The sequence below is a fragment of the Somniosus microcephalus genome, unplaced genomic scaffold (genome assembly GCF_052327205.1).
Source record: "Somniosus microcephalus isolate GS21.2 unplaced genomic scaffold, FLI_Smic_1.0 unresolved_chr9, whole genome shotgun sequence".
NCBI classification, from domain to species: Eukaryota; Metazoa; Chordata; class Chondrichthyes; order Squaliformes; family Somniosidae; genus Somniosus; species Somniosus microcephalus.
In genome coordinates, this window is record NW_028225187.1 from 31,650,454 (window position 1) to 31,715,085 (window position 64,632).

Below are 64,632 nucleotides of genomic sequence, written 5' to 3' on the forward strand. Positions count from 1 at the left end.
TCTCCCCGTGTTTGCGTGGGTTTCCTCCGGGTGCCGGTCCGGTTTCCTCCCACACTCCAATGATGTGCAGGTTAGGTTGATTGGCTGTGATAAAATTGACCCTTAGTGCTAGGGGGATTAAATACGTGGGGTTACAGGGATAGGGTGGGATATGTGTTGGTGCAGGGATTACGGGGATCGGGTGGGATATGTGTCAGTGCAGGCTCGATGGGCCAAAATGGCCTCTATCTGCACTGTGGGGTTTCTGTGAATCTGTGAATACAGCTGCTAGTTACCGTTAATTGTAGACGCCCCTCGTGGCGATTTGCGGTATTGCCTTGCTCCTATTAAAAAGCTCTGCTGTCTGTTTAACTCAGTGATAGGAAATGTTACCTGTCAATCCAGATTCTGCTTTCACAGAACTTTTCTCCAAACCTAAACTGAGGACTGACCCTGCAGTTGAAATATTTGAGGGACACCAGTTAGTATTCATCTGTATTATTGAAACAATGCCGTACAGTAATGGGCTTCAATACTCATTTTACAAAAATGGCGAAGCTCTGATATTGACTTCATACAACACATTTAAGCTCACGGAGACAGCTTCTTTGAAGGACTCGGGGACTTACCTGTGTGAAGCAAATATTTCCTACCGCGTTGTGAAAAAGAGTGATGAGGTTTCCATTGCGGTTAAAGGTAAGGACAGCCAGCTGTAATTATTGTTGAATGAAAGAATTCTTCAGGGGATTATACTTAAATAAACATACGAGAGGGATCCAGTCTGGTAAAGGATTTACCCACAAGTTTATCACGTAATAATCAATTTTGAATGCAACCTGCTAAATGACAGCGCCACCTGGTTCTTACACTATCCATACATTTGCTGAAAACCGAAGTTTTAAAAGCTGCTACGTTTGAGGACCAGCGCCCACTCCCAGTGGGTAATAGTAGCTTCCTGAAATAGTGTGGAATTGGGCGATATTGAATTTATCTCCCATTATATGTCCCGACCGTTTTTGCATCCATTGATCTTCAATGGACAGGAATATCGCGCGTAGTGTAGAATTGGTGCAAAATTCGATGCCGTGCATTTTAACCCATAGCCCCAAGGTAAAGTTACCTTCCCTGTTTCTAACTGGCATATTCAGCAGCGAGCAGAACCTGATCAGGAACAGCAGGGTGATTAATCAGCCAATGCCTTACCACTTACTAGCCCCGGAAATCTTTTATAGTTGAAAACTCGGGGGTAAAATTTAACATTGAGAGCGCTAAAACTGAACGGCAGAAAATTGAATTGAAATTGGCCTGTGTTTATAAAGGGTGAGCAATCTGCTACCACCGGTTTTTTACCCCAGACAAACTTGAATTTTCACCCCCTCCAATTTCAGTAGCGGTGGATGCAAAATGCCCGAGGTCACTAACGTCTGTGCCTCTGGTGCCCGGGGATTCCTTCCCAATCTTTTAGATCCGGCCAATCATAACTCGAGCTTCGCATTTTCAATGGAGCAGGCAATCTGAAAACAAGGTGGGAGTTATCAATCCTGTGTCGGCAGTGGATTTCAGAAAAATTGTATTGATAGTAGCTGAGCGTTTAACATGAAGGTCCTAAAATTTGCAGGTGCTGCCACAACGACCAAGGATATTTCAGTATTTAAGACCCGGGAGTAAAGCATCGCCTGGGCTGAGAGCAGAGTTCAAATGATGGGGTTGTGGGGTTGGGGTGTTGGGGGATAATCTCACAGGACCCGCAGGATGTTTCTTCCATTCATTTCAATGGAAGGGTTAACTTGTTCCCAAATCTAGCCACGACAGGATGTTCAGACCTCAAGTGATAACTGTGTCAAGGTCCCGAACTGCATATTCCCGTAGCAGAGCGCAATCAAGGATTATTGAAAGCCTCTTTCTCTGAGCTGCTGTCGGCTTTTCATTCTTCTGCTCATTAACGTGAGTTGTCCAAACACATAAATTGTTAAGTCTGTGATGGATGTGGAACCCGGAAAATCCATGCATTATTCTATTTTATAGAGGTCTTCTCCATACCTACACTGAGGGCTGAGTCTGGAGCTCAATTATTTGTGGACCAACAGTTAAATCTCGCCTGTTTGGTTAAAATATTTCGATCCAATACTTCCTTGAGACTCGTATTTTACAAAGATGGACAATCTCTCACTTCAGCGGCAGACAACAACTATTACATCAAGAAGGCATCTCGGCCGGACGATTCGGGGAATTACTGGAGCGAAGCAACTACTTTGAACAGTGAGGTGAAGAAACTGAGTAATCAGGTTTCCGTTTCAGTCAGACGTGAGTACAATTTAAGACAATGTTATAACACTTTTAAAGAGAACATGAAAATCATAGAATACGGGTAGCGCTGATTCAACAGTACACCAGGGAAGTAAAAGTGTATTCACCAGGATAGACTTGAGGTATTGGGACTAACACTACCGGGTTAGCCATAGCTAAAGGTTATTTCATTAGTGGTTTTTAAATGCAAATTCCGAAATTGGGCGATTAGGGAAAGATATTTTCTCTGATTGCGAAGACAGGAAGGAGGGATCAGTAATGTATAATTATCATTAAAGCGGGAGGGTAGCGCTTAGAAGGACGTTCCGAGTGCTGGAACATAGAATGATTTGCCAGGTGGAGCGGTGGAGTTAGATAGAATTTTACAGTGAACATGAGGCTAGTGGCAGTGCCCTCGGGCCTACTGATGTGCGCCTGTCACTGCCCTACAGAAACCAGCGTAAGCCCGTCCCAACATAGGCAGATCTCTTGCTAATGGATGAGAGAGTGTAGCTGAGCCAGGCATATAGCTGAGGCCAGGAAGGTTTGGCGCACTCTTTCCTTATCGTCACAACGCAACTCGGGCACTGTGTGCCCTCTGGGAGGCTCAGAAATCAAAAGGAGCTGGATGCACACCTTCCATAATCTGGTCGGAGGGGGGGATGGAATGCACCTCACAGAATCCGGTGGAGTTTCCTTCTGTTGAGATCAATGGAGTACATTTACTGTGAGTTCGGTAAGCAATAAGTGATCACTAGTGCTAGATTTTCTAATCCCTTATGTGCTCGGGCGTTGCTTAACCGTCGTTCCCAAAATAGTTTATTTTCAGTGTATCAAACTAAGAAGAGCTGGGCCAAATGGTGGGGAGCTGCTGCACGAGGATAGATTATCAATAAACCCCATTTACAACCATCAGTAAATTCAACACCACCCGACTGCTGTTTCCTTTCTGTTCTTCTTTTTCCCAGACTTGCCTGGAGTTGGGATTGGGGTTTTCTCGTGTCCAATGTATACGGGCTGTTGTGGAGCAGTTCTCAGTTTGAGTTAAGCATTTGTTAAGCTAAAACCGCCACATTTTGTTCCCAACATTAGATCGCAAAGTGGCCTTCAATGTCGACCCACCTTCGGTTTTGGAAGGAGGTGTTCTGAATCTGAATTGTTGGTTCAGAATGCATTATTGGAGGCATAAAGATGTTGGCTTTTACAAGGGCAATATAAGGATTCACTCAATGAAGTTGACCGATCGGAGAGCTCTGCATAGCATTAGAGTGAATAGTTCAAAAGACAGCGGATCATAGCATTGCACTGTTGGCAATAAGGAATCACGAAGTGTTCATGTTCACGTTAGATACATAGATACATAGAAGATAGGAGCAGGAGTAGGCCATTCGGCCCTTCGTGCCTGCTCCGCCATTCGATGAGATCATGGCTGATCCTTTAATTCAGTATCCCGTCCCCGCCTTCTCTCCGTAACCCTTAACCCCTTTTGCCCGTAGAAATATATCTAATTCCCTCTTAAATATATTTAATGAGCTGGCGTACACTGCCCTCTGTGGCAATGAGTTCCACAGGTTCACCACTCTCTGAGTGAAGAAATTCCCCCTCATCTCTGTCCTAAATGGTTTAGCCCTTATCCTTAAATTATGTCCTCTAGTTCTGTTCTCACCCGCCAAGGGAAACATTCCTTCTGCATCCAGTCTGTCTAGACCTGTCAGAATTTTATACACTTCTATGAGGTCCCCTCTCAATCTTCTAAACTCCAGTGTGTACATCCCTAAACTACATAGTCTCTCCTCATAGGTCATTCCCGCCATTCCTGGTATCAGCCTGGTGTATCGCCGCTGCACCCCCTCCATGGCAAGAACATCCTTCCTCAGATGAGGCGACCAAAACTGTACACAGTACTCGAGGTGTGGTCTCACCAGTGCCCTGTACAGCTGCAGCAAGGTATCCCTGTTCCTGTATTCTAACCCTTTTGCTATGAAGGCCAGCATACCGTTTGCCTTCTTGACCGCCTGTTGCACCTGCATGCTCGCCTTCAGTGACTGGTGTACAAGAACACCCAGGTCTCTCTGTACTTCCCCCTCTCCCAATCTATTGCCATTTAAATAATAATTTGCCCTCCCGTTCCTGCACCCAAGGTGGATAACTTCGCACTTGTCCACATTATAGTGCATCTGCCATTTATCCGTTCAAGGTACGTCGGCAATATTTCAATTGGCGATATCGCTCTTGGATATTTATCCATATTACAGGTCCGAGAGGTTCTGAATCTGTCCACATTTATGCATAGCTGTGTGAGCTCGGAAGAATTTGTTCATGTTAGGTCATAGAGGCCTTGAATTTCCGTTCGGCGGTTTCCTGCCGGTAGATGCCTCCAATCGGAAACAAATCTACGAACTTACCTGCTGGTTTGGAGAGCCCGAGGCTTCCGATCCTGGGCCTCTCCTGTTGGAAATGCGCAGAGGCCCAGGTATCCCAGGGGCACATACGGTTTGCAAGCGCTCCTGGGATCACGTGAGAAAGGCGAACAAATCAAAGAAGGGAATCCCCCTTCATACATTTGACAGGTCTGTCGGGACTGAACTGTCAAAAGTATGATTGGGAACCACATTTAAAAATACACTAAAACAGTAAATAAACTATTTAAAATTACAAAATTAAAATGAATTAAAATTCCATTTAATTAAATATTTTAAACATAATTTATAGAAAAAAAATTAAACATTTTTACTGGGCTATAAATAATTTACCGTTTCAAGAGTATTTCTAACTTATAAGTGAGTGATCAAATTTGTTATTTCTAACTTTCATCACTCTTATGCCTACTTTTACCAGTCGGACGAATTCTACAGCCTTTCAGCTGCCGGAAGTTGTGCAAACTCTCCAGCCACAGAGGCTCTTTTCTTGGGCAAGTGGATCATCTGTCAAGAGAATTCTTGAGAGATCGCAGGTGCCGGTTTTAAGCGCATACCTGAAATCGGTACCTGCAAGGCCCCTATGGGTGAGTACACAGCTCGTATGCACCCGTGGGTGTTGGAAAACTTGGCCCATGATGGCTGTCTAACACCGTGCTACTTTAGCCAATAATTAACCCAGGGTGGGTCTCCTCCCGTGCACGCACTGGCAGCTATCTTTCTCCTCCCGCCCCACCTCAGAGGAGAATTTGGCGGCTTCCCATTACCAGCCTGTTACATCAAGAGGCTGACGGGGAGTATTCCCCCACTAAACCGAAATATGATGGTGCCTCTCTCCCTAACAACCACGATGATGAGTTGACAAAATGCACCAGCAGGTACTCCTGAAAATTCAGTGGCGGGTCCGCTGATGGACTGTGTGGAAGGACACAATAAGCAGTGTGCTCCTCTCCCCTCTCTTTTGCCCTTTCCACTTACCTGTTTGGCATAAGCTTAATCACAGGCTCCTAATAAAATCTGTACGCTGATGCCGTTGGATGCCCTTATCATCGCAACGGGTGAGTTATATCATCACTGATCCATCACCCTGGCCGGGAGAATCGGGAGTCTTTTTAATTTCAGATGGTGACAGCTGAGCTGGGGGCTGGCTAGGGACAGAGCAATGTAGCTGTGGATATTGGTGGAGTTCACCCTGGTCATACTAGATGGTGAAGACGCAGCAGAGAATGGCTAAAAGAGAAAAGATCTAAGGGAGGATATTCCTGCTGATAATTAAGCCTTGCCCAGTATGGAATTCCGGTTTCAGCAGAATAAATTAAGCAGGTTAAGTTCTCCGCAAACAAAGCAGCGAGAGGAAATCCATAAAAACATAATAATGCTTCCTGCTCTAGTGATCCACAATACAGCTGCTGGTTACCATTAAGTATAGGCGCCCATCGTGGCTATTCTCTAGATGTAATCTCTCCAAATTTGCAGACAGCACAAAGCTTGCTGGGCGTGTGTGCTATGAGGAGGATGCCAAGAAACTCCAGGCTGATTTGGAGAGATTGGGTGATTGGGCAAAAGCGTGGCAGATGCAATATAACGTGGATAAATGTGAGGTTATCCACTTTGGTGGCAAAAACAGGAAGGCAGATTATTATCTGAATCGCAATAGATTGGGAGAAGGGGAAGTGCAACGAGACCTGTGTGTCCTTGTGCACCAGTCGCTGAAGGTAAGCATGCAGGTGCAGCAGGTGGTTAAGAAGGGAATTGGCATGTTGGCCTTCGTAGCGAGATGGTTTGAGTACAGGAACAAGGATGTCTTGCTGCAGTTATACAGGGCCGTGGTGAGACCACACCTTGAGTATTGTGTGCAGTTTTGGTCAGCTTATCTGAGGAAGGATCACAGATCACAGAAACCCCACAGTGCAGATAGACGCCATTTCGGCACATATCCCACCCAATCCCCGTAACCCCTACACCAAAACATATCCCCATTTAATCCCCCTAACACTAAGGGTCAATTTATCATAGCCAATCAACCTAACCCGCCATGGAAGGAGTTCAGCGAAGATTCACCAGGCTGATACCTGGGATGGCAGGAATGACGTATGAGGAGAGATTGGGTCGATTGGGCTTGTCCTTGCTGGAGTTTAGAAGAATGAGAGGGGATCTCATTGAAACTTATAAAATTCTGACGGGACTGGACAGACTAGATGCAGGAAGAATGTTCCCGATGGTCGGGCAGTCCAGAACCAGGGGTCACATTCTAAGGATAAGGGGTAAGCCATTTAGGACAGCAATGAGGAGGAATTTCATCACCCAGAGAGTGGTGAACCTGTGGAATTCTCTGCCACAGAAGGCAGTAGAGGCCAATTCATTAAATATATTCAAGAAGGAGTTGTATATATTTCTTAAGGCTAAAGGGATCAAGGGGTATGGGGATAAAGCAGTGACCAGGTACTGAATTTGGTTGATCGGCCATGATCGCATTGAATGGCGGAGAAGGCTCGTGGGGCCGAATGCCAACTCCTGCTCCTATCTTCTATGTTTCTATGTTTCTCGGTATTGGCTTGCTCTTATTATCAATCTCTGCTATTTGTTTAACACAGTGATAGGAACTGTTACCTATCAATCCATATTCTGTTTTCACAGAACTCTTCACCAAACCTAAACTGAGGTCTGAGCCTGCAGTTGAAATACTTGAGGGAGACCAGTTAAAATTCATCTGTTTTATTGAAAATATACCGTCAAATATTTGCTTAAAATATTCATTTTACAAAAATGGCACAGCTCTGATCTTGACCCCATACTACAAATATATTCTCACTGAGGCAGCTTCATTGAAGGACTCAGGGACTTACCAGTGCGTAGCAAATGCTTTCGACTTTGGTGTGAAAAAGAAGAGTGATGAGGTTTACATTTCGGTAACAGGTATGGACATCCAGCTTTAATTATTGTTCATCTTTCATTTAAAGAATTCTTCAGGGCATTATAGTTAAGTAACCATACGGGAGGGATCCGGTCTGGTAAAGGGTTAACCCTCAAGTTTATCGGGTATAAATCAATTTGAATGCAATCTTTTCAAATCTTATCACCACGTGGCTCTTATACAATCCTCACATTTGCTGAAAACCGCATTTGTAGGAGCTACAAAATTTGAAGTCCAGTGCCCACTCTCAGTGGGTAACATTAGCTTCCTTCAGTAGTGTGGAAATGGGCGATTATGAAATTGCCTCCCATTATTTGTCCCGCCCGTTTTTGCTTCCCATCATCTTCAGCAGACAGGAAAATCGTGCGTGGTGTACAATTGGCGCAAGCTTCGATATTGGAAATTTTACCCCATGGCTCCAAGGTAAAGATACTTGCTCTGTTTCTGTCTGGCTGAATGAGAAACCAGCAGAACCTGGTCAGGAATAGCAGGGTGTTTAATCAGACAAAGCCTTAGCACTTACTAGTCCCGGAAATCTTTGATAGTTGAATACTCAGGGGTAAAATTTAACTTTGAGAGCGCAGTAGCGGATCAGCAGACAATGGAATTGAAATTTGCCTGTGTTTATAACGGGAGGCCAATCTGCGACCACCGGTTTTGCACCCCATCGAAATTTGAAATTTCACCCCGTCCAATTTCAGTAGAGGTGGAAGAGGATGAGGAAAAACGCCCGAGGTCACTAAAGTGTGAGCCTTTGATGCCCAGGAATTCCGTTTCCACTCCGTTAGATCCGGTCAATCATAACGCTATCTTTGCATTTTCTATGGAGCAGGCAATCTGATGACAAGGTGGGAGTTATCGATCCTGTGTTGGGAGTGGATTTCCAAAGAATGGCATTGTCAGTTGCTGAGCTTCTAGCATGAATGTCGCAAAGTTTGCAGGCGCTGCAACAATGACGAAGGAGACTTCAGTATTTAAGGCCTGGGCGCAAAGCATCATCTAGGCAGAGAGCTGAGTTAAAATTCTGGATCAGGGGCGCGTTCTGGTGTTGTGGGCTAATCTCACAGGACCCGCAGGATGTGTCTTCCACTCAATGTTCCAAAGATTAACATTTGCTGCACAAATCCGAAATTGTAATGTCTGTGATAGTTGTGGAATCTGTCAAATCCATAATTCGTTCTATTTTATAGAGCTCTTCTCCGAACCTGCTTTGCGAGCTGATTCTGGAGCTCAATTATTTGAGGGCCAACAGATAAAACTCGCCTGTTTGGTAGAAATATTTCGATCCAATTCTTCCTTGAGACTCGTATTTTACAAAGATGGACAACCTCTCAATTCAGCGGCAGACCACAGCTATTACATCAGGGAAGCATCTCGGCCGGAAGATTCGGGGATTTACCGGTGTGAAGCAACTACTTTGAACCGTGAGGTGAAGAAACTGAGTAATCAGGTTTCAGTTTCAGTCAGACGTGAGTACAATTTAAGATAATTGTTTATCACTTTTAAAGAGAACAGGAAAATCATAGAGAACGAGTAACGCTGATTCAACAGATGATGCCAGGGAATGGAAATTTTATTCAACAGGATAGACTTGAGCCACTGGGACTAACACTACCGGGTTTGCCATGCCTAAGAGTTATTTCATCAGTGCTTAGTACATGCCAATTGCGAGATAGGGCGATTAGGGAAAGCTATTCCCTCTGTTTGCGAAGACAGGAAGGAGGATCAGTAAAGTATAATTATCACTAAAAGCGAGAGGGTAGCGCTTACGTGAACATTTTATGTGTAGCTGACTGCTGGAAAGTAGAATTATTTGTCAGGTGGAACGGTGAAGTTAGATACCACTGCATTTAGGTAGAGTAATGTTTATGATATTGGAATAGTGCAGAGTTCCTGCTTTTCACTAGCAGAGTCAGGAGGAATAAGGACCAGGCCAACATAGTAGGGTGGCCATAAGTGGATTGCAGTAGGAATCATTGTCGTTCCAGGATCAGGCTTTCCTCTATTAATTCCACCTACTGCTAAAGTAGGAGAGGGAGACGGGCGCCCAATATTGGTGTGGTAACCTATATGTCGAGCCTTCTTTATTATGATGAGAACCCTATTTCACTTTGAAAGTAATGCTACAAATTCTACAAAAGCAATGTAATTAACAATTTGCAGGAACCCCAGTGTCAAAACCGGAACTGGCAATCAGCCCTGGTAAAGAGTTAATAGAAGGAGACACAGCGTCGTTAGCCTGCTCAGTGTTCAACGGTTGTACCCCGATTACTTACATTTTCTACAAAGACCCGGATAAAGAACTCCTCCGTGAGGAGTCCAACCTAACCGAAATTAATTACCAAATCAGTGAAATCAACCAAAGCACCCAAGGGGATTATAGTTGCGGTGTTTCAAACAAAGCGACAGGACGTCCACTGCAAAGCGATGTTGTTACAGTTTCAGTGATAGGTGAGTTATTATAAGTACCCCTGAGGCAGAACGAAACAAGTGGCTCAAAGTCAGATGAGCCCGGTAATCACTGCTTGTGCCATCAGCTTGGATGGTGTAACATTTTCTTTGACATTCCTCTATGTGAAGTGAGGCACTGCACCATTTACATTAAACAGGTGAATTACTAAAAAGAACTAGAATGTCATCTGATCGCATCAAGTATTGGTCTATAAACTGCAACAGTTATTTGTAGGTTTAAAAAGGCCGATAAGTATGTTTAATTGACAAATTGAGGGAAGTAATACGGATAATTTAAGGACTCAAAACTTAATACCATAGGTAGTAGTTTCTGGGCTATATGTTTTAGACCACCATTTCTCGACAGTTGTTGCTAATATATTTGTATTCGTTTATGTGATGTGGGGATCTCTGGCAATGCCAGAATTTATTGCCTATCCCTAATTGCCCTTGAGAAGGTAGTGCTGAGTGGCCTTCTTGAACCGTTGCTGTCCGTGTGTTGACGGTACTCCCGTAGTGCTGTGAGGGAGGGAGTTCCAGGAATTTGACGCAGTGACGATGAAGGATCGGCGATAAACTTCTAAATCAGGATGGTAGATGATTTGTAAAGGATCTTACAGGTGCGGTGTCCCCATGCCTCTTCTGCCCTTGTCCTTCTAAGTGGAAGAAGTAGCGGGTTTGGGAGGTGCTGCCGAAGAAGTCTTGGCATGTTGCTGCAGTGTATCTTGTAGATGGTACACACTGCAGCTATGATACGCTGGTGGTGGAGGGAGTGAATTTGTTACTTGTTGGATGATGTGCCAATCAAGGAGGCTGCTTTGTACTGGCTGGTGTCGAGCTTCTTGAGTGTTGTTGGAGCTGCACTTATCCAGGCAAGTGGAGAGTATTCCGTCACATGACTTACTTGTGCCTTGTAGATGGTTGAAAGGCTTTGGGGAGTCAGGAGGTGAGACACACGCCGCGGATTACCCAGCCTCTGCCCTATATCGATATCATGGTACCAGGTAGAAGTTTCATAAAGCTTGATCTGATTTCATGAAATACTTTTCTTTCGACAACGCAAACAGTATATTGATTTCGTATGATTTATACGTCATAAAGGACACATCACACCTCAGGTGAACATTTATAAGTCTAGTTTCTGATTAAGAAATTGATCGTAACTAGATGGAAATAGACCTGAAATAAACTAGCAGAATTTCCCACAAGCGCTTTAGAATTTGAAATTGATAAGGTCAAAAGCAGAGCCATGGTTATAAAGCGAGAGAGAGGGAGAGATTGGAAGGGGAGAGTAAAAAATTGGCTGCAAATATGGGTCTTGTAGGAAGTTTGAAGCAGGCTGTAGTAGAGATGTAAATGCGATTAATGAGATGGTTTAAGAGAGCAGAATCAAATTACTTTCACTAATGGTGTGACAAAGGAAGCGTATATGCCCAATCGGCCACAAATCAATTGACTAAACTGTGTAAAGACAGAGATAAAATTGGAGGAGATTTGTCAGAGATATAGTGAACAGGAGGACCAGGAGTTTAAGTTTATTACATTGGAGGACAGGGAGCTAGATGAAAACAATGGCGAGTAAGAATTAACGTGGGACAGGGACGTTTGGATTAGTTGGAATTAGTGGACAGCGGGGTCAGGAGCCCAGAAAGGAAGTCATTGTAATAATCGAGGCTAGAGCTTGCAAATCCACGGATCAGTGTTTCAGCGTGCAGGGGTTGAGGTGGGTAGAAAGGGAATCAATTTAGTGCAGATTAAAAAATAAAAATTAATTCTGCGTATGGTGCGAGGTTGAATTTGTTATGATTGGAACGGTTTTATATGATTCATGGAATAATTTTGTTTGATTCCAGCACAAAGTCACACAACCGCGATCACAGCAGCCGTTCTTCCACTTTTTCTGATCGCTACCCTGATTGCACTGGTTTCCTTCAAACTTCGGAAAAAGAAACAAGGTGAGCAGTGTCTTACGGGCAGCTGAGTGGCTTGACAGTTACGTGAGGGGATTCAATCCCCTCCATATTCAGATGCAGCATTCGAAATGTAACAGAATGATTTGAGAGGGAGACCAATAGTGTGGGCTGGAGAACGAAGACTTAATTACCAGGATAAGTTCGGATCATGAAGTCAGCTTACTGGTTTGAGGGTATTTTTCCACCTTCTTCCATTTTGAAAAGGTCTGCATCTTGGCGAGGGACAGACAAATAACTGGCAGGTGGTTAGTAAGAGAATGTGAAATCTGATAGCGGATGTCTAATGCCTGGTAACATCTTAAAGTTTCCCAGACGCTCTTTGTGCATTCGTCCTCTGTTTTAGTTAGTGATTCATTTAAATGCACGTTTGCAACAGTTTCTGATTAATAATCAACGAAAAAGTTTACTGTTTGGAGATTACTTAAGGTAACTCAAGCCAGCTCTAGCCAGGAAGAGCGCAATATTTACTGCACAACTTGCTGAAATATGTCTCTTCCTATTTTATCCAGACAATTCCTCAAGTGTTTCACAGCCGCAGGGGTAAGTCTGCAAAATATTTGTATTTGTCCGTCATAACTATATCCATGATTATACTGAAAGGGTGAAAATCGTCTTTGGCATGGTTGCAAATCAGGCGGTATTGCATCTACCACCATTTATACTCCCCTGAATTGAACTGAATATTGGATGGACATTGATGGGCGGTAGGGGCACTTCAGTCAGTTATTCCTCCACGCCCAATTCGAATTTCTCCCCGTAGTATCTGATATAGCTCCGCTGGAGACAGTTACAATTTTTAAGAGCTAAATATTACCTTATTTTTGTTTTTGCTTTTTAGTTTATCAACAGGCCAGTCAGCCTAACATAGTTATTTGGAACCATTATTAGGGAAAAAATAAACTTTTATTTGGAAATCATGGTTTAATCAAGGAGATCCAACATTGATTTGTTGAAGGCAAATCGTGTCTGACAAACTCGATTGAATTCTTTGATGAGGTAACAGAAACTTTTGATCAAGGTAGTGTAGCAAATGTATATATAGACTTTCGGAAGGCAGTCGACCGAGGCTTGTTAAAAAATATGTAAACTCATGGGATTAAGGGAACGTGGTGGTATGGATAGGGAATTGGCTCGGTGACAGGATGCAGAGTGTGGTGGTGGATGGATGTTTCTCAGACTGGGAGGTGGTTTTGCAGTTGTGTTCCCCAAGGGCCAGTTTGGGGTCCATAACTCTTTGCAATTGCAATGAGCGACCGAGATTAAGGTGTAGGGGGCAACATTGTAAACTTGCAGATGACACATAACTTGGCCAGGTAGTAGATAGTGATGAGGATACTTGTAGTCTTCAGGGTAACATAGACAGGAATGGTTAAATGGGCAGAAGCATGGCAGTTGGAGTTCAACCCTGAGAACTGTGAAGTGATGTACTTCTGGAGAACTAATCTGGAAAGACAATATACAATAAAGGACTCGATTTTGAAAATGGTGGATGAGCAGAGATGACTTGATGTGCTTGTAAACAAATTCTTAAATATGGCAGGACAAGTTGCTAAGTTGGTTAAAGCAGCATAGGGAACACTTGTATTTTTTAAATAGCGGCTTAGAATATAAAAGCAAAGAGAACATGCTAGAACTTTTGAAATCAGTGGTTAGGCCTCAGCTGGACAATTCTAGGCAGCAACTTGCCAAGGCTGCTTCGACAGCACCTCCGAAACCCGCTATCTCTTCCACCTAGAAGGACAAGGCGCATCAGAACACCACCTCCGAGTTCCCCTCCAAGTCAAACACCATCCTGCCTTAGAAGTATATCGCCGCTCCTTAATCGTCGCTTGGGCCAATGTCCTGGAAATCCCTCCCTAACAGCGCTGTGGGAGTACCTTCACCGCACGGACTGCAGCGGTTCAAGAAGGCGGCTAACCACCACCTTCTCAAGGGCAATTAGCGATGGGGAGTATATGCTGGCGTTGTCAGCGACGCCCACATCCCAAATACGAATAAAATCACACTTCAGGAAACGTGTAAGAGGCAAAGAAAGCATACAGAGGATGTTTACAGGATATTACCAGGGATGAGGGACTTTATTTACCAGGAGTGGTTGGAAAATTAGGAGGTGGAAGAGAGAAGGTTAAGGGGTGAGTCAATAGTGATTTTCAAGAGGACGAGAGGTTTTGTTAGAGTAGATAGAGAAACAATATTCCCTCTTGATCAATAACTAGAGTTCATAGATTTAACATCATTGTAAAAAGATCTTGAGGGGAGATGTGGAGAACTATTTTTCATTCAGAGAGTTGTCGGTATCTAGAACACTCCAACTGAAAATTTGGTGGAAGCTATTTCCATCAATAACTTTAGCAGTTAATTGGACGGATCTTTGAGGATGAGGACCTTACAGGGCTGCAGACAAAAGCCAGGGATATGGAACTAAGCAGGATTGCTCCTTCAAGGAGTTCGATGTTCTCTGTAGCTACTGCTGAATGTTTCTATGATGCTGTAACATTTCGTTGAAAGTGAACTTTGAGTTGTTGATGCATGAATCCTTAATATCTAAGAATATTTTCGTGCAAAGGGTGACAACTGTAAATAGATCTGTACCTCCGAGTGAAGAAACATCTGCGAGCAATTTCGAGTATGCAGTTGGGGGATCAGCCCCAAATACTGGTAAGCATGAACTGACACTTGAAAAATATGGTAGATTGTTCACGGTAACATTTGTTCTGCTGGTAACCCACTGTCACATCAGTGGAAGTTCAGTGAAAACTTTAGGGAGACGGCCGTTTCACATGACTTGCACCAATATTCCGCCGACATTGCGACGGGACATGGTGGAAATCGACCATGGACATTGGAGATCTTCATCTGCAAGCATTCAGCATACTCTAGTTAGATTTATAACTTACTGCCTGGACAGGTAGCATCGCATGGGTTGAGCATACGAAGGGAAATAGTTTGGGGTCGTTGGCACGGTCCATTTGAACCATGTTGATAGAAAGAAATGCAGGTGGTTCAGTAAAGGATGTGCCTGTTGCCCCAGCAGACTGAGCTGTCTGCGCTCTTTGCAGATGATGCTAACTGCTCCGACGCCAAGACAAAAAGCTACACCTTATTCCCTTTTCCTTTTGAATTAATTATTTCCTCTACTTCTCATTCTTCTTTTTCTGAAGTTAGTGGGTCCCAATCGGCCGGGATTGATAGGAAGGCATCTGGGTGCTAGTCCATATGTGTTAATCTCAGAAACTGATAATCAGACATAATGAGCAATATCTTGAGTACTCAATTGACATTGGGACCTGTCTCCTCACAACCACTACAAATCAAATTTCCAAGCAAAGAATGATGGAACTGGACCTCTCACCGCTATCTGGGTGAAAGGAATGGAGAGAATGAGAGAATGTGCTGCTCACCGCCACCCTGTTTATAAGCAAGTGACTCAGCCCAGCCCCATGGCTTGGGACCAAGACACTTCATGACTTTGCTCACGGGACTTTGGATCAGCTTGTATTGATCAGCGTAAATAGTTGCTAGCTTTTAAAACCAGTGAACACAGCTGTAAATTTCCAATCATGAATTGTAGGATGGGTCTGGTATCTAAGTGCTTCCTTGATTATCATTGATCGCAGTTTCCTCTTTCTCTCTCTACAGCTTCTAGTTCTGATCAGGTAACCTACAGTTTAGTACAAGGCACGAAGCCCATGGAAGGTAAGGAATCGCTGCATTACTTTGCTAGAGGGCTTGTTAACTACTGTAAGTGTAGCGTCTGTCTTCAGTTTGTGAGACGTCATCTGGGAAGAGCCTGAATCGATTGATGCATTATAGGACTGACACCACAATACCAGTATTTGTAAAAGAAAAAATCACTATAGGCTCTTTGTAAGTTCCATCTCTCGGGATTAGTATCCTTAGAACCTGCACACAAACTCCCCTGTTCTGGTTTTTTGATAACATCATAACTGGCCGGACTATTAGTGTTGCCATAAACTGCAATGACGATAACAAATGCTTAATATAAGTCGATCGATACATTTGAAGGCAAATAATGTGTACTTTTGGTGGCAAACATCATCCATTCTTGGACATTTAAATCAATGCTATTCAATTAATGATTATATATCATCCTTATTAAACTTATGGAAATGACATGATCTATTCCCATGCACTATATTCATATGGATACTAATACGGTTGTCTCAATTCATTATCGCTATCAATTAATTTATATCAAGTAATCAATCAGTCTACCTTTGTAAATGGCTGTCCATTTATCCATCAATATGTTTCTATCTATTTATCTATCTATCTTTATATCTATTTTCCAAATATCTATATCTTTCTATCTATCTCCCCGTGTCTTCCTCCCTATTTCTCTATATATATCTATCGTCTCTCTATCATCTATATATTAATCCCTCGTTTTTGTCTTGTTTTCTCTTTTTGTTTCTGTTTAGATATTACCGGAAATGCTGCCAATTTAGTGTATTCGGAGGTCACGATCAGAAAGTCACGAGAATGTGGTAAATTCTGTGAATTGTTCGCTGCTGTTGCTAAGGGAGATGATAATTACAGTTCTAGATAATGTTGGGATATTCCTGTGCTTGGTACAGTGGGAATGAGGCACATGGACTGTAAACTAAATAGTGGGGGTTGGGAATCAGGTGAAGGGGAACTTCGAAAGTCAAAGAGAAGGTTGAAGGTAATAGTGCAAGGTAGCGATAGGGTTAATGATAACTAGAGAGTGACAGAAGGAGATAGAGCATACAAACATAAACCTGCAACTACACATAGATTCAGAGTCGGTAAAAATGGTATAAAATAAATAAAGGTTATTTATCTGAATGCACACAGCATTCGTAACAAGATAGATGAGTTGGTGGCATGAAGAGAAATAAATGTGTGTGATCTGAAAGCCATTACAGAGACGGGGTTGCAAGGTGACCAAGGCTGGGAACTGAATATTCAGGGGTATTTGACATTTCGGAAGAATAGGCAGAAAGCAAAAGGAGTTGGGTAGCTCTTTTAATAAAGGATGATATCAGTGCAGTGACGAGAAATGAAATTGCCTCAGGAAATCAAGATGAAGATATAGTTTAAACGGAGATAAGAAATAATAAGTGAAATAAGTCACTAGAGGGAGCAATCTATAGGCCTCGTAAAAGTACCTACACTGTAGGACAGAGTATAAATCTTGAAATAAGATTGGCTTGTAAGAAATGTACTGTGATAATCATGGGCAATTTTAATCTTTATATAGATGGAACAAATCGAATTGACAAGGTTAGCCTTGAGGACGAGTTCATAGAATGGATTCAGGATGGTTTGCTAGAACAATACGTTGTGGAATCAACCAGGGAGAAGGCTATTTTAGACCTGGCAATATGTAATGAGGCAGGATTAATTCATGATCTCATGGTAAAGGATTCTCTAGGGAACAGTGATCATAGCATGATGAATTTCTAATTCAGTTTGAGGGTGAGAAACTTGGGTCTGAAACTAGTGTCCTAAACTTAAATAAAGGCAGTTACAAAGGTATGAAGGCAGAGTTGGCTAACGTAGACTGGGAAAATAGATTAATGAGTAAGACGGTAGAAAATCAGTGACAGATATTTAAGGATATTTTTCGTAACTCTCAGCAAAGATTTATTCCAGCGTCAAAGGCAGACTCTACGAGAAGGATGAACATCTGTGGCTAACTAAAGAAGTTAAAGACGGTATCAAATTGAAAGAAAAGGCAGATAATGTTGCAAAAATTAGTGGTAGGTCAGAGGATTGGGAGATTTTTGGAATTCGGCAAAGGATGAATAAAAAACTAATAAAGAGGAAGAAATAGATTATGAAAGGAAACTAGCACAAAATATAAAGGAACAGACAGTAAGAGCTTCTACATGTATATAAACGGGAAGAGAATAGCTAAAGTAAACGTTGGTCACTTAGAGGATGGGACTGGGGAATTAATAATGGGAAATAGGGAAATGGCAGAGACTTTGAATACACTAAAAGCATCACAATAATAATTGGTAATCAAGGGCTATGGTCACAATATATATCAGTAATTTAGGTGAGGGTACCAAATGTAATATTTCCAAGTTTGCTGACGTCACGAAACCAGGTGGGATTGTGAGTTGTGAGGAGGATGCAAAGAGGCTTCAAGGTGATTTGGAGAAGTTGAGTGAATGGGCAAATACATGGCAGATGCAGTATAACGTGGATAAATGTGAAGTTATCCATTTCGGTACAAAAAACAGAACGGCTGAATATTATTTAAATGTTGATAGATTGGGAAATGCTGAATTACAGAAGGACCTGGCCGTCCCTGTACACCAGTCACTGAAAGCAAACATGGAGGTGCAGCAAGCAGTTAGGATGGCAAACTTTATGTTGGCCTCCATTGCAAGATGACTTAAGTAGAGGAAAAAGGAAATCTTACTACATTATACGTGGCCTTGGTGAGACCTTGTGCATTTTTGGTCTCCTCACCTAAGAAAGGATAAACTTGCCACAGAGGGAGTGCAGCGAATGTTGACCAGTCTGATTCCTGGGAAGGCAGGACTGTCGGATGAGCAGAGATTTGGTCGACTAGGCCTGTATTCACTAGAGTTTAGAAGAATGAGAGGGGATCTCATTGAAACGTATAAAATTCTGACAGTGCTAGACAGACGGGATGCAGGGAGGATGTTTCCCTGGCTGGGCGGGTGGGGTCTAGAACGATGGGTCACAGTCTCAGGATGCGGGGTAGGACATTTAGGACTGAGATGAGGAGAAATTTCTTCACTCAGAGGGTGGTGAACCTATGTAATTCTCTACCACAGATGGCTGTCGAGGCCAAATAACTGAATATATTTTTAGAAGGAGATAGCTAGATTTCCAGACACAAAAGGCATCAAGGGGTATGAGTAGAGAGCGCGAATATGATATTGAAATAGATAATCAGCCATGATCACATTGAATGGCGAGCAGGCTCAAAGGGATGAATGGCCTACTCCTGCTACTAATTTTCAATTCACTATGTTTTCTAAATCAATGACTATCACTAGAGAAAATCTGCGAGGCAAATTAATGAGACTAAAGACTGACAATTGCCCTGGACCTGATGGCCTACTTTCAAGGGTCTTAAAAGAAGAGGCTCCAGAGATACTGGATGCGTTGTTTGTAATCGACCAAAATTCCATGGATTCTGGCGAGCTCCCAGTGCCTTGGAGAACCGCAAATGTAGCACTTCTATTAAAGAAAGGAGGGAGGCAAAAAGCAGGAAACTATAGGCCAGTTAGCCTAACATCTGTCATTGGGAAAATGCGGGAATCCATTATTAAGGAAGTCATAGCAGGACATTTAGAAAATCCTAATGCAAACAAGCAGAGTGAACATGGTTTTATGGAAGGGAAATTGTGCTTGACAAATTTACCAGAGTTCTTTGAGGATGTAACGAGCAGGGTGGATAAAGGGGAACCATTAGATGTGGTGTATTTGAATTTCCAGAAGGCATTCGATAAGGTGCCACATAAAAGGTTACTGCACAAGATAAGAGCTCATGGGGTTGGGAGTAATATATTAGCATGGATAGTGGATAGGATAACTAACAGAAAAATGAAAAGCCGGGATAAATGGGTCATTTTCCAGTTGGCAAACTTTAACTAGTGGGGTGCCACAAGAATCAGTGCTGGGGCCTCAACTATTTACACTCTATAGTAATGACCGGGCCAAATTTGCTGATGATACAAAGATAGGTGGGAAACAAATTGTGAGGAGTACACAATTAGTTTGCAAATATAGATATGTTAAGTAAGTGGGCAAAAATATCGCAGATGAAGTTTAATGTGGGAAAATGTGAGATTATCAACTTTGGTAAGAAAATTAAAATAACAAATTATTATTTAAATGGAGGGAGACTATTTAATCCTGCCATACAGAGGGATCTGGGTGTCCTCGTATTTGAAACACAAAAGGTTAGCATTCAGGTACAGAAAGTAATTAGGAAGGCAAATGGAATGTTGTCCTTTATTGCCAGGGGGTGGAGCATTAAAGTAGGGAAATCTTGCTACAACTGGAGTACTGCGTGCAGTTTTGGTCTCCTTATTTCAGGCGGGATATACCTGCATTGGAGATAGTTCAGAGAGGGTTCACTAGGCTAATTCCTGAGATGAAGCGATTGTCTTCTGAAGAAACGTTGAGCAGGATGGGCCCATACACATTGGTGTTTAGAAGAATGAGAGGTGATCCTATTGAAACATATAAGATTCTGAGGGAGCCTGACAGGGTAGATTTAGGGAGGATGTTTCCCCTCGTGGGGGAATCTAGAAGTAGGGAGCACAGTCTCAGGATAAGGGATCGCCCATTTAAAATGGCGATGAGGAGTAATTTCTTCTCTGAGGTTCGTGAATCTTTGGAATTCTCTACCCCAGTGAGCTGTGGAGGCGGAGTCATTGATTGTATTCAAGGCGGAGATAGACATATATGTGAGCTACAGGGGAGCGAAGGGTTTTGAGGAGCGGATGGGAAAGTGGCGTTGAGGGCAATATCAGATGAGAAATGATCTTATTGAATGGTGGTGCTGGTTCGAGGGACCGAATGGCCTACTCTTGCTCCTATTGCTTATGTTTCTTATGAAATATCACGTAGATGTTATTAGCACATGTAATTTTTACCTTACTCAGCCTGGCCGAAAATGGACAGGGTCTGGTGAAATGCGGTTCTCAATCGCACCCATTTTTACCCTCCTACTACAATGGAGAGAAAATCCACTGGGGATAAACCCAGAAATTGTCCCGATCCCTTCAGTTTACCGGCAGGGTAGGTGAGATTAAAATGACCCCGGATTAGGCTGGATTCATCTAATTCTGTTCATCAACTTCCCCAGATTGTTTCATTTATAATGCGTCTCCTTTATTTACAGGTAATGATGGTGGCGCCTCAGGAAGGAAACAGGTAAGTTATCTTTATAGGGGAAAGATGCTGCTGATAAATACCACGACCAATGCGGGTAGATTTCTAACTTACCTTCGCAAAGTAAAGTGTCAGCCATCAGTTATAGCAATGGCCCGATTGATACACACACCCTTATTGAAAAGATAGTCGTTTGGACTGTGAACCGAGCAGCACATTCGCTGTCACCCGTTATGGTCCCACACTGCCCAAAAGCAATTTTAAACCTGATGTCTATTATTCTCTATCATTGGGGCAGATATTCTGCTTGCTTCTTGGGCTTAATAGAGGCAATCAGGATCTTTCACGCAGAATAGAAAACGCACACATTTAATTTGCATTGATTTGAATTAAAAGTAGAATCCGGCGGTTCCGATCACTGCAAGTTTTAAGCCTTGACCCAATTTCTAATATCCACATCATTCTGTCTGCAAAGGTCATCACTAAACTGAATATATTGTCTCCACCCCACTCAAGTAGCCAGTGAATAGTAATTTAATTCCCGACGATTATTTTAAAAATTCAGTTACCAGTTGTTTACAAAATGGTAAAGACAATTGTAGATTCATTCCCCCGAAAGTTCATTGCAATCATGGGTGCAGTAGTTTAGTGGTGACATAACTGGACTAATAATCCAGAGGCTTCGACTAATGATCCGAAGAAATGAATTCAAATCCCACCACCGGCAGCTGGGGAATGTAAACTCAGTTAAATAAATAAATCTGGGATAAAAAGCTGATAACAGTAAAGGCGACCACGACACTCTCAGGTTGTTGTAAAACCCAACTAATGTCCTCCAGGAAGGAAATTGGCTGTCCTTACCTGGTCTACCCTATATGTGACTCCAGACCCACTGCCAATGTGGTTGACAGTTAACTGCCCCTGAAATGGCCGAGCAAGTGGCGCAATTGCAACAAACCATTACGAAAAGATGTTACCCCTATGGTAACACCTTCCCCTCCAAGTCACACACCATCCTGACTTGGAAGTACATTGCCATTCCTTCATCGTCGCTGGGTCAAACTCCTGGAACTCCCTGTCTAACAGCACTGTGGGATAACCTTCACCACACAGATGCAGCATTCCAAGAAGGCGGCTCACCACCACCTTCTCCAAGGCAATTAGGGAGGAGCAATAAATGCGGGCCTTGCCAGTGATGCCCACATCCTGTGAATGAATAAAAAATTATCATCCCTTGTTTAAATTTAGTCGTTGGTTTATTCATTGCTCGTTTCATTCCAACCATTTTCTTTAATTTTTTTGCTATAAAATAAATTCAGAGAGGAATCATAAGTGTATTTTTGTGTGACCTCAGCCAGTTAATTGTCAGTAGTTTTGAACACACTGAAAATCGGGCGATATTGAATTGGCCATCCATTATCCATCTCTCCCGACTTCCCTTCCACTGAAATAACCACTGATTCTACCTCGCCAGCTGTGCACCACCGCCTGAGACCAATTTCAGCTTCCTGTTCATTAATTCCAGGCTAACAAGAATGGTCCCAACGACTATTGTGTCACATACGCCATAGTTAACCGTGCAAACACTGAAGCTAGTTTGGAAGGAGGCCCAATGGAAGAAGGCTGTGTCTACGAAAACTTTCCACGGAAATAAGAGCAAAGCAGGATTAACAAGCATAGAAACAACAAAGAAAACAGAATGGAGGCAACGGCAATCAACTTGTGCTCTGCGCAAATTACCTGCCCTCAGGGACTTTAGTCTGAAGGCAGGTTAGGCCATTGTTCCTTGTGCAAGGCCTTCTAGGCACAGAGTTCGTGCCCGCCAGCCATTCAATTTATACGTATGTTTTACTCTGACAGGACTTTATATCTCTGCAGCTTATATTTTGCAGAGGGCTCCTACCTCTGGCTTTGGTGGTGCTACCTGCAAGACTATACTGTTTGTAAGACCATTACATCAGAATGTATACCCATTTTATCCATGTTAAAATGCAATTAACTAACGGGCGTGTTGGGGCTCTTGCTCTAATATTCTGCCAGTGTTCTTGAATGCTTCCGTAACTGCAGAGGGAGATCAGTAGATCTTCTGGAGAAATTATGCAAATGGCCGAAGGTGGGAGAAAACCTGTAGCAATTTCCAGGGTCAATTTTTTCTTTAATAATGTTGTAAAATGAATGCTATCAAATTGACCGCTTGTATAACCCCACGGCCTATTTACTTTTCCATTATTTTGAATAAAGGAAAAGCGGGCATGATGTACAATGGGAGCCTTGATTGATATCATACATTTCCCATCCTCGCCCAAATTCCAATCTATCTGACTGCCACAAATAAACTGTGTATAGAGTAACTGGTTACTGCTTAATCTTCATCACCTTGGGGTTTAGCATTCGAGGGGCAGAGCGCAGGATAATACATCTGGCGGGGAGGACGGCTTGTTACTTGCAAAACCCATCGAATTTTGCTTTCTTTCAGCCTTTAAACATCAGGCCATTCCGTTACCGGTATCCCTCTTGCCAAATCTTCCATCCACATTCTGGCGGTAAAGTCTGAACTCTACCTCACCATATATTAGTGCCAAATGCATAAGACATAGCGTTTTGTATTGCTACATGATATGATGGGATTTTAAAAATTACACAGAATTTAAAGCACAGTAACCGGCCATTCTGACCAACAGGTCTGTGCTTGTGTTTATGATGCACACGAGACTCTTCTCACCTTCTTTCGTCTAATCCTATCAATATCTCCTTTAATTCCTTTCTCTCATATGTACTTATCTAGATTACCCTTTAAGATATCTGTGTTGTTAGCCTCCACCACCTAAACTTCTGGAATTTCGATAAGTGGACTCCTCTTCTCTATGCCTACCCTATCAAACCCCTTCATAATTTAAAATAACTCTACTCGTTCTCCCCTCAGACTTCTGTTTTCTACAGAAAAGAATCCCGATCTATTAGTTATATCTTGAGAGTTAAGACGTTTCATTTCTGGTATAATGCTCCTCAATACGTTTTACCTTCTCTTTTTCCTCTATGCATTTTGTAATATATAACAATAAAGAACATAAGAAGTAGGAGCAGGAGTAGACCATATGGAGCCTCGAGGCTGCTCTTGCATTCAATAAGATCATGGCTGATCTTCAAACTTAACTGCACTTGTTTGCCCGGTCTCCATGTCCCATGTATCCACTAGAATCCAAAAATCAATCTTATCTCAGCCTTGAATGTACTGAACGATTCTGCATGCACAGCTAATTGGGAAAGATAATTCCAAAGAGTAACTAACCTCTGAGTGAAGACATTTCTCCTCATCGCTGACCCATATCTTGAGACTATGCCCCCTAGTTATAGACTCTCCAGCCAGGGGAAACAGCCTGTCAGCATATAACCTGCAAATCCCCCTCAGAATCTTATGTTTCAATGAGCTCACCCCTCATTCTTCTAAAATCCAGTGCTTATGGTCTCAATCTACTCAATCTCTCCTCATCGGACAACCCTCTCATCCCGGGAATCAATCTAGTGGAGCTGCATTGAACCGCCTCTAAAATGGAGACCACAAGTGTACACAATACTTTAATGTGGCCCAACTACGTTTCTATACAAATTTGACATGGCTTCTCTGCTTTTCAATGCATTTCCTCTAGAAATGCACGCCAATACTTTGGTAGCATTTTTAGGGCCTTGTCAAATTGCGTTACTAATTTTAATGATTTGTGAATGTGTACCCCTGGATACCTTTGCTCCTCTGCCACATTTAGATTCTTATTTTGCGAGGATAAAGTGCTTCCTCATTCCTTCTACCAAAATTCACAACCTAACTATGTTAAAATTCGCTTGCCATGTAGATGCCCATTCAGCATGATTATTACCGTCTTTTTACATTTTATCGTGCTTCGACAATAACTTTTTATCGCTGAATAATAAATATAATGTTAAGAAATATTCCCTGTTGTTCACAGATTGAGACATAAGTGTAAGTCTATTCACTAGGATTTCAACAAACCTTCTGCTAATTCAATGCACAAATAAAGTGGCTTTAGTTTGAAACTGGGCAATGACCATGCCTTTCTGCCGGTGTTTCACTGGAGACTCTCTCCCAATGATTGGGTAGGACAGGGGAGGAAAAATGTATTTCTGGTGTCTTTCACTCATATTCCGGTGCATATTTAAAATATATATATTTATTTTAATCAATAAGTATTCTTGGATGCAGCACAATATGAATATGGTAACAATTAATTCTGAAGATGGCTCCAAAATGATTAATTACTTTTTCGGAAAATTAGAGAATGTAATAACAAAAAATTTGTTAGTTTCTTATGGGCATTCCATATATTTATATAGCGCATTCTCAGTCTGTTTTAATCTACCTATCGAACTAACACTCTGTGTTTGACTTACGACCTATCTAAATATCTGTCTGTTTCTTCATCCTCAGTCTAACAAATAATCAAAGGCATGCATCAATAGGACAGTTTTAGTTCCAATGATAGATTTTATCAGTAGAATCGTACAGGTACTAACCATAGAACTCTTTCAGTCGGCAAGTATATGTAATCAACATAGGCCTGTACGAGTAGGAGTATAAAGTTTGAAAAATGTTCCTGTAACAAAAGGACAGTATACTCACTAATCAAAGATCCGCAGCACTAGGACAATATAAACAGTCATTAAAATATCTGAGCCAGTATGACAGTTAAGTTATTAATCAAAGGCCTGTACCAATAGGACAGTATAGATAATGATTAGAGACCTGCAGCAGTCGGACATTATAGGCACTAGTCATAGACCTGTAGCAAAAGGACAGATATTGGCCCAGAAATTCGGGTCTCCATGGGTGAGTACGCACGGGGTACTCACCAGTAAGGCCGATGGAAGTGCCGGTTTCCTGCATGCACTGCGCATTCGCGGGAAACCGGCACTTCCTTTCCACTGAAAGCAGGGGTTCAGAGGTCACGTGCGCGGGGGAGGCTGCGTGTGCGCATCTAACTTACGTTTTTCTTACAGGTTTTTCCGTGAGGGTAAGTCTGCAGAATTTAGAAATACAAAAAGCAGGCGTAAGGTCTGCTTCTTACAAGGTAAATGGTGAATTAATTAAACTAAAACATTTTTTTCCACAGGTTTATTATTTTTAAATACATTACAACTAGGTAAGTTGATTATTAGTCCCGTTAGAATAAAAAAATATTTTTTTCAAAAATTTCTATTATTGTTTAAAATAGTTATTTCTTGTAATTTATAGTTTGTTTAGTGCTATTTTGGGGCCGTAGCACTTCCTGTCAAGACTTATGAATGGAGCATTCCCTGCTCCGATTGGCTGCTCATGGCCCACGTAATCCCAGGGGACGCTTCAAACTAACTGTGCCCCTGGGATACGCAAGCACTGTGCGCCGGCAGTTTGACCAGGACCCGGATCGGAATCCCACGACTCAACCGCTGGCGCGCTAGGTTAGTGCAGATCAGGGGCTTACACCCGCAGGAAGCAACCGACCTACAATTCTGGGCCAATGTAATGAGCAATGACCGGCACCTCTAGGGCTATATATGTGCTAATAACGAACGGCACGGTTAGTAAATTACAGGTTGCTTATCCAGTAGCTCTGCATCGGTCCCAGTCATAGACCAACACCAATGGAACTGTGCAGATTCTAATTAGAGTTTGCCACAATATTATAGATTGGGTATTTATCGGAGATCTGTGCAAAGAGGACAGTATAGCTACTAATAGCTGGCCTGTACTAGAAGTCGTGTCTAAGTACTGATCATATACATTCTGCAGTAGGACAGTCGAGGCAGCAATCATAGACCTGCACCAGTAGGTGATACCTACAGTGAGCCCGAGAGAGGAACAATATTGTGTGGCTCAAGGAGATGCCCCATTTAAGCCTCGTTTTGGGCTTCAGTTATTTGAGAGTCGAATCACCTATTTGCTAAACATTATTGACGGAATTAAGCTCTCGGGACTTAAATGGTTAATCGTGCCAGGGTGTAACACCTCCCTTACCCCTCTACCGTTGTACCAGGCCACATACACAGAGCGGGAGTTGACCACTTCCCTAAGCCCGTGAATAAAACAAGCCTTCACCCTGGGGCCACAGACCAGGCCAGTCTCTCTGTTAACGTTACAAACTGCGGTTAGAATAAATCATATTTGAAACAGTTTGAACAGATTACTACGGCCTGGATTCCAACTGTTCGCTTCTGATAAGAATTCAGTTTAAAACTGACAGGGCTCAGGTAACTTTTCAGCGTTAGGGTGGATTCGTCATCGTGTCCGGTTTAATTTCCTCTTGGCTCCAATGTGGTCAGAAGTCACAGTGATCACAGTGTGCAGTCGGCTGGTGCATGGGCAGTGAGCAATACAGCTGCAGACTGCTCTCGGGGAACTCGCTCCAGCCGCTGTCTCCTCATTCCCCGTAAGTACCGACTCGGGATCTGCGCGTGCGGGCGTTTGGTAATGAAGAAGTCGAACAGTGTCAGCGGCTGAATGTGATTCTATGATATCAGTTTTCAGGTGAACAGAACTGAAAACAGCTGATCCGAAGCGCGGGTCTTCACAGAGGGAGGTGGACTGCTTCTCGGATCCCCCGCATTCGAAATGATTCACATCTGTCGCCTTCTGACCTTGTGTAAGTAAATCTCAAATATTTCCAGTGCCTTTGAAAATCAACGTCACTCACCCCTGACCGTTAACCAGATTAATAAGACTCATTCAGTGAGAGGGTGCTTCACAGTAAATTAATATTCAGACTTTATTAAGGTCAAACATTCAATTATACTGCATTGAAATGTCATTTCCATGCTTCAGTTTTAATCAGAATTTAGTGGAACAACAGAAATAAGTTTGATTAGTCAGGCAAACAGGATCTTTCTGCTCATCTAAGGTTGCAGCCGACCTTAGTCACATCTAAACGGTCCAATATTTATTATTTCACCAATTATTTAGCCTCACCTGCAGAAACTGCTTGCACGTTTCTTATTGTTGTCGTTTTGTTTATTAGAAAAAAATAAATTTTTTATGCGCTTCATCTCAAGTATCAGAGTTGGCTCAGTTGACTCACTCTTACAAATTGCTCTTAATACATGCGGTGAGATTTACAGTGCGTGGGTTCTGTGGCTAGATGTTAAACTTGGTCCATGTCATTGCTTGATGATTTCGTGTGCGGCAGGCACGCTTCTTGTTAACAACTGCCACAGTGCGAGAGAGAGAGAGAGAGAGAGAGGGAGAGAGAGAGGCGGAGCGGGAGAGGGAGTCAGTGCGAAAGACAATCAGATAGGGACAGAGAGAGACAGATAGACAGAGATTGTAAGAAAGTAACAATTAAGCTGTCCACGAAGGAGAGTGACAGAGAGAGAGAGAGAGAGAGGGCAGGAGTTTTTTTTTCAACTCAGTTTTGCAGATTCACGATGAAGGGCTTCTTTTATTTTCTGTTGTGAGGGAGAAAATAGACATTAACGGGACGACAACACTTGAGTTAACAAAGCTGAGGAGAACATATTTACTATGATTATACTTGACCTAAACTGACGGCTTAAGGGTGTTTGGCAAGGAAATTTAAAATGCTGCATCTTTAAAATTAATTTCTGATGCTGTTTATTGGAATTTAGACAGAAATGACTCTTTATGGCCACAGGACATTGAGGCTGCCTTCCTGTGAGATGCTGACGTCAGCGCTCTATTGGCTTGTTAACCACTGGATCACAAGCCCAGCAAACAGGAACAAACAACAGGGTTTGCATCTTTAATGTACCACCGACTCTTTCACCAGAATCTCATCTATTTTAGTAACTTGACATCAGTTGTGGGACCATGTTGGTCACAGCTACTTCCACAGATTAATGAGGTAGAGCTTAAAATATGTGAAGTTAACCTCAAGTTGTTCATTCTTGAGCATATAATAGGCCCCATGATTTATTTGTTGCACAGCACATGAAACCCACTTTTTGGAAATATTGGCCTAACTGAATGCTTGAAACATTCACCCTATTGAATCCTAGCTGGACAAAAGTCCCAGGTTCTACATGTTGAACAATGAAATACAGACACATCTGCATTGACCATTGACCCTTTTGCAATTATATTTGCAAGGTTTGCAGCAGCAGGCATTGCCTTAGTAGTCTGATTCCTGTGGCCTGAGGCGCGACAAAAGCTTCCTGCTGCTTTCTGCTGCTAGCGGCTGGGTCATGTATTGTCTTCACGAGTATCAGTTGCAACCCAGGTAATACTTGTGATTCTGAATCGATTAAAGATGAGTTAACTGATGATAGGAACATACCAACAGGAGTAGGCCATTCAGCCCTTCGACGCTGCTCTGTCATTCAATTATATGATGGTTAATCTGTACCTCCACTCCAATTACCCCACTTTGCTCAACATCCATTGTTACGCTTACTCAACTCGTGTCAGCCGTGGCTCAGTGTATAGCATTCTCGCCTCTGAGTCAGAAGGTTCGTGTGATTCCGGTCCCACTACAGGGACTTGAGCACAATCAACTAAGCTGATACTCCAGTGCAGTGCTGAGGGAGTGCCGCACTGTCGGATTGGCCGTTTTTTATAATAGACGTTAAAGTGAGGCCCCTTCCAGGGTGTTTATCCCTGGTGCCCTGGGCAATATTTGTCCCTCAATCAACATGACAAAAACAGATAATCTGGTCATTATCAACATCATTGTGTGAACATTGGCTGCCACATTTCCTACACTGACTAAACTTTAAATGTCCTTCATTGGTTTTAAAACGCTTTGGGAAGTTCGGAGGTCTTGAAAGGCGCTATAGGAATGCAACTATTTCTTTCATTTTTTAACGAAGATCTATCGATCTCCGTCTTGGAAGTACCAATTTACCCGCAAAATCCACAGCGGTTTTTGTAAAGAGCGTTGAAATTTCTCACTACACATTGTGTGAAAAAGTGCTTCCTGATTTCCATCCTAAATGGCCTATAAACAATTTTAATGAAATATTCCCTTCTCCTTGACAGAACAATCACACTCATTGGCTCTCAGAACAATGATACATTTCAATATTTGTCAGTTTCCTTTCATCCGGCAGCAACTTTTCCATATAGTCCTCAGACCATGGGGAACTTCCACAAAATAACAATTTATCTTTGTCTGTGAGAGGGACAATTGGCATCATTCGATATATTAATATTTTACATTTACTTCAACTGAACTGAATACCTCGTGGCATGTATGGACTGGCAGCAAATGTGTTTCCGCCTGTTTTGTGTCCCTGCCGAAGTCAAATTTCAACCCCTGGGTGTTTCCTCTATTCAGCTGCCTTACAGCTGAGCAGCTGAGGTCAAACTTGAAGATGGTCTCAGATAATGAAACATATTTTACATTGTCTTCTCTCTTGCAGTGCAAATTACTCATCAGGCGACCACACAAGGTATGATGACAATAATGTCCTTTATTGATAATAATCCAGTTGTGGAATGAACGCTTCCAATTTATATCTATAGGACAACAACAATCCAGCAATGGAGTAATTATCAGCTGTTCGCCCGTGCGTAAAACTGTGGTTCTGGACTCGCCACCTATGAGAAACTTTCGGTCATCATTTTCATTGATTCGGTGGGAATGTAAAGTGGGCGGTTTCTCTCACGGTCGGCCAATCAGAACCCCAGTTTTAAGCCTCGGCGCCAAGTTTAATGTCTACCACAATATATTAAAGAAAAAGCGACCTAGAAATTTGTCTGTGTAACTGCTAGATCATTTAACTGTGGGTTGGCAGCGAGTAATCATAACTGAGTAAATAAATGGATGGATAGATAGACAGTTCTTTGTTGAAGTAACAGGGAATGCTAATCAAATTAGTGCAGTTCACTGTCGTGTATATAGACTTTCAAAAAATGCCTAATGAAGTACCACACAACTGATTTGTTCGCAAAAATCGTATTGTTATCATTGCGATTAAGGGGTACGGACAGCGTGGATAAGAAATTGTCTGAGACAAGGAAGCAGAGAATAGTTTTCAATTTTCGTTTTCTGTGCTTGGAAGGGAATATTCAGTGTTATTCATAGTCATAGAGTTATACAGCACAGAAAGAGGCCCTTCGGCCCATCGTGTACACGCCAGCCATCAAGCCCTATCTATTCTAATCCCATTTTCGAGCTCTTGGTCCGTAGCCTTGTATGCTGTTGCGTTTCAAGTGCTCATCTGAATGCTTCTTGAATGTTGTGAGGGTTCCTGCATCTACCATTTCATGATGATATGGAAATATATGGAAAGCGTACTTATTCTGTGTCGCTTTTATGCTTTCGCTAGTAAATCTGATGGGAGAGTGCATGGAGCACACTCCGACCATTCTGTTCTGCAATGACATACGGGGTGGGAGGCGGTGACTAGTGGTGTTTTGCAAGGATCAGTGCTTGGGCACCAGCTATTCACAATAAATATCAATGATTTGGATGAGGGAACCAAATATAATATTTCCAAGTTTGCTGATGAAATGACACGAGGTGGGATCGTGAGTTGTTATTAGGAGGCAAAGTGTCTTCAAGGAGATTTAGACAAGTTGAGTGAGTGGGCAAAACCATTGCAGATGCAGCATAACGTGGATAAATGTGAAGTTATCCACTTCGTTTGGAAAAACAGAAAGGCAGAGTACTAAATAAATGGTGATAAATTGGGAAATGTTCATGTATAAAGGGACCTGTGTGTCCTTGTACCCCAAACACTGAAAGCAAATATGCAGGTACAGCAAGCAGTTAGGAAGGCAAGTGGTATGTTGATATTCATTGCAAGAGGATTTGAGTACAGGAGCAAGGATGTCTTTCTACAGTTATAGAGGGCCTTGGTGAGACAACACCTGGAGTACTGTGTGCAGTTTTGGTCTCCTTACCTAAGAAAGGATGTACTTGACATAGAGGGAGTGCAGCGAAAGTTCACCAGACTGGTTGCCGGGATGGCAGGACTGTCGTATGAGGACAGACTGGGTCGACTAGGCCTGTGTTCACTACAGTTTAGAAGAATGTGTGGATCTCATTGAAACGGTTAAAATTCTGGCAGGGCTACGCAGACTGGATGCAGGGAGGATGTTTCCCCTGGCTGGCGTGTCTAGAACGAGGGGTCACAGTCTCAGGATACGGGGTAGGAAGTTTAGGACTGAGACGAGGAGAAACGTCTTCACTCATAGGGTGGTGAACCTGTGGAATTCTCTACCACAGAAGGCTGTGGAGGGCGAGTCACTGAATATATTTAAGAAGGGGATAGATAGATTTCTAGACACAAAAGGCATCAAGGGGCATGGGGAGAGAGCTGGAATATGTTTGTGAGACGTAGGATCTGCCATGATCATATTGAATGGCAGAGCATGCTCGAAGGGCTGAATGGCCTACTCCTTCTCCTATTTTTCCATGTTTCTGTGTTTCTAAGCTGGGTCCGGTGTAAATCACAAAATCCTGATTTGCATGGTGACAGAGGAGTACCGCCAGGAAAAGGCAGGTGCTTCTGCCGCCCAAAGGTCGGCCATTCTAAAAGTTTAAGCAGCCAGGGAGTTTCCGTTTACAACGTGCTGAGGTCGATATCAACGATGTAAAGTCATCACCAACTCAAAAGATCGATCCATGGGCACCCGATAGGTAGCGCCCATTTTGGACAGCGACTAGAAATTCTCTGTAGTGGATATTGCACAGATTAGTTTCAACAATTCTAATCAGAACATTATTTTAATTTCATTCTACAGCCCATGTCCCAGAAGTAGTCCTTAGCAATCCGAGCGATGGAATCGTGAAAGAAGGGGAGACATTTTACCTGCAGTGTCGATACAGAGGCATGAAAACATTGGCTTATTGGTATAAAGATGAGACTTATATTCATTTTAAATATATGTTCTTTGAAAGATATGCAGATAGTCGCAGTGGAGCGTCTTACCAGTGTTCAGTGCCGCTGCCTTGGTCCTCCTCTGAGAAGAGTAAACCTCTGGATTTAGTCACCATTGGTAGGTAAACTTCGACACCAATGATCATAGCTCAGTTTTAGTCGAGAAATGTGTCGCTTATAAAGGGGCCTCACAGTCAAATATAGTACAGGATATCAAGCACATGCAATACTGGGATAAAATTGGACCACTGGGCAGAAGTGTATCTTCATCCCTCCTCCTAACAGGGGGACCTCTCGGTTTCCCCAGAGTTGAAATATATGCCGCTATTTTGTGCGGTAGTATCAGCCAGTTTCACCTCCCATTTATATCACATTAACTTCAATTGAAATATCGCACAGAGTCTAAATCTACCCAAATTCTTACATGTTGTTAGGTCAATCAAATGTTATTTATTTCAAGAGAGACCTTAAACCGCTAATTGTGCATGGAACAGCGGCTCTCTAAAACAGCAGATACGAGAAAGCCACCGTTAATATCTCCTAGAGTAATTTTAAGACTGTGGTGAAAGCTTAAATTCTATTTCCAAAGTTCAAACTACAAAATCTGTGATCTGCAAACTAGTTTATATTAATAATAATGACATCTGAGAATTGCTGTGTCGCCTTCTGGCTGCGTTGTGTCGCTGGTCTGATATGCAATGACTTCTCCATTTAAACATTACTTCATCCTCTGCGAAGTAGGTTGTAGGGTGACCCATCACAGGTTTAAAATCCAACTTTGGTGGAAGCACGTAATGGGCTCTACTCTCTCCAACCCTGTTACAAATCAAATGTAAAAGTCATAAAACCGACTGCTGTTTCGTATTCGCTCATTTGCCGCCAATGTGTATTGCAAATTTATACCGGAGTGGGAATAACTTTACCTTTCATCGCAGGGTGAAATAAACAGGCGAGGTCCAATCAATCGCCATGTTTTAGATTCAGGTGGAGTCGCATTTCTATTTACTTCAGTGTTAAATAAATCGAGAGTGGTTTGAAACTTATGGCTGCTCCATTACTGCCCTTTGGCCTCTTGGCGGTAAAAGTGAAAAGTAGCTCAAGTGTATCCTCCCGGCGCTCCCCTGGGATCAGGATTGGTTGGAAGTGCATCTGCAGACCCGAGGCATGGTGAGAAGTGGAGTGTACATTTATCTTGTGTCTCTCAGAAAACAAATTATTATGAGGTGCAACGGATGCTTTTATCTAGGTAATAAGCAATGCTAGAAAAATTGTTGATAGGTGACTAACTAGGGGCGCTCCTTGAGCACTGCCACAAGTTTATTGTATGTGCAGTGCAAAAACCCTTTACATACATAAATGGGGTTCCCTTCCGCACACCTGGCGAAGTTACAGCGGAGGAGCGAAGGCAGGAAATTGCCCTGTGTTTCCACAAAAGGTAATGGGACAATGAGCAGCTAATTTGTTTGGTCTTGCTGGACGAACGAGCAATACCCCAGGACACTGGAACGACTTCTTCGTCTTGGCGTCGTTCAATGGGATTTTTAACTGATATCAGAAGCACCTGAACAGGTGAAAGCGGCCACGGTTTTAATATCTTGATTCCACAACATTTACAAATACCAGACGTTTATTTAGAGAGGGCTGGGCATCTGCCTGGCTGTTGAATCGATCCTCGCCATTGAACTTCGTTGATGAAACCTTGAAGGGCAATATGAGCAGTGATAGCTCAGCATTAGAAAGGGAACGGTCACTCTCTGAACCAATAAACATTAGTTTGGCTTTTCAGGTCTTAAAATTACTTTTAGTTACTGAGGTGATACCGATTGCTCTGGATATTGAGCTGCACTTTCAAGCCAATGTTTTTTAACATTGAAGAATGGTGCTTTAACATATTTTAATTTGTATTTCGTTCATATGTTTCACTTTTTTTGCAGCTTCTGATATGAATTTAACTCTGGAAGTGAATCCAACATCCGCACTGTCATGTGACAGTATTATCCTCAAATGTTTGATGCCTTCCTGGAAATGGAGAGAAGGTTTTCCCTTCCTGTGGTATCGAGATAAACAGTTAATAGCAGAAACTGACGAATCTCAGTACACCATAGAAAACGCAAAAGAGTCAGATACGGCACCATATCGGTGTGAACTCAAAATACGTTACAGGAAGTGGATCTCCCCGGATGTAACCATCACCATAAAAAGTTGGTCACTGCTTTTCTTTTTCATTTTCTTTATTTGATCTGGTAATGAGCTGTTGAAGGATGTGAAGTATTCTAAGAATCCTTGGCCTATATATGACTGCACAACCACAGAAATGTGGTTGACTCTTAATCCCCTCTGAAATGGCCTGGCAAGCTACTAAGTTTTATCAAAGCACGAGAAAAAACTGTAAGATTAAAACTTGGAGGAACACCTGGCATTGAACTAGGCATCATATTCGGACACAGATAAGACACACAGTCAACCCTGCAAAGCCCTCCTCCCTAACATCTGGGGACTTCTGCAAAAATTGGGACAGCTGTCCCACAGACCAGTCAAGCAATAGCCTGTCATAGTGATGATCACAGAATCATACCTTCCAACCAATGTGGTGGCTGGGTGGTGACAGAGTGATGTAACTGTGAATATTTGCAGAATTCACAGTGATCATAGTAGATGTTGAGACACAGCAGGGAATAGCGAAAAGAGCAAAGTTCTATTGAAGGATTCATACTTGAATAAGTCTTGCACAGCGTGGAGTTCCTGTATCAGCAGAATATATTAAGCAGATTAAGTTCTCCGCAAACAAAGCAGCGAGTGCAAATCCATAACAATATAGTAATGCTGCCTACTGGAGTGTTCCACAATACAGCTGCTGGTTACCATTTAGTACAGTCGCACCTCGTGGTGGTTCTTGGTATATCCTTGCTCTTGTTATCAATAATCTCTGCTATTTGTTTAACTATATGAGATGAATTCTTACCTCCCAATCCATATTCTGTTTTCACCGAACTCTTCTCCAAACCTAAACTGAGGACTGAGCCTACAGTTAAAATATTTGAGGTAGATCAGTTAAAATTCATTTTTTTTATTGAAACAATGCTGTTCAATATTAGGCTTCAATACACATTTCACAAAAATGGCAAAGCTCTGCAGTTGAATTCATACATCAACTCTAAGCACATGGGGGCAGCTTCTTTGAAGGGCTCGGTGACTTAGCCTTGTTGAGCAAATGCTTTCTACCACCGTGATAACAACAGAGTGATGAGGTTTCCATTACGGTAGAAGGTAAATAGAACCAGCTGTAATTACTGTTCATCTTTCATTTAAAGAATTCTTCAGGGGATTATAGATAAATAAATATACGGGAGGGATCCAATGTGGAAAAAGATTTACTCCCAGCTTTATCACATAATAAATCAATTTTGGATGTGATCTGTTTAAATCAAAGCGCCACCTGGTTCTATATAAAATCCATACATTTACTGAAACCCACACTTGTAATAGCTGCAACGTTTGAAGACCAGTGTCCACTCCCAGTGGCTAATATTAGCTTCCTGCAATAGTGTCGAATGGGCGATACTGAATTTGCCTCCCATTATATGTCCCTCCCGTGTTTGCGTCGCATCATTATCATTGGACAGGAACATCGTGCGTGGTGTACAATTGGTGCAAGATTCGATACCATGCGTTTTACACCATGGATCCAAGGTCAAGTTACCTCCTCTGTGTCTGTCTGACTGAATCAGCAACGAGCAGAACCTGGTCAGGAACAGCACGGTGTTTAATCAGACAGTGCCTTACCACTTACTAGTCCCGGCAATCGTTGCTAGCTGAAATCTCGGTGCTAAAATTTAACTTGGAGAGTGCAGTAGATAATTGGCAGACAAGGAAATCGAATTTCACCTGTGTGTAGATAGTATGGCCAATGAGCTACTACCGGTTTTGCACCCCAGACAAACTTGAATTTCCACCCCTCCAATTTCAGTAGAGGGGGATGACGGGGTGGCAAAACGCCGGAGGCTATTGAAGGCTGAGCCCCTGATGTCCGGCCTCTCGATTGCGTTCAGTTAGAATCTGCCAATCATAACTCTATCTTTACATTTTAAAAGGAGCAGGCAATCAGAACACCAAGTGGGTGTTATCGATCCTGTGTCATCAGTGCATTTTCAAAGAATTGCATTGTCCATAGCTGAGCGTTTAACATGAATGTCCTAAAATGTGAAGGTGCTGCAACAATGACCAATGAGGTTTCAGTATTTAAGACTTGGGCATAAAGCATCGCCTGGGCGGAGAGCAGAGTCCAAAATCTGAGTGGGGGGAATGGGGTGGGCTGAAGAGGGATAATCTCACAGGACCCGCAGGGTGTTTCCTCCATTCATTTTAACGGAAGGGTTAACTTCTCCCCAAATCTAGCCACGAGAGTATGTTCAGATGTCGGTGTTCCAAAGTGCATCTTCCTATAAACAGAGTGCAACCAAGGATTATTGAACGGCTCTTTCTTTGAACCGCTGTCAGCATTTCATTGCTCTGATCATTAACTTGTGTTATCCAAACAAATACTTTCATAAATCTTTGAGAGATGCTTCAGCTGGTAAATCTATTTTTTACTCTATTTTATAGAGCTCTTCTCCAAACCTACATTGAGGGCTGATTCTGAAGCTCAAATATTTGAGGGCCAACAGTTAAATCTCGCATGTTTGGTTGAAATATTTTGCTCCAATTCGTCTTTGAGATATGTATTTTTCAAAAATGAACAAGCTCTCAATTCAGCGGCAGACCACAACTATTACATCAAGGAGACATCACTGCTGGACGATTCGGGGATTTACCAGTGTGAAGCAAGTACTTTGAACAGTGAGGTGAAGAAACTGAGTAATCAGGTTTCTGTTTCAGTCAGACGTGAGTACAATTTACTGTTAGAATTTAGCATCTTTCATCCACAAAATTCCCAGCAGGTTCGCACACGGGGATTGATCCGTGAAGTAAGGGCCTTACCTATATGTTCAACATGCACTGAATACATAAATAACTAAATTATTGTCGCATAGACAACAGGGGAAAGGAAATAATAGCATGTTTATACAACACATTCGTGAGGCCACAGATACTGTGTCCAATGTCCTGCCTTCCATTTTAAAGAGAACAGTAAAATCACAGAAAACGGGCAGCGTTGATTCACCAGATGACGCCAGGGATGGAAAACTTTATTCACCAGAATAGACTTGAGCTACTGGCACGAACACTACCGGAGTAGCCATGGCTAAGAGTTATTTCATTACTGTTTATTACATGATAAGACCGAGATAGGGTGATAAGGGAATGGTATTTACTCTGATTGCGAAGACAGGAAGGAGGGATCATTGATGTATAATTATCAATATAAGCGGGAGGATAGCTTAGAAGAACGTTCTTTATTCGAGGATTGCTGGAACAAAGAATGATTGGCCAAGTGGAGCAGTGGAGTTAGATGCAATTGCATTTAGGTAGATAGTGTTTATGGTACTGGAATAGTGCAGAGTTAGTAGGAATCAGTACCAGGCCAGAGATAGTAGGGTGGCCACTAGTGGATTGCAATAGGAATCATTGCAGTTCCAGAATCAGTTTTTCCTCTATTAATTCCACTGACTGCTGAAGTAGGAGAGGGGCACGGGCGCCCAAGATTGGAGTGGTAACCTAAATGACGAGGCTCTTTATTTTGATGAGAGCCCTATTTCACTTTGAAAGTAATACTACAAATTCCACAAAAGCAATGTAATTGACAAATGGTTATATTTACAGGAATCCCAGTGTCCAAACCGGAACTGGCAATCAGCCCTGGTAAAGAGTTACTGGAAGGCGACACAGCATCGTTAACCTGCTCAGTGTTCAACGGTTCTACCCCGATTACCTACATATTCTACAAAGGCCCAAATAAAGAACTCTTCCGAGAGGAGTCCAACCTAACCGAAATTACTTACCAAATCGGTAAAGTCAACCAAAGCACCCAAGGGGATTATATTTGTGGTGTTTCAAACGAAGCGACCAGACGTCCTCTACACAGCGATTTTGTTACGGTTGCAGTGCTAGGTGAGTTATTATAAATACCTCTGAGGCAGAACGAAACAAGTGACTCAGTGAGAACAGTCCGGGAATCACTGCTTTTGCCAATAGCTTGGACGTTGTAACATCTTCTTTGACATTCTTCTGTGTGAAGTGAGGCACTGCGCCATTTACATTAAACAGGTGAATGCCTAAAAAGAACAAGAATGTCATCTGATTGCATCAAGTATTGGTCTACAAACTGCAACTGTTAGTTGTAGATTTAAAACGGCTGATCAGTCTGTTTAATTGACAAATTGAGAGAAGTTATACGGAGAGGTTAATGACGACTCAAATCTTAATACCATCGGCAGTAATTTTTGGGCTATAAATTTTAGAACATCATCTCTTAACCGTAGCTGCTAATACTTTTGTATTTGTATATGGGATTGGGCGTCGCTGGCAACATTTGCTTTAATTGGCCATCCCTAATTGCCCTTGAGAAGGTAGTGGTGAGCCACCTTCTTGAACCGCTGCAGTCCACGTGGTGATCATCCAAATTCAGTACCCTGTCCCTGCTTTCTACCCACATCCCTTGATCCTGTTAGCCTTAAGCAACATATCTAACTCCTTCTTGAAAATAATTAATGAATTGGCCTCAACTTCCTTTTGTGGTAGAGAATTCCACAGGTTCTCCACTCTCTGGGTGAAGAAATTCCTCCTCATCTCTGTTCTAAATGGCTTACCCCTTATCCTTAGACTGTGACCCCTGGTTCTGGACTCCCCGACTATCGGGAACATCCTTCCTGCATCTAATCTGTCGAGTCCTTTTAGAATTTTATACGTTTTATTGAGATCCCCTCTCATTCTTCAAAACTCCAGTGAATATAAGCCCAATTGACCCAATCACTCCTCATACGGCATTCCTGTCATCCCAGGTATCAGTCCAGTTAATCAGCGCTGTACTCCCTCCATGGCGAGAACATCCTTCCTCAGATAAGGAGAACATCCTTCCTCAGATAAGTTACTTGAGGGCCAACAGTTAAAACTCGCCTGTTTGGTTGAAATATTTCGCTCCAGTTCAGCGGCAGACCACAACTATTACATTAAGGAAACATCACGGCCTGACGATTCGGGGACTTACCTTGGTAAAGCAACTACTTTGCACAGCGAGGTGAAGAAACTGAACAATCAGGTTTCAGTTTCAGTCAGACGTGAGTACAATTTACTGCAATTATCTATCATCTTTCATCCACTAAATTACCAACACATGCACACAATGGGATTCTTCATTCTGGCACAGGGCTTATCTATATGTTTAAGATGCACTGTATAAATAAATGAATATATCCGTACATACTTGAAACCGTATTATGTTATTCATGGGATATGTTTATTTTATTCCAGTGCAGATTCACACAACCGCGATCAGAGCCTCAGTTTTTACACTTTTTCTTGTTGCTGCCCTGATTGCACTGGTACTCGTCAATCGTCCCAACAAGAAACAAGGTGAGTCATGTTTTACAGGCAGGTGATTGGCTCTATAGTCACGTGAAGGGCTTCAGTGTATTCTATATTCAGTTGCGACATTCAAAATGCAACCATATTATTTGGGCAAAAGAGGGATAGTCTGGGCTGGAAAAAGAAAAATGTTATTTGAAATGACGATCTCAGAACAGACAGGAGCTTAAGACTGGGGCGAATTTGCCCAGTTAAGTGTTTTTATTTCCCTTTGTGCTGTTCAGAATTGATATGCATGTGGCCGAGGGGTAGAACAATAAGTGGCAGCATCATTCGTGGTTAGTGTGAGGAGACGATGCATCCTAAAGGATTTGTAACGCGGTATATGGTAATATCTTACATGTTTCTGTATATCTTTTCTGTATTGATTCTGTATTAATAAGTCATTTAATGCACGTTTGTAAAAGTTTAGATTTAATGTGAATGAATACGTTTGCAGTTAAACAAATCCACCTGTACAGCAATATTTATTGTACAACTTGCTGAAGTAGGTCTCTTCCTGTTTTATCCAGAAAATTCTTCAAGAATTTCACAATCGTTTGGGTAAGTCCACGCAATTTTTAGCTGAATAAGCCATAGCTATATCCCTGAATATACTCAGTCTCTGTATAGCTGAACTAAACGCGGTAAATGCTTGTGCGGTAGATTTTATCAATTGCATTGAACTTTAATCTGGCATTACGGATCAGCCTCCTGTTATAGAAAACACCATATTTTAATTTAATTTGAGTTGAATGGGATTGAAAAACATGTGGTTTCTACAACGCGTGTCTGTTCTGCTACACCACTTTTTATTCCGGGCACCGAGTTGGAAAATCTGCCCCATTGACGATAAGCCTTTACTGTAGCTCGCACTCAAACGATTACACTCCCTGCAGTCTATAAGGAGTGATCATTTTCTAAGTTATGTCAGTTGTACCTGAACTTCCTAACTTAAACAGAGTGAAATTCGCCCTGCGTGGCACAGTAAAAGGGGTGATTACAAATCGTTTTACAGTCCGCAGATTAGATTCCAGTGACTTGTAAACAAATATTGGGCGGAGTGTAAAAACTGTTGGAGTTTCGTTTAACCCTGCTCTCCACCACCGCCCAAGAAGAAATTATACCCCAAACTCTTCAATCACTCAGTGAGCTGGACTATTCTTTAATCCTCCAATTTAATCCTCATGTAAATCACAGGGACCTGAAGCATTCTAGGATTTGGTGTGCAGGGCGATTGCGCATGTAGTTAATTTTAGTAACATTCACACACTGACTATCTCAGGCAGTGGTCCATTTAACTGAACAAGCTTTTCTGGATACAGTTCTACTATTGATCAGCTTGAACAGTGTTTGTTGGCTTGGAATATCTAGTCCCCTTGTGAATCCAGTCGCTGTTTATTTTCCGACTCCCCTATGCTGGACATCATTCCACATGTGTTTTAACCTCTGACTGAATGTTGCTTGAACTTTCGATACGCTTGTGTGGCCCTCAATTTGAAACTGTGGCACTCTTCTAGAGCTTCGGTATGGAAGCACATCTCTATACGCATTACCCAATCCTTTCATAACCATAAATAATAATTTTTAAAACTTCTCCATCTTCTTTCAAGATTGATTTTTTTTTAAATTACTCCAACTCCTTTCAAGGCTTTATCTCCCTGGTTTTGTAACTAATCTAGTGACCCAGCCTTTATATTCAACAAGCGTCTAGTATGTTTCTCTTATTAAAAAGATATCAACATTGTATTCACTGCGCCAGATGTGGGACATCTGCTGGGCAGAGCACAGAAAGGAAGATCTGGTCGGAATGATCTCTTGCTGAAAGCAGAAACGCTTGATTTCTGTTCCATTAAGTACCGTGAAAGGAAAAGCCTGCATGTTCTGTAAAAGATGTGTTAACCTCTCCACCATATTCTCATCTTTGCATTCCTTCAACATGATTCTTAACAAACAAATGGCAGGAAAAATCATTGATACCCCATGAACTTGCATCAATACCAATTATACATTTACGGTTATCTTTCTTGATTTCTGTGGCCCTCAATTTGTAACTGTGGCACTCTTCTTGAGCTTCGGTATTAAAACGCATCTCTAAGCACATTCCACCATCCTGTCATAATCATAAATAATATTTCAAAAAACTTCTCATTCTTCTTTCAAGACTAATTTTTTCAAAATACTCCAACTCCTTTCATCACTCTGTCCCCTTGGTTTTGGAACTAATCTAATGATCCTGCCTTTACATTCATCAAGAGTCTAATATGTTTCTCTTATAAAAATGATATCAACACTGTACTCACTGCGCCAGATGTGGGACATCTGCTGGGCTGACAGCATAACGTATGTTCAGTTGGAAGGTATCCCTTGCTGAACGCAGAACCGCTTGATATAAACACATATAAAACACATCTGTATGCACATTTCCCAAAAACCTCTTAATCATAAATAATTATTGCTAAACTTCGCATTATTCTTTCAAGACTGAATTTTATCACAATACTCCAACTCCTTTCAAGGCTCTATCGCCCTGGTTTTGAATGTAAGCTCGTGACACGCCCTTTATATTCAACAAAAGAATCAATGTTTATTTTATTAAAATGATACCAGCACTGTACTCCCTGCGCCAGATGTGGGACATCTGCTGGGCAGAACACAGAAAGGAAGCTTGGTTGGGAAGGAGCTCTTGCCGAAAGCAGAACCACTTGCTCCCTGTTCCATTAAGCTGCGTGCAAGGAAAATCCTGCCTGTTCTGTAAATGATGTGTGAACCTCTCCACCAGGTTCCTCTTTGATTTCCTCCAACGTGATTTTTAGCACAAAAATCATAGAAAAAATGTTTTTAACAAAGGACATGCTCCAATACCAACTATAATTTTAAGGTTATCTCCCGTGATTTATAAGTTACACGGTGGTGATATATCTCAACATTCTCTACAGTTCCTAATTCACTTTCAACACTGCACCCACTTTTTTTTTTAAACTGATACCCAAATATCAATGATACATTCTTCCTTTTATTTGGTATTGAATCCTCCCTTCCATTTAGGACACAATGGGTCAAATTTGCTTTTCCAATGGAGTTGAAAGCAGGTGGTAAGGGATGGCCGGCCAGTTTTACACACAGCCTACTTTCCATTTCCAAATTCGGCTGGAGTGTAAAACGAGCGGCTGAGCCTTTACCACCCATATTCTGCTGGACGGTAAAAGTGAATATTAACTTCAACTTTCCAACTTGCCGCTCGGGCATAAACTGCCGTTTCTGGTCAGCCGTCCAATTGAGATTGCGCCCGATTATCCTGTGAAACAATTTCGAAGCTATGAAAATCCGGCGAGTGCTGTTTCTTACTGCCCAGCAGTAATGTGGATCATATACCCCCCGCCAGGAGACACTCTTACTACGTTACAATCTTCAACCATAATCAGTATAACTTAATTTGGGGCCGCAGCACACAGCGAGCACTAACGAATCTATTGCACATTTTGGACTCGACCGATTTTATTTTCCATAAATTTCAATGGATCAGAAATGATCTAGAGGATTTCGAAATGGACAGCCGATTCGCTACATTTCGCTTTGCGGTGTCTTCAAGGACCAATTTCTACTGAAGTGAGTCATGATAAGGGAAATCTGGAAAATACCTGAGGTAATTCAGGATCTGCTGAGAGAATGACGTTAGACCCCTGGGGAGGAAAGTGCCACGGATCGGCAACCTGTCTACCTTGAGCTTCTTCAACTGGTCCAATGGATGTGGACTTGCAAGTTTAAGGTTATGTCTCTTGTAAACTGCTTGCTTGTTTTTGATATTTATTCTACTATTTCATCTTATTTGAAAGTAACATTTCCGTTGTCCACGATTATTGTTAAACTTTAATCTCTGTGAACATTTCCGCACTTAGGGAGGCAACTAGAAACAGACCTCCAAGTGAAGAGAATTCTGCAGACAATTCCGAGTCTGCAGGTGTGCGATCAGCTCAAAGCACCGGTAAGTTCAACCTGATCAGCATGTGATGAACCGTAGATTGTTTGGGGTAACATTTCCATCGGAAGTTCTCTCCAATATCGTTATCACTTCGGCAGAAGTTAGGCTACAACTCCAGAGAGATCACCCTTTCTGCAAGTTTTCCACGGAAATTCCACCAACGTTACGACGAGACATTGGGAAAAACCACATAGAGTTTCTATTTCCTTCTCTGCGTACACTCAGCACAATCTAGCGTTAGGTTTTCTTCTTCACTGTCTGGATATTGACCTATTATATCTCTAACATTATCTCAAAGTCTATGTCAATGGCTGGTCTACATCTATATCTGTGTCTATGTCTATGTCTCTCTCTATGTCTATTCCTATCTCGAACTCTATGTTGATCTCTATGTCCACCTCCATCAATCAGTCTTTACCTATCTCCATATCTATGTCTAGCTCTATCTTTATATCTCTACTTCTTTATCCACCTCCATCTCTCTATCTCTACGTATATCCCAGTCTCTCGCAATCTATCATCATGCCTCACTATATTTCTTTACATTTATCTTGCTTTCCATCGCTCCATCTCTCTCTCTATCTATCTATTTGTATCTATCTCTATTGATCACTCTGTCTTGCTGGTTACAACTCTATCTCTCTCTGTCTATGTCCATTTAGATATCGATCTCTAGCTCCCCTATCTCTACGTCTATGCCAGACTCTTTCTATATGTTTATGCACCTCTATTTGTATCAAATAATTTATTAGTATCTCTATCACTGGCTCTAGTTATTTGTCTACCAGTAACTCCAAATTTATGTCGGTCTCAATCATCTCTCTGTCTCTGTGCCTATCAATATCTATTTCGATTTATATCCCTCTTTCTCTATATTCTATCTCTATCTTTATCTCTATCACTATCACTATCTCTGTCTCTATCTCTACCTCTGTCTAAAATCTCTACTCCCTATCTCTTTCTCTAAACCGTCATTAATCTCTGATATTACAGTCATACTCTTATGGACACCTGTTGCTTGCGAAACTGTGTAAATCCTGAGTGAAATATGATGGCTCTCTACAGAATAAAATTGTGCCTTATGTAAAGAATCAAAGTTAAGTTATACTAATATTGCAGTTAATTTACTTGGATACTCTTAAGAGCCGAGATGGATTTCCTTCTCCACCACTCGGTCGAACGAAATAAAAGTGATCTTACTGTCCTTAGATATCTTTTTCTTAATCTTTATATTCGATCTGATAATTAATTCCTTGTGAAAACATATCAAACGAGTAACAGAAATGGACTCAAAATGTGCAATACAATAGAGAATTTTGCATTGATAGAATGTTAACTTCCTTTCATGGAAAGTTTGAATCTTCTGACTGTAACGAGGCCCATGTGACATGAATCATCAGCAACTGGAAGGCAATCGAGAGCCTGAGCACCAAGAAGATAAATACAGATGTTCGGAGTCTACAGGAATCTACAGAAAATTCTGAAGGCAATAGTTGAAGCAAGCATGTTATTCCTACAAGTGACTAAAGAACGATATTACTGGGGAGCACCTCAGTTCGTGATGTTCATTCAAAGCAAAAACTGTCAATCGTCACGATTCAACCACGATTTGGATTTTTCTTCACAAGAGCCTCTATGTACAGAACCTGATTCATTTCATTGCTGTATACAGCTGTTGATGCCTCATCACAGAGAATAAGGGGCCCAAGTTGAATAACTTCAGCATCTGTTTCTGGATGTAGATGCCATGAGGCCAATGATCTAATGAAACTTTTGATAAACTAGCTTCCTGACTGTGCCTGAAATATTTTCATTCTGACCTAAATGACTTTCGATCGCTTGGACATTTCGCTTGTATACGCCAGATTAATAACTGCTTACCTCCCAGATGTTTCGGGACATCTTCTGATTGATTGATTTCGCCTGGAGTTTCTGTATTGGTACTAATTGTCTGCTTATAAACCTGGATGTATCATTTCAGCTACTGAAGAATTGGATTAGGTTCTGGACAGTTTCATGTGTAAGCCTTATTCATAAGAACATAAGAAATAGGAGCAGGAGTAGGCCAATCGGCCCCTCGAGCCTGCTCCGCCATTGAATTAGATCATGGTTGATCTGATCCTAACCTCAAATCTACTTCCACTCTCCATCCCACCCGAACCTATGTGATCTACAAGGAGAGGAGAAAAACCAGATAAAAAAACCCAATGGCCAATTTGGGAGAAAAAATCTGGGAAATTCCTCTCCGACCTATCTAGGCGATCGAAACTCGTCCAGGAGAGCACTCTGTCCATGTCATTCCTACAGTACTTACCTTCTGTAAAAGGTGATCTCCACCCCAGCCAGCAACAGGCCCAATTTACTCTTGAAGGACACCTAGCTGGCAGCCTGTTCCCGAGGTCTCCACTAATTCCTGTGAATAGAACCATCTCCTGAAATGTAGCACAGAATTAGAACACAAGAAGTAGGAGCAGGACCAGGCTACACGGTCCCTGGGCCCACTCCGCCACCCACAGAGCCATGACCGATCCGAACCTAGACTCATGTCCAATTTCCTGCCCGCTCCCCGTAACCCCTAATTCCCTTTACTTCTCGGAAACTGTCTATTCCTGTTTTAAATTTATTTAATGATGTAGCTTCCACAGCTTTCTGGGCAGCAAGTTCCACAGACCTACTACTCTCTGTGTGAAGAAGTTTCTCCTCATCTCAGTTTTGAAAGTGCAGTTTCTTATTCTAAGATTATGCCCCCTAGTTCTAGTTTCACCCATCATTGGGAACATCCTCACCGCATCCACCCGATCAAGCCCCTTCACAATCTTATATGTTTCAATAAGATCGCCACTCATTCTTCTGAACTCAAATGAGTAGAGTCCCAATATACTCAACCACTCCTCATATGTCCACCCCCTCATCCCCGGGATTAACCGAGTGAACCTTCTTTGTACTGCCTCGAGAGCAAGTATGTATTTTCTTAAGTATCGACACCAAAACTGTATGCAGTATTCCAGGTGCGGTCTCACCAATACCGTGCATAACTGCAGCAATACCTCCCTGTTCTTATATTTTATCCCCCTAGCAATAAAGGCCAACATTCCATTGGCCACCCATGCCAGACTATTTCCCCAATTCCATGATCACCTGCTGCACCTGCATACTAACATTTGGAGTTTCATGCACCAGGACCCCCAGTTCCCTTTGTACTGCAGTACTTTCCAGTTTCTTGCCATTAAGATAATAACTTGCTCTATGATTTTTCCTGCCAAAGTGCATAACCTCACACTTTCCAATATTGTATTCCATCTGCCAAATCTCTGCCCACTTATTAGCCTGTCTATGTTCCTTTGCAGGTTTTTTATGTCCTCCACACTCACTACTTTCCCTCCCATCTTTACATCTTCTGCAAACTTTGCTATGTTACACTCGGTCCCCTCCTCCAAATCGTTAATATAGATTGTAAAGAGTTGAGGACCCATCTCTGACCCCTGCTGAACACCACTAGTTACTGATTGCCAGTCTGAGAATTAACCATTTATCCCAACTCTCTGCTTTCTGTTAGATAACCAATCCTCCACCCATGCCAGACTATTACCCCAATTCCATGATTTTTTATCTTGAGCAATAATCTTTTGTGTGGCACCTTGTCAATTGCCTTTTGGAAGTCTAAATACACTACTTCCACTCGATCCCCTTTAATCACCCTGTATGTTACGTCCTCAAAAAAACTCAAGCAAATTTGTCAAACATGACTTCCCCTTCATAAAAGCATGCTGACTTTGTCCTATTAAATTATGTTTATCCAAATGTCCCGTTACTGTCTCCTTATTAATGGACTCCAAAATTTTACCAACCACAGATGTTGGGCTAACTGGTCTATAGTTTCCAGCCTTCTGCCTACTACCCTTTTTAAATAAGGGTGTTACATTAGCAGTTTTCCAATCTGCCAGGACCTTTGAATACAGGGAGTTTTGGAAAATTATTACCAATGCATCCACAACCCCTACCGCCACTTCCCTCAAGACCCTAGGATGTAAGCCATCAGGCCCAGGGGATTTATCCGCCTTGAGTCTCATCCTCTAAGGGACCAACATTTACTTTAACCACCCTTTAACTTTTTATATAACTATAGAAACTCTTGCTATCTGTTTTTATATTTTATTTAATTTACTTTCATAATCTATCTTCCCTTTCTTAATCAATTTTTTAGATATTTTTTACTGTCTTTTGAAGACTTCACAATCTTCTATCCTCCCACTAGATTTGGCTACCTTATATGCCCTTGTTTTTAGATGGATACTTTACTTAATTACTTTACTTAGCCACAGATGGCTGTCATTTCTTTTACACCCTTTTTTCCTCAGTGGAATATATATTTTTTGAAAGTTGTAAAATAACTCCTTAAATGTACACCACTGCTCATGTACCGTCTTACCCTTTAATCTATTTTCCCAGTCCACTCTAATCAATTCCGCACTCATAACTTCATAGTCTCCTTAATTCAAGCTCAGTACGCTTGTTTGAGATCCAACCTTCTCGCCCTCTAATTGAATATGGAATTCAACCATGTTATGGTCACTCATTACAAGGGGATCCTTTACTAGGACATTTTTAATTAATCCTGACTCATTAAACAGGACCAGATATAAGGTTGCTTGCCCCCTGGTCGGTTCAGTTGCATACTGCTCAAGAAACCCATCCCTAATGCACTCAATAAACTCTTCCTCAAGGCTGCCCTGCCCAATTTGATTTGTCCAGTTAATATGATAGTTAGAATCCCCCATAATTATAGCTGTTCCCTTATTCCAAGCCCCAACTAGTTCCTGATTAATACTCCGTCCAACAGATTTGCAACTTTTAGGAAGCCTATAGACTATGCCCACTAGTGTTTTCTTCCCCTTATTATTCCTTATCTCACAATCCTGATCCTTTGACCCAATATCATTTCTCTGTATTAGTGATTCCTTCCTTTATTAACATAGCCACCTCACATCCCCTTCCTTCCTGCCTGTCCTTCCTGATTGTTAAATACCCTGGTATGTTTAATTCCCAGTCATGGTCAACCTGCAGCCATGTTTCTCTAATGGCCACAAGATCATACCCATATGTCGTTATTTGTGCCGTTAACTCGTCCATTGCGTTACGAATGCTACGTGCATTCAGATAAAGAACTTTCAAATATGTTTTATATACTTAGTCCTTGCTTTTTCCCCTTTTACTACTTTACATTTTACTCCATACCTTCTGTCCCTTCCTGACACGCTCTGATTTTTAATTCCCCTACTGTTACCTAGGTCTATGACCTTCTCCGTTGTCATTTTTATTATTTGCTCTCTAGAAACCTCCCCCCCACCACTTATTAGTTTAAAGCCCTCTCTACAGCCCTGAAGCTATTCTTTCTGAAGCATTCCGAATATTTGTTACCCTAATAATTCTCTGCAGGACAATTTATTTCAGTGCTATGTTTCCTTGAATATAACATATTGACGTTGGAGCACACCGATTGGCCGATTTTAACTTGGCTGTATCATTTCAGCTCCTGATCAGTTAGGTTCGGGCCTCGATATTTTCACGTAATAGCTGATTGGCTTTATGTAAACTTGGCACTCTATTTTGGCAGCTGAATAAATAATTTTAACTGGAATGATTCTCTGCTGGCTGCCCTCTTTCAGTGACGGGATATTCGAACATTTCTCATGGCATTCGGAGAAAACTGATTGGCTGATTGTAAGCACAGTGGGCTCTTCCAATATAAAAATAATCGCAATTACTATTGCAACACATATGATCAGGAGATGGTAACGTACCCGTCTGAAGTCTGTTCCCCATTACTGAATGAACAACACAGTACTGAGCGCATTCTGCTTTTCAATGGCAGGTGGAATCAATATCTTAGGAAGGGAATATTCTGACTGATCTGTAACATGAATCGTCTTTCTTATAAGATAACTAATTAGATGAATGATTAACTATTAGAAAGCCTGAACATGAAATAGCTACGTTGGTTATTGTTGAACAGACTGGGGAAGGGGACGAATCTCTGGTTGAAAGGGTGAAGAAGTGCGAATTTTTGAAATAAATCTGAGTGTGGAGATGCCGTGTTGGATAGTTTGAACATGAGCGCCGGGTCTGATACACTTGTTTATTAACCTGACCTGTATCACCCGTGACTTGACTCACTGAAAGTGATGGAGGGGTGGAGGGGGGGACTCTTGCATGTTTAACGCTGCTGTGTATGAAAATGTTGCTGCAGTTAGTCCAAGCACAGTATGTGACTTAAAGGAAGTCGACAGCGGTACAGGTGATTTACTGATACATTGGGTACAAACACAATTTCAGATGGATGACAGCATAAGTGCAGGCAGCACCATTGATTAGTGAGGACAATGATATTGAAGCATATTTAAAAGCTACTCACAGTTTGATGTGGTGTAAATGATTCACAGCATAATAGTTTCGCCACAGACTGAGGCAGGCAGGATTGGTGCTCGACACATGGCGTTTTAGTGCCTTGAAGAAAGACTGGGGAGGATAGTATTTTGTGACTGAATGTCGAGGAGAACTGAAGATTCGCTGACAGACTGCATTTTACAGACTGGAACAATGGTATTATCCTTTGCAGTTAAAATCCAGACAAAGCGACATGGACAAGATTTAATTGGTTTATAACATATTAGTAAAAATATAACTTTTTAAATACAGGATAACAAAACTGAGTAAGTGTTATAATCATTACTATTTAGATTGTTGTTAGACAACCGATATTCTAGTAATGCTTGGGACAGGAGCACAATTATTGATTCACAGCCAGCCTGCTCAGGGACACGAATTATCAAAATAAAATAGAAGCTGATGGTGTGAATGACTTGCAGGCAGGTTGGGGATGAAAGTTATTACCAACATCCAAAGACTTGGACATCTGAAGTATAATTTGAGAACCAGCAATGGACAGGGTTGATGCCAGTATGAGAGCAGGAACTAATAGAGATGCAGCGGAGAGGGTCAATATTGGGACTGTACCCAAACTTATAGGGCAATTTAGAGAGGGTGCAGAAGAGATTTATTAGAATGGTTCCCGGGATCAGGGTTTACAGTTACGTGGATAGACTACAGTAGCTGGGGTTGTTCTCCTTAGAGCAGAAAAGGCGAAGAGGAGATTTGATAAAGGTATTTAAAATCATGAAATGTTTATGTAGATTAAATAATTGAAAATCTTTCCAATGACTGAAGGATCGATAACCAGGGGGGAGAGAATTAAGTTGATTGGCATAAAAACAGACGCGACATGAGGAAAAATTATTTTAATGCAATGAGTGGTTATGATATTGAATTCATTGCCCAATAGAGTGGTGGATGCAGATTCAATAGCAGCCTTCAATAGGGAATTGGATAAATACTGGTAGGAGAAACAAACTTCAGGGATATGGGGCAAAAGCGGTGCTGTGGTACCTTGAAAGAGCCGGTGCAGATTCGATGGACCGAATGGCCTCCTTCTGTGCTGTACTATCCCAGGCTTCTATAAAATTATATACCCGTGCCAGTAGGACACTGATATGGTTAATCGATTCATACAGCACGGTGGCACAGTGGTTAGCACTGTTGCCTCACAGCGCCAGAGACCCGGGTTCGAATCCGGCCTCGGGCGACTGTCTGTGTGGAGTTTGCACATTCTTCCCGTGTTTGCGTGGGTTTTCTCCGGGTGCTCCGGTTTCCTCCCACAGACCAAAGATGTGCGGGTTAGGTTGATTGGCTATGATAAATTGACCCTTAGTGTTAGGGGGATTAAATACGTGGGGTTACAGGGATAGGGTGGGACATGTGTTGGTGTAGGGGTTACGGGGATCGGGTGGGATATGTGTCAGTGCAGGCTCGATGGGCCGAAATGGCCTCTATCTGCACTGTGGGGTTTCTGTGATTTCTGTGACAACACATACTCAGTAATTAGAATGTTACACCACCACAATAAAAACTTGAATGGACACATTTTTTAAACACAGTCAGCACTGAATGTGTAAGATATTCCATTGCCCTGCATGTCTGCAATTAGATGGCTAAACTTATCTAGAGTGCAAAAATTAACGTTAAATTATAATTAGAATATTGGCTCTGTAGAGCCAAGTTAACGGTTACCTGGAGTGAGCCAGATGCTGGGACGAGATTGGGCAGCTAAAGCAGATACACTGGATAAGCCTGTGTTTAGGCTTCAGTAATTTGTGAGTTGAATCGCCTCTTTGTAAAACACCGGGTTAAACTCTCGGGACTTTAATGGTTAATGGTGCCAGTGTGAAACACGTTCAGTGGTCACAGCTCACATTAGTTGCAGCCCTTCACCTCGGTTCCCTCTCAACCGTTGTGCCAGGCCACACACACAGAGCGGGTCTGACCGCTTCCGTAAACCCGTGAAAATAACAATCCTTCAGCCTGGGGCCACAGATCAGTCCAGTCTATGTGTTAACGGTACAAGATGCGCTTACAATAAATCATGTTCAAAACAGTTTCCAGAGATGTCTCCGGCCTGTATTCCAACTGTTCGCTTCTGATAAGAATGTATTTTAAAACTGCCAGGGCTAATTTCACGTTTCAACGTTAGGGTGAACTCGTCATCACGGTTTAAGTTCCCCTTTTCTCCAATGTGGTCAGAAGTCACACTGATCTCAGTGCGCAGTCGCGTGGTGCATGGGCAGTGAGCTCCACAGCTGCAGACTGCTCTCGTGGAACTCGCTCCAGCCGCTGTCTCCTCATTCCCCATAAGTACAGACTCGGGATCTGCGCGTGTGGGCGTTTGGTACTGAAGAAGTAGAACAGTGTCATCGGCTGAATGTGGGCGGGTACATTTGTCGGGAACAGGAGTGGGAAGCGGAGCAATGCGCTTGGGAATAGATTGTTCTGTGTTTGACGGAATCGATCTGTTCTGGCTCTCAGTGCAAATGTTCACCCACACCTGACTAAATAGAGGCTGCATTGAAAAAAAAAAATATATGATCCATGAGTTCTTAAAAATTGGCTTGGCTCTCTCGAAGGCGAGTGACTGTCTGCAAAGTGGAAAAATGCAATGATTTGGGGAAAGGGCAGGGGAGTGGGATCAGTTAGCAAGTGCTTTCGAAGATCCGGCACAGGCACCAAGGGCCGAATGGCCTCCTTTTGTGCTGTATGATTCTATGACCTCACTTTTCAGTTAAAATGAACTGAAAACAGCTGAACCGAAGCGAGCGGTTTCACAGATGGAATGGAGCTTCTGCTTGGAGCCCCCGCTTTCTAAATGAAGAACATCTGTCGCCTTCTGATCCTCTGTAAGGGAATCTCAAATATCACTAGTGCCTTTGAAAATCTGCGTCATTCACCCCGGACCCACAATCAGATTAATAAGGCTCATTCTGTAAAAGGCAGCGACGCACTAAATGGATATTGACAGTTTCTGAAAGTAAGACATTTATTTAAAATGCGTTGAAATGTCCTTACTATGTTTCAATTTTAATCTGAATTTAGTGCAACAATACTGGGTTTGATTCGTCAGGGTAACAGGATCTTTCTGCTCATCTAAAGAGATCCACTTTACTATAACAGGTTGCTTCTAAACAGCATAATATTTTTGCTTTACCAATTATTTAGCCTCACCTGCAGAAACAGCTTTCAAATGTCTAATTTTTTTAGTTTTGTTTATAAGTAGGAATTAACAGCTTATGCACTTCATATGAAGTGTCGGCGTTGTCCCATTTGTTTCACTCTTACTAAATGCTATTAATAAATGCAGTGAGCTTTGCAGTGCTTGGTTTCTGTGGCTAGCTGTTAATCTTGGTCTAAAGCATTGCTTCATGGTTTTGTGTGGCACAGGCTGGCTTCTTGTTTAACATCTGCTATAGAGAGACTGGGATAAAGATAGATTTATAGAGAGATAGAGAGGGACAAACTTTCACACAGACACAAACACACACACACAAGCAGATAACGAAAAATGCAGAGAGAGACCGAGACAGAGATAGAGTCAAAGAGAGAGAGATGGATTCAATGAGTCAGAGTGAAAGAGGAAGATTAACACACGAGAGAGACAGAGTCAAAGAGATACCTCAAGTCATAGACACAGATGACTGAGAGAGAGACACACAAAAAGAGGCAGAGAGAGAGAGAACATGAGGGAGAGACAAGGAGGTACAGACACATAGTTAGACACACAGGTAGAATGGAACAACATGCAGTGGCACAGATAGCCAATGAGAGAGATAGAGCGTCAAATAGACAGAGAGAGAGCAACAGAGAGTGACATGCAGACAGTTACACTGACATATAAGGCAAGTCAGAGAGAGAGTGAGACCGAGAGTTATAGAGGCAAACAGATGAAGACCGGGAAAGTCTGACAGAGAAAGATTCAGCAAGGGACAGAGAGAGAGAGCCAGAGACAGACAAGCAGAAGGTAAACATTCAGGGAGGCGGTGGGCTAGAGATTCCGTGAGAGAGAGCGAAAGAGAGAGAGGCAGAGCGAGAGACACACAGATAGGGACAGAGCGAGACAGAGAGAGAGCATTAGTTTTTTTTCACTCACCTATGAGCAAACATAATGATTATATTTTTAAAATTACTGGTGTAAGGGAGAGCAACATACCAGGCACCATTTTGAATTTCAGGCTCATTTAATATCTGCTGCCAAACCTGGAGTTAACAAAGCTGAAGAGATAACAGTTACTTTGATTTAGCTTGAACTAAACTGACGGCTTCAAGGATTTTGGCAACGAAATTTATAATTATAGATCTTTAATGTTAATGTCTGATGCAATTTACTGGCATTTAGACTGGAGTGATTCCTTACGGTCAAATGTCATTGAGACTGCCTTGCTGTGAGATGCTGATGTCAGCGCTCTGTTGTCTGGTTAGCCAATGCACCACAAGAGATGAAAACAGGAACAAATAACGGGGTTTGCATCTTTAGTGTACCACAGGCTCTTTTAGCAGAACCTCATCTATTTTAATAACAAGACATTAGTTGTGGGACCATGTCAGCCACAGCTAGTTCCACAGCTTAATGCGGTAAATCTTAAATGATGATAAGTAATTCTTAACTTGTCTGTTCTTGACCTTATAATCGCCCCCATGTTTTATTTGTTGCACAGCACATAAAATCCACCTTGTGAAAAAAATTGGCCAAATTAAATACTTGAATCATTCACCTCATTGAATCCTAGCTGGACAAAAGGCCCAGGTTCTACATGCTAAACAAGGAAATACACACACATCTGCATTGATCATTGACTTTTTTGCAATTATTTTTGAAAAGGTTGCAGCATTAGGCGTTGCCTTAGTAGTGTGATTCCTCTGGTCTGAGGCGTGATAAAATATTTCTGCAGCCAGCTGCTTGATCATGCACTGTCTTCACGAGCAACATTTGCCACCCAGTCAAAACTTGTGATGCTGATTAGGCTAAAGATGATTTAAATGATGATAGAAACATTTGAAATGGAGTAGCCCATTCAGCCCTTCGAGGCTGCTGATTTTTCATTCAACTATACAATGGGTGATCTGTACCTCAACTCCAATGACCCCCTTTTGCTCAATATACATTGTTGCCCTCGCTCAACTAGAGTCAGCCGTGGCTCAGTGAGCAGCATGCTCGACTCTGAGTCAGAAGGCTCGTGCATTCAAGTCGCACTCCAGAGATTTGGGCAAAAAATCTGGGATCAAACTCCAGTGCAGTGCTGTGGGAGTGCAGCATTTTCAGAGGCGCCGTCTTTCGGATGATACGTTAAAGCGAGGCCCCGTCGGGGAGATTATCCCCGGTGCCCTGGGCAATATTTGTCCTTCAGTCAACATAACATAAACAGATTATCTGGTCATTATCATCATCACTGTGTGAAAATTGACTGCTACTCTTCCTACAGTGACTACACTTCAAAAGTACTCCACTGGCTGCAAAGCGCTTTGGGAAGTCCTGAGGTTGTGAATGGCGCTCTAAAAATGCAAGTCTTTCTTTTTTTAACTAAAATATATCTTGATCGCCGTATTGGCCGTTCCAATTTACCACCAGATTCCACAGCGCTCTTAGCGGAGTGAGTTGCAATTTCTCAATACACAATGCATGAAAAGGTGCTTCCTGATTTCCATCCTAAATGGACTATCACTAATTTTGAAGAAATGTTCTCTTCTCCATGACAGAACAAACACACTCATTGGCTCTCAGAACAATGGCTCATTTCAATCTTTGTCAGTTTCCTTTCATCCGGCAGCAACTTTCCCATGTAGTACTCAGACCATTAGGATCTTCAACAATAAAAACATCTTATCTTTCTTCGTGAGATGGTCAATTGACATAATTCGATGTATTAATATTTTACATTTACATCAACAGAACTGAATACCTGGCAGAACGTATAGACTAGCAGCAAATGTGGTACCGCCTGTTTTGTGTCCCTGCCGAAGTCGAATTTCTCCCCCTGGGTATTTCCTCTTCAGCTGCCTTACAGATGAGCAGCTTTGGTCAAATTTGAAGATGGTCTCAGATAATGAAACACATTTTACATTGTCTTCTCTCTTTCAGTGCAAGTTACTCATCAGTCGAACACACAAGGTATGATGACAATAATCTGCATTATTGATAATGCATTATTGATAATCCAGTTTGTGGAATGAACGCTTCCAATTTATAGCTATAGGACAGCAGCAATCAAGCAATGAAGTCATTTTCAGCTTCCGCCCGAGCGTGAAACTGCGTTCTGGAATCGCCACCTATAATGGAAAAGCTCGATCATCATTTTCATTGATTCAGGGTGAATTGAAAGTGGGCGGTTTCTCTAATGGTCGGCCAATCAGAACCCCATTTGTAAGCCTCAACGTAAAGTTTAATGTCTACCACAATATATTAAAGACAAAGTGACCTATAAATTGGTGTGGGTAACTGTCAGCTCATCAGCTGAGGATTGGAAGCGTGTAATCATAATTGAGTAAATAAATGGATGGATAGATCGACAGGTCTAAGATGAAATAACAACAAATGTTGATGAAATTAGGGTGTTACTCTTGTGATTAGACTTTGCAAAAGCGCTTAATGAAGTTCCACATAATAGACTTGTTTGTGAAATAGAAATCAAAGTATTAAGGACAACATAAGGGGCATCAGCTTATCATAAGAAGGGACACGTGACCTTCAATTGCCACGATTGTCGCTATGGCTTTTCGGGTTATAGATCTATTGGTCGTTAATCAAGTGCTTTTAAGGAAATATTCTAAAGGATGTCATACCTGTACTTTAACATATTCCAATATATACTTACTTTATATTTCTTCTGAGTAATATACAACATTTTCAGTCTGTTGTTATCTACATATCGATGTATCTCTTTTTGATTGTCTTACCATCTATCTAAGTATCTGTCTGTTTATTCATCGACAGTATAGCAAATAATCAAAGGCAGGCACCAATAGGACAGATTAGGTTCCAGTCATAAATTGTATCAGTAAAATAGTCCAGGTACTAACCATAGACCTGTATCATTAGGACAGTGTAATTGATAAACATAGGCCTGTATGAGTAGGAAATAAAGTTTGAAAAATGTGCCGATACCAAAAGGACAGTATAGTTACAAATCAAAAACCTGCAGCAATAGGACAACATAAACAGTCATCAAAATACCTCAGCCAGTATGACAGATAAGGTATTAATCATAGGCCTGCATCAATAGGACGGTATAGATAGATAATGATTAGAGACATGCAGCAGTCGGACACTGCAGGCATTAATCATAGACCTGTATCAGAAGGACTGTGAATGTACTGAGCATTGACCAGCACCAGTAGGGCTATATATGTTGTAATTACTAACTGCATGAGTAGTAAATTAAAAGTTCCTTATCTAGTGCCTCTGTGTCGCATCCAGTTCTAGACCAACACCAATAGAACTGTGGAGATTCTAAATAGATTTCACTGCAGTAGTATAGAGTTGGTATTTATCGGCGATCTGGGCAATGGGGACAGTATAGCTACTAAAAGCTGACCTGTACTAGTGGTGGAGTCAAGTACTGATGACATACATTCTGCAGTGGGAGAGTCGAGGCAGCAAAAATAGACCTGCACCAGTAGGTGAAACCTAGAGAGAGCTCCAGAGAGGAACAGAACTATGCGGCTCAAGGAGTCGCCCCATATAATCCTGGTTTTAGGCTTCATTAATTTGAGTCGAATCACCTAGTTGCTAAACATTACTGACTGGATTAAACTCTCGGGACTTAAATGGTTAATTATGCCAGGGTGCAACAGTTTCAGTGGTCTGATGTTTCACTGGTATTAGCACTTCGCCTCCGTTCCCCCTCTACAGATGTACCAGGCCACACACACAGAGCTGGGGTGACCACTTCCCTAAGCCCTTGAAAAAAACAAGCCTTCAAACTGGGGCCACAGAGCAGGCCAGTTTCTCTTTTAACGTTATAAACTGCGGTTAGAATAAATCATATTGAAAACAGTTTCAAGCGATGACTCCGGCCTGGAATCCAACTGTTCTCTTCTGATAAAAATTAATTTTAAAACTGACAGGGCTCAGTTAACTTTTCAGCGTTAGGTTGGATTCGTCACCGTGTACGGTTTAATTTCCTCTTGTCTCAAATGTGGTCAGAAGTCAAAGTGATCTCAGTGTGCAGTCGCCTGGTGCATGGACAGTGAGCCCCACAGCTGCAGACTGCTGTCGGGGCACTCGCTCCAGCCGCTGTCTCCTCATTCCCCATAAGTACAGACTCGGGATCTGCGTGTGCGGGCGTTTGGTACTGAAGAATTAGCACAGAGTCAGCGGCTGAATGTGATTCTATGATCTCACTTTTCAGGTGAACAGAACTGAAAACAGCTGATCCGAAGCTCGCGTCTTCACAGAGGGAGGTGGACTGCTGCTCAGGTCCCCCGCATTCGAAATGAAGCACATCTGTCGCCTTCGGATCTTCTGTAGGTGAATCTCAAATATATCCAGTGCCTTTGAAAATCAACGCCACTCACCCCTGACCGTTAATCAGGTTAATAAGACTCATCCCGTGAGAGGGATCATCACACTAAATTAATATTCAGAGTTTATTAAGTTCAAACATTCAATTATACTGCATTGAAATGTCATTTCCATGCTTCAGTTTTAATCAGAATTTAGTGGAACAACAGAAATAAATTTGATTAGTCAGGCTAACAGGATCTTTCTGCTCATCTAAGGTTGCAGCCGACTTTAGACACATCTAAACGGTCCAATATTTATTATTTTACCAATTATTTAGCCTCACCTGCAGAAACTGCTTGCACTTTTCTTATTGTTGTCGTTTTGTTAATTAAAAAAAAAAATTCATGCGCTTCATATCAAGTTTCAGCGTTGGCTCAGTTGACTCACTCTTACAAATTGCTATTAATACATGCGGTGAGATTTACAGTGTGTGGGTTCTGTGGGTAGATGATAAACTTGGTGCATGTCATTGCTTGATGATTTCGAGTGCGGCAGGCACGCTTCTTGTTAACAACTGCCACAGAGAGAGAGAGAAAGAGAGAGAGGGGGAGAGAGGCGGAGCGGGAGAGGGAGTCAGAGCGAGATACAATCAGATAGGGACAGAGAGAGACAGATAGACAGAGATTGTAAGAAAGTAACAATGAAGCTGTCCACGAAGGAGAGTGACAGAGAGAGGGAGAGAGGGCAGGAGTTTTTTTTTCAACTCAGTTTTGCAGATTCACTATATGAAGGGCTTATTTTATTTTCTGTTGTGAGGGAGAAAATACACATTAACGGGACGACATCCCTTGAGTTAATAAAGCTGAGGAGAACAAATTTACTATGATTTTACTTGACCTAAACTGACGGCTTAAGGGTGTTTGGCAGGGAATTTTAAAATGCTGGATCTTTAAAATTAATTTCTGATGCTGTTTACTGGAATTTAGACAGAAGTGACTCTTTATGGTTACAGGACATTGAGGCTGCCTTCCTGTGAGATGCTGACGTCAGCGCTCTATTGGCTTGTTAACCACTGGATCACAAGCCCAGCAAACAGGAAAAAACAACAGGGTTTGCATCTTTAATGTACCATCGACTCTTTCGCCAGAATCTCATCTATTTTAACAACTTGACATTAGTTGTGGGACCATGTTGGTCACAGCTAGTTCCACAGATTAATGAGGTAGAGCTTAAAATATGTGGTTAATCTCAAATTGTTCTTGAGCTTATAATAAGCCACATGAGTTATGTGTTGCACTGCACGTAAAACCCACTTTTTGGAAAGAATTGTCCTAACTGAATGCTTCAATCATTCACCCTATTGAATCCTAGCTTGACAAGTCCCAGGTTCGACATGTTGAACAATGAAATACAGACACATCTGCATTGACCATTGACCATTTTGCAATTATTTTTGCAAAGTTTGCAGCAACAGGCATTGCCTTAGTAGTGTGATTCCTGTGGTCTGAGGCCGACAAAAGCTTTCTGCTGCTTTCTGCTTCTAGCTGCTGGGTCATGTACTGTCTTCACGAGTATCAGTTGCAACCAAGTCAATACTTGTAATTCTGATTCAGTTAAAGATGAGTTAACTGATAATAGGAACATAACAACAGGAGTAGGTCATTCAGCCCTTCGAGGCTGCTCTGTCATTCAACTATATCATGGTTAATCTGTACCTCCACTCCAATTACCCCACCTTGCTCAATATCCAATGTTACTCTTCCTCAACTAGTGTCAGCCGTGGCTCAGTGTATAGCATTCTCGCCTCTGAGTCAGAAGGTTCGTCCATTCCGGTCCCACAACAGGGACTTGAGCACAATCAACTAAGCTGACACTCCAGTGCAGTGCTGAGGGAGTGCTGCAATGTCGGATTTGCCGCCTTTCGGAGGAGACGCTAAAGTGAGGCCCCGTCAGGGGAGTTATCCCAGGTGCCCTGGCCAATATTTCACCCTCAATCACCTAACAAAAACAGATAATCCTGTCATTATCAACATCACTGTGTGGAAATTGACAGCTACGTTTCCTACAGTGACTGCACTTCAAAGGTACTCCATTGGCTGCAAAGCGCATTGTGAAGCCCTGAGGTAGTGAACGGCGCTATAGGAATGCAAGGCCTTTTTTCGTTGTCTGCAATGAGATGGGTAAACTTATCTAGAGTCAAAAAATTAATGTTAAAATTTAATTAGAATATTTGTTCTGGTAGAGCAAAGTTAACGGTTACCTGGAGTGAGTCGGATAGGCGGAATAGATTGGGCAGCTCAAGCAGATACACTGGATAAGCCTGTGTTTAGAATTTATTTTAAAATTGCAAGAGCTCATTTCACTTTTCAGCGTTAGGTTGGAATCATCATCACGTTAAGTTTAAGTTCCCCTTTTCTCCAATTTGGTCAGAAGTCATAGTGATCTCAGTGCGCAGTCGCGTGGAGCATGGCCAGTGAGCTCCACAGCTGCAGACTGCTCCTGGGGACCTCGCTCCAGCCGCTGTCTCCTCATTCCCCGCAAGTACAGACTCGGGATCTGCGCGTGCGGGCGTTTGGTACTGAAGAAGTAGAACAGTGTCAGCGGCTTATTGTGGGCGGGTACATTTGTTGGGTGCAGGAGTGGGAAGCGGAGCCATGCGCTTGGGAATAGGTTGCTCTGTGTTTGATGGATTCGATCTGTTCAGGCTCTCTGTGGAAATGTTAACCCAAATCTGAATAAATAGAGGCTGCATTGAAATAAACAGAATTATGATCCATGAGTTTTAAAAATTGGCTTGGCTCTCTTAAAGGCGAGCGACTGTCTGCAAAGTGGAAAAATGCAATGTTGGGGAATGGCAGGGGAGTGGGAACAATTAGCAAGTTCTTTCGAAGAACCGGCACAGGCATCATGGCCGAATGGCCTCCTTCTGTGCTGTATGATTTTTAATTTCACTTTCCAGATAAAAGGAACTGAAAACAGCTGATACGAAGGGAGCCTTTTCACAGAGGGAAAGGAGCTTCTGCTTGGAGCCCCCGCTTTCGAAATGAAGCACATCTGTAGCCTTCTGATTTTCTGTAAGTGATTCTCAAATATTGCCAGTGCCTTTGAAAATCTGCGTCACTCACCCCGGACCCACAATCAGAATAATAAGGCTCATTCTGTAAAAGTCAGCGACGCACTAAATTGATATTGACAGTTTCTGAAAGGAAGACATTCATTTAAAATGCGTTGAAATGTCATTTTCTATGTTTCTGTTTTAATCAGAATTTAGTGCAACAACAGACCTAAGTTTGATTATTCAAGGTAACAGGATCTTTCCGCTCATCTAAGAGATCACTTTTGCTATAACAGGTTGCAGCTCAATAGGATTGCTTCTAAACAGCCTAATATTTTTTAATTTACCAATTATTTAGCCTCACCTGCAGAAACTGCTTTCAAATTTCTAATTCTTGTAGTTTTGTTTATAAGTAGGAATTAACATTTTTATGCAATTCATACCAAGTGTCAGCGTTGTCCCAGTTGTTTCAATCTTACTAAATGCTATTAATAAATGCGGTGAGCTTTGCTGTGCTTGGTCTCTGTGGCTAGCTGTTAATCTTGGTCTGTATCATTGCTTCATGATTTTGTGTGGCCCAGGCTGGCTTCTTGTTTAACATCTGCTATAGGGAGACAGGGAGATAGATGCATTTAAAGAGAGGGAGAAACTTTCACACATACACACACACACAGCTAACAAAAAATGTGGAGAGAGACCGAGGCAGAGATAGAGTCAAAGAGAGAGAGAGCAAAAGTGAGAGAAAGAGATGGAGTCAATGTGTCAGAGTGAAAGTGGAAGATTAACACACGAGAGAGACAGAGTCAAAGAGATACAGCAAGTCATAGACACACATGACTGGGAGAGACACACAAAAAGAGGCAGAGAGAGAGAAAATGAGGGAGAGACAAGGAGGTGCAGACTCAGAGTGAGAGAGACATAGATTGAATGAAACAACATGCAGTGACACTGATAGTCAATGAGAGAGAGAGCGTCAAATTGACAGACAGAGCAACTGAGAGTGACATTCAGAAAGTGAGACTGACATAAGGTAGGTCAGAGAGAGGGTGAGGCCGAGGGATCTACGGGCAAACAGATGAAGACTGGCAAAGTTTGAAAGAGAGAGATTGAGTCAGCGAGGGAGAGACAGAGAGAGCGAGAAACAGACAAACAGAAGGCAAACATTCAGAGAGGCGGTGGGCTAAAGTTTTCGTGAGAGAAAGCGAGAGAGAGCGAAAGAGAGATATGCAGTGCGAGAGACACACAGATAGCGACATAGCGAGACAGAGATAGAGCATTAGGATTTTTTTCAATGCAGCAATATAATTATATTTTTTTAATTCCTGGTGTAAGGGAGAACAAAATACAGCAATGTGCTAACCGGGCACCATTTTGAATTTCAGGCTCATTTAATATCTGCTGCCTAACCTGGAGTTAACAAAGCTGAAGAGATAACATTTACTTTGATTTAACTTGACCTAAACTGGCGGCTTCAAGGATTATGGCAGCGAACTTTATAATTGTGGATCTTTAATATTAATGTCTGATGCAATTTACTTGAATTTAGACAGAAGTGACTGATTATGGTCAAATGCCATTGAAACTGACTTGCTGTGAGATGCTGACGTCAGCACTCTATTGTCTTGTTAACCACTGGACCACAAGAGCAGAAAACAGGAACAAACAACAGGGTTTGCATCTTTAGTGTACCACCGACTCTTTCACCATAATCTCAACTATTTTAATAACATGCCATTAGTTGTGGGACCATGGTAGCCACAGCTAGTTCCACAGCTTAATGCGCTAATTCTTAAATGATAATTAGTAATTCGTAACCTGTTTGTTCTTGAGCTTATAATCACCCCCATGTTTCATTTGTTGCACAGCACATAACACCCACCTTGTGAAAATAATTGGCCAAATTGAATACTTGAAACATTCACCCTATTGAATCCAAACTGGACAGAAGGCCCAGGTTTTACATGTTAAACAATGACATACAGAGACATCTGAATTGATCATTGAACCAGCATCAGATATTGCCTAATTAGTGTGATTCCTCTGGTCTGAGGCGTGAAAAAATCTTCCTGCAGCCAGCTGCTTGATCATGTACTGTCTTCACGAGCAACATTTGCAACCCAGTCATAACTTGACATGCTGATTAGGATAAAGATGTTTTAAATTATGATGGAAACATATGAAAACGAGTAGCCCATTCAGCCCTTCGAGGCTGCTCTGTTATTGAATTATATCACGGTTGAACTGTACCTCTACTCCAATGACCCCCCTTTGCTCATGTTCGTGGATTCAAGTCGCAGACCAAAGACTTGAGCACATAAATCTGGGATCAAATTCCAGTGCAGTGCTGTGGGAGTGCTGCACTTTCGGTGGTGCCGTGTTTCAGATGATACGTTAATGCGAGGCCCCTTCGGGGAGATTATCCCTGGAGCCCTGGGCAATATTTGTCCTTCAATCAACATAACAAAAACAGATTATCTGGTCATTATTATCAACA

General features: G+C 42.0%; 2 protein-coding genes and 1 long non-coding RNA gene across 5 annotated transcripts; all 3 read left to right on the forward strand.

Moving 5' to 3' along the window:
• The first annotated feature begins 5,709 nt into the window (after positions 1 to 5,709).
• On the forward strand, positions 5,710 to 12,908 carry LOC147085034 (platelet endothelial cell adhesion molecule-like). Its single transcript, XM_085979406.1, has 6 exons — positions 5,710 to 5,740; positions 7,320 to 7,598; positions 8,787 to 9,065; positions 9,760 to 10,047; positions 11,901 to 12,002; positions 12,859 to 12,908. Exons 1-6 carry the CDS (start codon positions 5,710 to 5,712, stop codon positions 12,906 to 12,908), a joined length of 1,029 nt encoding a protein of 342 aa, XP_085835532.1.
• A 3,251-nt stretch (positions 12,909 to 16,159) lies between these two features.
• Positions 16,160 to 27,771, forward strand: LOC147085035 (uncharacterized). The gene is made up of 4 exons (XR_015075901.1): positions 16,160 to 16,528; positions 20,902 to 20,933; positions 22,417 to 25,972; positions 27,402 to 27,771. It is a non-coding gene; the product is annotated as an uncharacterized LOC147085035 (long non-coding RNA).
• Positions 27,772 to 33,971: 6,200 nt separating this feature from the next.
• LOC147085036 (Fc receptor-like protein 2) lies at positions 33,972 to 49,840 on the forward strand. 3 transcript variants are annotated; one of them, XR_015075902.1, is made up of 7 exons: positions 33,972 to 34,921; positions 37,323 to 37,601; positions 38,481 to 38,768; positions 40,133 to 40,229; positions 40,754 to 40,784; positions 44,120 to 44,205; positions 45,556 to 49,840. XR_015075902.1 is itself a non-coding variant. In XM_085979739.1 (7 exons), exons 1-7 carry the CDS (start codon positions 34,663 to 34,665, stop codon positions 45,558 to 45,560), a joined length of 1,050 nt encoding a protein of 349 aa, XP_085835865.1. In that variant the 5' UTR covers positions 33,973 to 34,662; the 3' UTR covers positions 45,561 to 49,840. The 3 variants fall into 3 exon arrangements, 1 of the variants encoding a protein (XP_085835865.1); XM_085979739.1 differs by having other exon boundaries at positions 33,973 to 34,921; positions 40,128 to 40,229; XR_015075903.1 differs by lacking the exons at positions 40,754 to 40,784; positions 44,120 to 44,205; positions 45,556 to 49,840 and adding an exon at positions 39,659 to 39,934 and having other exon boundaries at positions 40,128 to 40,212.
• Positions 49,841 to 64,632: the final 14,792 nt, after the last annotated feature.

Bases quoted from the DNA above. Each gene is read 5' to 3' on its own strand.
- LOC147085034 (XM_085979406.1), top strand. From the start codon at position 5,710: ATGCCGTTGGATGCCCTTATCATCGCAACGG. The intron at 5,741-7,319 runs GTGAGTTATATC...CTGTTTTCACAG, and splicing joins TGCCCTTATCATCGCAACGG to AACTCTTCACCAAACCTAAA. The intron at 10,048-11,900 runs GTGAGTTATTAT...GTTTGATTCCAG, and splicing joins TGTTACAGTTTCAGTGATAG to CACAAAGTCACACAACCGCG.
- LOC147085036 (XM_085979739.1), top strand. From the start codon at position 34,663: ATGAATTTAACTCTGGAAGTGAATCCAACATCCGCACTGTCATGTGAC. The intron at 37,602-38,480 runs GTGAGTACAATT...TTATATTTACAG, and splicing joins GGTTTCTGTTTCAGTCAGAC to GAATCCCAGTGTCCAAACCG. The intron at 40,230-40,753 runs GTGAGTCATGTT...TGTTTTATCCAG, and splicing joins TCGTCCCAACAAGAAACAAG to AAAATTCTTCAAGAATTTCA.